The sequence below is a fragment of the Cucumis melo genome, chromosome 5 (assembly GCF_025177605.1).
Source record: "Cucumis melo cultivar AY chromosome 5, USDA_Cmelo_AY_1.0, whole genome shotgun sequence".
In the NCBI taxonomy this organism is placed as follows: Eukaryota; Viridiplantae; Streptophyta; class Magnoliopsida; order Cucurbitales; family Cucurbitaceae; genus Cucumis; species Cucumis melo.
This window is the reverse complement of record NC_066861.1, coordinates 22,049,271-22,110,218: the sequence shown is the minus strand read 5'-3', so window position 1 is coordinate 22,110,218 and position 60,948 is coordinate 22,049,271. Positions and strand designations below refer to the sequence as shown.

At 36.4% G+C, this 60,948-nt stretch overlaps 1 long non-coding RNA gene across 1 annotated transcript; it reads right to left on the bottom strand.

Annotated features, from left to right (window-relative positions):
• Nucleotides 1–12,100: 12,100 nt before the first annotated feature.
• Nucleotides 12,101–14,816, bottom strand: LOC127149400 (uncharacterized). Its single transcript, XR_007820921.1, has 3 exons — nt 14,339–14,816; nt 13,341–13,599; nt 12,101–13,228 (listed from the first exon to the last, which is right to left on the bottom strand). It is a non-coding gene; the product is annotated as an uncharacterized LOC127149400 (long non-coding RNA).
• Between the last annotated feature and the right edge of the window lie 46,132 nt (nt 14,817–60,948).

The following is a 60,948-nucleotide window of genomic DNA, read 5'->3' as shown; positions in this document are numbered from 1 at the left end:
CCATTTGTCTTAATGAAAAAAAAAAAAAAAAAAAAAGAAAAACCTTCTATCATTTCATACCACGCCTTCAATCTAAATAGATAAATTCAAAGAAGATTAGATACGTTTGGTTTTACTTTTTAAGCTTTTGTTTTAAAACAAAACTATTTTATAAAAAGTTAAAACGATTTAACAATAACTTTTTTTTTAAATATTAATTTAAAAATATTTTGTGTGTTTAGTTATAAATTTCTCCAATTTAATTTGTATAATATGTATAACGAAGTTACAAAAATAGTTCATCTCCAACATTATCACTTACACTGTTACTGCCATTGCTACTGTTATCCCCTCGCTAGCTACGTTTTGACAAACAAATCCACTAACAACCACTGTAGATTGACAATCTACTCCGCTTACCACACTCTTGACAATAGATCCAAACGACTACTTCTGAAAACGCCAATTAATCTGTCAACAAATATTCTGCCAACTGACTCCGATGACCCACCTCTGGAAGCAACTTGTTGACTATCTACAACAATATTGAACTCTAGTGACCACCTCCTCCGATCAATTCTTGTGACAACCACCTTTAATGACGAACTTCAATAACAATCATTACTAACATCAATCACCAACTTGGAACAACAGACGTAGGTAACCAACTCTAGCAATTGGTCCTAAAAACCAACTACAATATTTAATTCTTGCAATGAACTCCAACGGGTAGGTCTAGTAACCAATAGAAACACTTCTAAGCATACATAGCAAATCATAAAAAAACTTGTATATAATTAAAAAAAAATCGAAAAATTGTAACCAAAACACACCTAATAATTTAAATAGACTGTTTTAAAGAAGTGAATAGATGTAAATAACTTTGAAAAATACTTTGTATACTAAAAAAAAAAGGACATTATCATATTCCTTTTGGAAACTATATTAAGAATTTTGTTGCTCCCCTAGCTAGTTGTTTACACCAAAACAAATTGTTCTTTTTGCACTCCTAAATCTATCCCTTGTATCCTTTAGGTCGGCAATGTTTTTTCTTTTTCTTCTAATGAAGATAAATTTATTTTAAAAATTATTTTTCATATTCAAATTTTGTTTATTTTTTTAAATTTATAATTGGATATTGCAGATAATAGCTTTTTTTTCCTTTCTTTTAACCAAATATATTATAAAAGGTTGCCAATAACTTCCTCCGCTAACAAAAAGAGAAATTTAGGAAAAAACAAAGATGAATACTAATTTTTAAAATAAAAAATATAATTAAATTTTAAGTGTTAACCATAATGTAACGACCCAACTTTCCGGACTAAGCTGAGGTCACTACCAAATACCAAAACTCGACCATTCAACATAAAATTTAAAACGGACCAGTTACGATTCATTAAAAGCATTAGAAATCTTACAAAAAGACGGTTTCGGGCCCTATTTTAAATCAATCATAAAAAAAAAAGTCTCAAATAAAAAACTCAAGTCATCAGTTCAAAAGCACAAGTCAAATATTCTGACAAAATACATAGCGGAAGCGATAAGAAAACCAGACGCGTCCATATGGCCTTCACGCGTCCTTCCTGCCTCTCGTCGGTCTGCCCCTCGCTGTGCCCTTACCTGAAAAGTTAAAGAAGAGAAAAGGGTGAGTATAAACATACCCAGTAAGGGACCTACTACTGGGCCCGTTAGGGGACAACAGTTAACTTCCTATTCGGGGGTACCCTACGTAACAGTCTAGTGGTTCCGTAGAACGCACATATCAGTCTAGTGCTCCCGAAGGATGCACACATCAGTCTAGTGCTCCCGGAGGATGCACATATCAGTCTTGTGCTCCCGAAGGATGCACATATCAGTCTAGTGCTCCCGGAGGATGCACATATCAGTCTTGTGCTCCCGAAGGATGCACATATCGGTCTAGTGCTCCCGAAGGATGCACACATCAGTCTAGTGCTCCCGAAGGATGCACATATCCGTAAGGCACACTACCCCATAGATGAAGCTAACCGTTACCCCTCAGTCCATACTAAACCGTCTACAACAGTCACACCCCAACGGCATTCATATTACAATTTCGCCATAGGCTTTATCAGTCAGATAGTATAGGTTTAAACAACTACACCCTCAGTTGCTATACGCATCACCAATTCGCACACCATTAGGGAAAACCCTAGACCCAATCAACTAACCAACCAAAACCGGACTCACTGTCCTTCCCCTTCCAAACTTCATGATCAACATCCAGCCCAATGATTTCTACATACTGAACCGTAACTTCAAGGTCCATCCACATAAAATCCCAATCTACAGATAGCAGTCTCAGTACATTTACACCAGACAAAATATAATAACAGTGCCTAACAGTCAACACACACACAGTTATTCAGTACAATCACTAACGTGTAATCCCCTGCGGATTACTACGTCTTCGGCCTCGATCCGAGGTCCAGTAGTAGGAAGACCCTTACCTGATACTCGGTCATGCCCCTCGATCGAATCCACGCTCAACGGATCAACCTAAACGAAAACACAAAAGGTTTTAGTTGATGACTCTAGTAGAAGTCGTTTTAAAAGGTCCGAAACACATCCGTTGACTTACCCGAGGAAGGAAAGCTATCTCCAAACAAGCCTGCCGCAGAACCCGAGAGCTTAAACGTCAATTCTTTACTACCTTTAAGGGGTGAAAGATAGGGTCAAAGCTTATTCCAATAATCAACTCGAATCGGATATGACAACATTAGGGAATTCATCAAAACAAACCTTACCGAAGACTCACCGTGACCCGAAGTGGAGGAAGGAAGGCTTAGGTGGCTCGGCTCGGCTCGGCTTGGCCTCGGCTCACGGCTCGGCTAACTCTCGGATCGGCTCGGCTTGGCCTCGGCTCACAGCTCGGCTCAACTCGGCTCGGCTCGGCTTGGCCTCGGCTCAGCTCGGCTCGGCTCAGCTCGGCTCGGCTCAGCTCGGCTCGGCTCGGTTCTCGGCTCGGCTCGGCTCGGCTCGGCTCGGCTCGGCTTGGTTCTCGGCTCGGCTCGGCTCGGCTCGGCTCGGCTTGGTTCTCGGCTCGGCTCGGCTCGCGGCTCAGCTCGCCCGGCTCATTCGGCTCACCTCACTCGGCTCACTCGGCTCGGCTCACGCGGCTCACTCGGCTCGGCTCACGCGGCTCACTCGGCTCGGACTGGGATTGCTGGCGGCTCGCGGCTGGGATTGTTGGCGGCTCGCGGCTGGAATTGGGTCTCGGGTCGGGTACGGCTCGGGTTCAATCCCTTCTCTTCCGATGGCGACAGCGGTCGAAGGCGGAGACGAAAGAAAGGTCGTCGGTCGAAGGCAGAGACGAAAAGAGAGAGAGGAACGCCGGGGATGGCGGCTTGCGGGGTCGCGCGGCCGTTCGCGGGCGGAAGACGAGTGCCGAGTCGGGATTCGTTGGTGGTGTGCGGCCACGAAGACGGCGGCGACGAAACTGAAGAGAAGAAGAAGCAAAAGAAATGGTGGCGTCGGGCGTGGGAGAAGCCGAAGAGAAGAAGAGATGGGCTGGCGTGCGTGTCGGGCGGCGGTTGTCGGGAGAAGAAGGAGAACAAGAGATGGGCTGTCGGGAAAGGAAGGAGAAGAAGAAGAAGAAGAAGAAGAAGAAGAAGAAAGGAAAATCGGGGGGGGGGGGGGGGGGGGCGGCGCGCGGGAGGGGCTAGGGTTTCCTTCTTCTTCTTTTTTTTTTTTTAAATAATAATATATATATATATATAAATTAAATAATAATAATAATAATTAATAATAAAATATTAATATTAAATAATTATAATAATAATAAATATTAATATATATATTAAATAAAAATAATAATAATTTATAATAAATAATTAAAATAATATTAAATAATAATATTAGTATTAATATTAAATAAATAAGAAATAAAAAGTTATTAATATTAAAACTAAAATGATAAAATACCTAATAATAATAATATAATTACTATTATATTATTATTTTATCGTTTTACAAAAATCTTAAATTTCCGAAAATTCACATGATTTACTAAAATTTACCTCGATCTTCGGGGCGTTACACATAAGACATGTAAACATCAGACGGATGAAATTCTAACATTTAATAGTTTTGACTATTCTAATTAAGCTATGTATACTTTTATATATGTTTCAATCACGAATATGAATTCTTATTCTTTTATTAAATATTGATAAAAGAATTTTTTTTTATTTTTCACTTTTGATAATATTTTTTATCTTATTCGAAATACCTTACATTTCAATAATTTAAAAAATAATAGAAAAAAGATATGAAAAACAAAAGAAAAAGAAAAAAGAGAAAAAGAAAAGGCCACTAAGAAATAAAAAAATAGTTTATTTTCATTTTCCATTTTATGAAAATAACCTCCAAAAATATTAAATTGAATGAAGTTGTGAATAAAAGAAGCATGTGTTTTTATGCATTCATTTATTGTATTTAATATAATAAAATGAACCCACCTTTTTTTCGAGTTTATTTATTGTCTATTGTCTATTGTTTATTATTTTATTTATTATTTGAGTTGTTGGCAATTAATATATATTTTATTATATAAATTTTATATTACTCTAAGCATTGAAGCGTGCTTTCCAAAAAATGGAAGTTGAAAAAACTCATTCATTATTAACTGTATTAGATCATATATAATACTTTAATTAATTGAATGATAGGATAAGCCTTTATTGAAATGCAAACTACTTTTTTTTTAATCTTCTAGTCGACGTTGGTTGGTGTCCTTGTATAGGAATTAAGCTACAATAACCACTTTCACCAATTACTCTTGGTATTCCAAATCTCATAAAAATATATTTTACTCTTAATATATGCAGTGAAATAATTTTTTCCTCCTCTCTCGATGAATACTTTCTCATCCCAACCTCCCTTTCCAAACTTTTATAAGGGTGAAGGAGTGAATAAAGACAATTTGAATCCAGGGAAAATTAGGAGAGGAGAAAGAGAGGAAAGAAGAAGAAATAGGGACCTAATCTGGTTTTTAGGGCTATGAATAGTCCTAATTATTTTTACATTTATTCATTGAAAAAAAGCCAATATAAAAAAAAAAAAAAAGGTAAAAAAGAAGTCAGCAAGATTAGTCAATATAGAGACTAAATATTTCTAAATAAAATATAAGATCATTATATATTTTTCTTTTCTTTTTTTTTTAAGAAGAAAAAAGAAACTAAACTTAGAGTAGACTCAAAAAGCTTAAAAGAATAATTTCAAAAACTTGGATTTCAATGATCTCTTAGGATTCTTTATTTAAAAAGAAAAATCCAAAGAGATCTACTTATATATTATCAGAAAGATAGTAGTAACAAATGAACAAACAAATGCACGTACAATTATATGACCAATATCTTTGTAGGTGATCATGTCCATCTTGAACAATTATTTTCAAACCAACAAGTATTCTGTGAGAATCACCTTTTCAACTACTAACAAATGAACAAATGCACAAATGCACGTACTCCAACTTCGAAAAATGAATATAAAATGTTACTTTTCTCTATGTTAGACATATATTTATTTTTTGTGATACAGAGATGCTGAGCATATAGCTTTGTATCTAATTATTACCCTTTATATTTTAGAAAAATCATAATGTAAAATATGTACCTTTGCTTGATAAACATCAATATTTGACCGATAAAAGTTAGAGTTTTTTCAAATGAACAGTTTTATTTTCAAAAAGCTTTTTTGTAAAAAAAAAATATATATAATACGACTTTGGAAAAAGTATAATACGACTTTGGAATAGCACAAGAAGTATCTTATATAATATATACATTAACCTATATGTCAATTTGACAAAATATATCTTGACGTGTAATCTCTTTCACTTAAGTTAAGATCAGTTTTATTTTACCACTTAATTTCTTTTGATCAACTTAGATTGGGAACTGTCAATTCTTCGAAATTATATATATGTATATTACCATGTACTTCATCTTTTCATATTAGATGTTAGAATTATCCTTAACTTAAATTAATTACAATAATAATTACAAGTTTGTAAATATATGTGTGTATATATATATATGTGTATAGGTACATATAGTTCTAAAATCTTAGTTTGAGTTTGGTTCAAATGAAAGATTGAGCACTCTTATGAGCTTGTATCTAAATTAAGATTGAGTCATCTCCACATGAGACCTAAGTTATAAACTTGAATTTGATGGTTACAAGGGGTCATATCCACAAAAAAGCAAAACGCTCTAGTTTATTAATTAATTACCTTAACTAATCTAGATGGCTTAATTAATTGGTTTTGAAAGTGTAATTAAACATTCACATTAACTTTAGGAAATTTAACTAAGAGAATTAACGATTCGAATAGGACTAAATTACTAATTATCGTTTTCATTCTTGAATTAAGTTTGTAAAAGATTGTTTGAAACAATCTAGAATATAATTCACCTCAAGCATGATTTATCCTTGCCCATTCGAAATTAAGGCACCTAATCGATGCATTTTTCTCTCTAGCCCAAAAAGTAGAAAAGAAGAGAATGACCAGTTAATTCATAAATTCTAAGCATTGAAAATAAAATTGCATTCAAGAATCATAAATCTAAGAAAATTTAACATTTTAGTTTTCAAGTTTGAATGAATATGTGAATTTGGTCATTGAGTTTTAAGTATGTATCTTTTTAGTTCTTAGGCTTATAAAAGTGTCATTTGATAATTGAGTTTTCAAAATTTATCTTCTTGGTCTCCGTTTTCTTTTTAAATTATGCTTAAAAGGTCCTACAAGTATTTTTTTTGTTTGATTTTTCAAAAATAATTATTTAATATTTAAAATTAGAAAAAATAGTTTTCGCTTGTATATGATTTTTAGAAATTATTCATCTAATTTAAAATGTTATATAATAATTTAAAATAAAAGTATAAAGTGATTTGAGGGATCTTTTAAACCTATTATTTAAAACTAAGGAACTAAAAAAAAGTATATTTTGAAAACTCGAGAACTGTCTCTGTCAACTATCATCGGCTAACATTCGACTATCATCTCCAACGATCGTCGTCCATGAACCTCCGACCATTGCTTTTTATGTAATCATCAACAACCGATTTTCGTTTATCATTTTTCCCATAACCGCTTTCTATTAACCTCCGACGACCCCTCTTTGATAATTGTAACCAACCAAACTTTGGATGATTGTTTTTTGGCTACTGCTATAGAACAATTGTCGACCACCATTAACCATCGACAGTAAACTTTTGGTAATCATTTTTTCTGGCTACTCCTTTTTGTTTACATCGATGATCGACTTTCGTTGTCTACTGTTTTTTGGCAACCGTTGTTGGCCGACCTCTGACGACCATTGTCTATGAACTTTCGAAGAATGTTTTTATGACAATTTTTTTTTGTGACCGTTGACGATCTAACTTCCGTGTATCGTTTTCATCGCAATTACTGTTGGCCAACCTTCGACAACTACTTTTAGTACCCGATTTGACAATCTTTCTACTACCTTTTTTCAATCATCGTTGTCAACCGACTTTTGACAACCGTCTTCCAATGGTTGTCGGTCAATCTTTGACTACTGCTCTCAACCTCTTACCATCATTTCTTAGCATTGCCATCGACCAAACTTTTTCGACTTCTTTTCAACAACCATGGTTGGCTAACTTTTGTCTACCATTTTTCAGTGACTGTTGTTGGCATACTTTTGTTGAACGTTGTTTGGTGATCATTGTCAGCCAACTTTGGTAGATCATTTTTAGTAACCATTGTTCGGTGAATCTTGCCGGCCAAATTTCATTGACCGTCGTCTGCTAACTTTTGTAGACTATTTTTATGATTGTTTTTTGTGACTGTTGTCGACATACTTTCATCCACCATTTTTATAATAATTGCTAGCCAACTACCAACGATCGTTTTTCGGTGATTGTTGCCAACCAACTTTTTCGATTGTTGTTCGGTGACCATTGTCGGTTAACTTTGTTTGACCATTTTTGTGGTTGTTTCCTGTTAACTTTTGTTAGTCGTTTTTCCGTAACCATTGTCGGCTTACTTTCGTTGACCATTTTTTCAATGACCGTTATGGTCAACTTTCATCGATCATTCTTTCGTAACTATTATCGATCAACGACCAACAACCACTTTTTGTTATTATCATCAATTGACTTCCGACGACCTCTGTAGCTAATTCTTTATTATCATTTTATAGTGAGTGTCCCCAACCACCTTTGACCACCGTCCTCGATGATCGTTACTGAACTTCTATCTCGTTCTCCACAGACAAATTCTTTTACTATAATTTAAAATTATATATTAAAAAATAACTTTTAGTCTATAACAAATCAAACAAATTTTTAACTCAAAACACTTTTGAAAAAAGTTGGCAAACACATGTGTTTTTCTTTTAAAGAGTAGTTTTTAGAAAAAAAAATGTTTAAATAAAAATGTAATATTCAGAAACCATTTTTTTCTTAAGTCATTCGAAATAGTATTGTTCTATTGACGGAAGGAAAACTATATTAAATTTATAATTAGACTTTTTCGATTAGAAATTTATCCTAACGTAATCCTTAAAGCGTAATGAGGTTAGTTAACTTGATTAGGATGCTTCTCATCTAATTGAATTGACTAATTTGATATTTAGCATCATTGGTTAGCTTTTCTAGTTTCTAATTAATTGAGTTAGACATAGGTAAGAAACTAAAAAAAATCATACCTTTATAATTCGATGATGAAAATTACATTGGGCAATTCCATTCTTCTAAGATAGAATGTTCTGATTGACTGCATTTCTATCTTTATTTTTCTTACACTTTATTAATTTGAATCTCAAACAATACCAAACCCATCATCTTTATAAAAAAAAGTAAACGATCATTTAAAAAAGTAAACAATCATGTAAAAAATATAAAAAATCGTGTATAAAGAATCTTGAAAAAAAAAATTAAACAATCGTGTACTAAAAAGAATTTAAAAAATTGTGTACCAAATTAAAAAAAAATCATTTAGATTTGAGTCCCTAAATCTAAATGATCGTGTAACCAAATTCAAACGTAACAAATTTAAACGATCGTGTAACAAAATTAAACGATGGAATTGAAAAGATAAATTGTAGCTATATCTAAACGATCACGTATAAAATTACAGCCATATCTAAACGATCACGTATCAAACAATAATCAAATTTAAACGATCGCAAATATATTATGCACATTGTTGACGGTGTGGTTGACGGGGCATTTTTGGTATTTTACATGGTGGGGCTTTTTTTGTTTTCGGAATTATTCTATAGAGTATAAATATTTTTAAAAGGACCCATAATAATAATAATAATAATAATAATAATAAATAAATAAATAAATAAATAAATAAATAAATAAATAAATAAATAAATAAATAAATAAATAAATAAATAAATAAATAAATAAATAAATAATTAATTAATTAATTAATTAATTAATTAATAAATAAGAATTACGGCGAAGTCAAATTTATGGTATTTTGAAAATGCCCTTATTTTAAGATTAGATACAATAAGAATTTATTTCTCTCATTTTTCTAGTTTTAAAGATTTAAATCTTTACTAACTTATTATTTTAAGAGTTTGAAATATGCTTAATTTAGATTTACTTTTTGAAATGTCATATCTTTTTCTCCTTTTCAAATATGTTTTCTCAATATTATTTCTTGTCTTATTGTCCCTCGAATCTTCGGCACAATCTTCATTCTTTAAACAGTAAATTTTTAAAAAATATTCTTTAAACTTTCAAAAATTCAAAAATACTCTTAACATTAAGAAAAATAACTAAAATTGTACTTTGTTAATCTATAACATAAGCCGTTAATAGTTTGATTAATTATTGTTGTTTTAGTATATCTAGAGTATTTTTTAAACTTAATTAAGTATATTTATAAAACTTCTCCATAGTTCAAGATATTTTTGAAACATAGCTTTAGCGTTTCCATCTCAAACTAACCGTAAAAGCATTTTGAAAATTTTAGAATTTCATTTTATTATATTTAAATATAACCTTCGACAAATATTTAGTTTTAAGTTTAAAATTATACTAAGAGAAGAAAGAGTGAAATTGAGAAAGAAGAAGGTGGAGAATAAGACAAGAACCCACGAGAAGCGAAGATGGAGAAGAGGAGAAAGGAGAGTGAAAATATATGAAGACAAAGGAACGGCAATTCCTTAAAATTCACGTGCTCATCACATCCCCAAAAGGTCAATTCACAACGTTTTTCAAAATCTCCATCATTTCAATTCACTATCATTGTAAAATTTATTTGATTTTTTTTTTTTTTTTTTTTTGCTATCAAGTTGCAATTATTGAGGTTACCAACTCCATTGTTATAAGTATGTAAGGATGCCTCAAATTATTAATAATGATAAAATTAGTTAAAATATGATTTTAGTTCTTATACTCTTAATTTGGTTTAATTTCAATTCCTACATTTTTATATATTTTAAATTATTCTTATATAACCATGTTTTGTAAAAAAAATTAATTTTGATGGACAAAACTTAAGTTTATTGAAAAATTGGAAATGTATAGATTTAAATTTAAAATAAATAGAAAAAAGCTTTAAAACAATGTAGGAACCAAAATGATATTTAATTTAAAACATATTATTGACAGAAACCTTTTAATATTTAAAGTATTTAAAGGTTAAGTTATTTTTTAAGAAAAGTACATATTTTATAAATATGTTAAGATTAATGTGTTAGAGTTTGAAAATAGAACATTTAATCACGAGAATGACGATGAAAAGAGTATGTTAGTTATAGTCGCTAAAAAAGCACTTAAAAGTGTAATTAGAAATGTAATTTCTATAATTTCTCTTTTGATAGAAAACTATAATTACATGGATGATTTATTGAAATACTGTATTTTCAAAAACTTATTAGGATGTTTAGAAACTTATTTAGGAGAGAGAAAAAGAGAAATTCTTGCGGTCGAGTCGATTGACAATTTTTTTCTGTTATTATTTTTTCATTTAGTCCATTTTCATCTGTTACCTTTAAGTTTGTTTGTTATTTTTGTGTTAAAAGATGTTTATTTTCCATTTTATATCTTATTTTTAAAATTTATTTTATTTTCATTTAAGATATATTTTGTTAGAAATTTAAATTAAAAAAATAAAGAAAATAATCATTTAGATATCCAAGATTTAAATGAAAAATAAAAAGAAAAAACCATAATTAAAAATACGATTCGTAGCAATATTTCAATATTAAAAAAATTTACGTTAGATAAACTCTTAATATATTTGAAGTTTTAATTTTTATAGATATATATATCGAAACCAATATGAAACTAAAAAGGAATGAAAGGAGTTTTTCTTCTTACTAGTTTTTTATACTTAAAGAGAATTAGTGTACATTAGGCTTTTTAATTGTAATTTTTTAGATATTGCGACCATGTCTCCCTTTTTAGCATTAGGGCTATTCAGGATGGTTTAACTATTTTTCAATTATAAACACTAACTAAAAAATACAATTGTAGATCATTTTCGTAAGAAATTATATTAAAATACTAACTAATCTTTACTTTTATGCATCTTGTCTATCCACGCAAAACTCTCAATCAACATTTTAATTAGAAAATTAGCGATGAAACAAATATGAATATATTTAGTAATCCTCAACTCCACGTAATATGAAAACCAAGACATTTTGCTACTCAACTTAGATAATATACATTATTTGAAGATTAACCACTTTGGGTTTAGTTTTGATTTCTAAATTTTTTATTTTTATTATTTTCTTTAATTTGTTAAATAACATATTTGGTTTGGGAATAGTAAAATAAATTGGTGATAGGTCAAATGTTTAACACACGACCATTTGAAAAAAATTATTTTTTTTAAAATCTTAAACGTAGAATCCATTTTAATTTAAATTTAAAAACACATCCTACAAATTACAATTTTTATTCAGATTGCATAATTGACATGTAACGACCTAATTCTTTATACTAAGTTGAGATCTTTACTACTAAATGAAAATAAAAATTTTCTTAACAAAATGAGAAAACAACACAAATTTTGAACGAAAACCTCAAATGCTTATTAAAATTATAAATAAATAAATGTATGTAAAAATAAATCTAAAATAAACTCTTAATTTGAGCCCTATCTACTTTTAAGAAAATAGTCATAGAATACCAACATGCTGAAATCAAAACGATAACACAAAGGTGGAAGCAAAACGTTTCCCTATGGCAAGTTGCGGTCACTTCTTGTTATCATTCGCCAGCTTCCCTTTATCCCTACCTCTACCTTTGCCTGAAAATTTAAACATAGAAAGAGTGAGTATATATAAATATATACTCAGTAAGAGACTCACTACTAGTCCCGCTAGGTGTCTGTTAACTTTCTATTAGAGTCCTGTAAAGAAGTATTTCTAAACTGGCGTGTTCTCGAACACACGCAATCTAATGATCCTGTAGGAACATCTCAGTCTTCGGTGAGCCCAAAAGAACACCTTGGACAAAACTGGTTTTCAGTGAACTCAAAAGAACACAAAAAACAAACTGGTTTTTAGTGAACCCAAAGGAACACTTAGGACAATTGGGCTGTAAGTGACCCCGTCGGACCACTCATATGTATATCATCTCAAGAGATTGATGATCCTGTTAGACCACACAGTTGTAAAAAGGTGGTGATCTTGAAGGACACCCATGTGGGCATGACTCTAATAGATAAAGTTAACATAACACCCTATCCATAGCATGTAGCACATCATAACATTATAAACATGACATGAATATTATCTTAATATCCTTAATTATGAGATTAATATTTCATGCATCAATATTAATATAATCAGTCATCATCATAAATATAACTCAGTCATAACTATCGGTCATCAACATATGTCATCAATACATTATACATTTTAGCTACATCAATGCATAATAGGGAAATCACATGCAACTCTTAATTTCAGTAAGAGAGTCTAGTAGGAGAATTTTTTACCTAGAGATTAGCTTAATTAAAAATAGTCTTAACAACAACAATCAAGCTTTCTAAGAATTTAAATCCTAAACTGTAACAACCCAACTCTTTATACTAAGATGAGGTCGTTACTAAAAAGAAACAATAATAAGAGACACTTTCTTGAAAGGAGAAAGACTAAATTTTCATTAAAAACAAAATACTGAAACATTGATATATAGACGCGGAAACAAAACTGAGTCCCCATATGGCATGTCACGAATCCTTCTCTGTCGCTTGCCAACTTTCCTCTACCTTTACCTTTGCCTGAAATATTAAACATAGAAAGAGTAAGTATAAACATATACTCAATAAGGGACCCACTACTAGTCCCGCTAGGTGTCTGCTATCTTTCCATTAAAGTTTTGTAAAGTGGTACCCCCTAACTGGCACATTTCAGAACACGTGCAATCTGTAATCCCGTAGGAACATCTCTGGTTTTCGGTGAACCCAAGGGAACACCTAAGACAAACTTATCTTTAGTGTACCCGAAAGAAACACTAAGACAATCGAACTGTGAGTGACGACCCTGTCGAATCTCTCGTAATCATGTCTATGTCATATTGGACTGGTGATCCCGTCGGACTACAGAGTCATATAAAGGTGGTGACCCCGAAGACACCTATGTGGGTATGACTCTAATAAACAAAGTTAACAGAACGCCCATCCATAGCATGTAGCATATCATAAACATCATAAACAAGATTAATATCAGTCATCATCATCAATCATCAACATCAACACATTATGCATCTTAGCTACATCAATGCATAATGAAAAATTACATGCAAGCTCTTAATTTCAGTTCGAAGGTCTAGTAGAAGAATCTCATACCTTGAGATTTTAGCCAAATAAAGTACTCCCTAGCTCACAGTAAAAATTATCCAATTAACTTGATTCTAATCATAAAAGGAAAAATTCAATATCTTAATTAATAAAATTAGCAATTGGTTATTATCAAAAAGTTTTCCCAAATTAATTAACTTTCTAAAAAAATGGGTTTGAAACCAATTCAACCTTGTTTGGGAAGATTAATTCTTAATTCAACCTTGTTTGGAAAGATTAATTCTTAATTCAACCTTGATTGGAAAAAATCCAAGATTAATTCTTCAAGAATTAGCCAATTGAATCTTTAAAGAAACCCAAAAAATAAAGTTCAATAACTTAACAGTTGCTTAATGATCCAAAAACCATTTAATTCAACTTAAGCAAAGTTGAGGTTGAATTCCAATTTAACCTTAATTGGGCAAAAACCAAAGCACAAAACTTCCAATTTAACCTAGCCAAACCTTCATAAAAAATAACCCAATTTAATCCAAAATTAAATTATTCAATGTCCAAAATTAACGTATTATCCAAAACCCATAAAAAACTTACCAAAACAAATAGGAGAGTGGATCAATTTGGCTTGGCTAACAAAAGAGAAAATAGAGGCAGCTTGGCTTGGATAGAGAAAAGACATCTCGGATAGGCAGGGGTGCGCGACTTAGGGTCGGCTCGGACGGAGGAGGATTGGCTCGACGTGCGGTATCGTTTGGCTCAAAATGGAAAAGCGACGCACGAAACGGTGGAAGGCAACTAGAAAACGAAAAACGATGGGGCTCTGACTGACGTTCGACGACAAGGCAACTGATCTGCCGAAGGGAAACGCAAACAAAGCTCCGACGACTGAATGTGCTTGCTGACACGACAGAAAACGGATAGACCAAAGGGACGCTTAATGGCGGAACAACGGAGAAGACGGCGAAACACGAACAACGGTTTAACGAAATAATCGAAGATGGGTGACGCGCGGCGGACGGAGGAAGAGCAAGGGCGGCGGCTAGGGTTTTATCTTGAGGAAGGGGAATCTAGAGTTTTTTTTCCTTGGAGAAGAAATGAATAGTTACTTGCATGCTTCACGAGGCTTCTATAAATAAAAATACAAATAATATCATCATTATTATTTTTCATTTTTCCTTTTTACTTTTTCCTCCTTCGTTTTTAAACAAATACCTCACATTCTCTCTTCGTTTAATACAAATCAAATCTTCTTTCTATCTTCTTTTTCTCTTCTCCAAAATATATTTAATTAATCCTAATTTCCACAAAATCAAATAAATTATCAAATTATTTCAAATTAACACCCCAATAAATCCGACATAATTAAAAATTAAACCAAGATGATAAAATTAAAAATTACCTTATTTTGGGGTGTTATATGACACATGATCATAATCTATTTATATTTACCAATACATCCTTCATTTCAGTGTAATAAAAGTAGAAAAAAGAAATTGTTGCTAGACCACGTTAAAAGAGAGAGAGAAAAAAAACCAATTAGCAACTATTAAAAAAAAAAACAAATCAAATGGGTCCTAAAAATTGGGGAAACAAAACAAAATTGGGACCTTCAATGGAAAAAAAAGATGAAAAAGTCAAGTCCATTCAGATTATTAAAAAGAAAATTAAAAAATTGGCAACTAAATCTACCATAAAACAGCCCTCAGTGTTGAAACCAATAATGTTCATAATAACTTTTCAAAACAACGATATTAATATAAATTTTCTGTAACAAACATAAAAATAAATTAGAAAATTTTGAAAAGAAAATGAAAGAAATTGAGAATACAAAGTCCATCTCCATTCTGTATATCCAAAAATAAGGTAAATTTTAACTTTTAATTATCTTAAAATAATTTTATTTATGTTAAAATTATTAAGGTGTTAATTAGAAATAAATTGAGTTATTATTGGAAATTATTTGATTTTATAGAAATTAGAATTAATTAGATATTTTGGAAAAAATATTTAATAAATTATTTGAAATTTGAAACTTTTGTATTATGAAAGATTTGTTTTAAATGAATTGTTGGTTGATGTATGTTTAGTGAAGTTGAGGGAATTATGATTAATTATATAATAAATTAAATTATGAAGTTAAGATAATTATATTAAAAAGATAACATAATTATTTAAGGACATATATGTTATTTTTGGAAGATAAAAGTGGATTTGATGGTGGAGAGAATTTTTTTTATTATTTTAGGATTAAGAAAAATAAGATAAAAAAAGAGATTAGATTGGTATTAAATGAAGATAGAGAAGGTGTAGGTTTTGTTTTGGAAAGAATAAAGAAAAAGAAAAAGAAAAGAAAAAAAATATAATAATTATATTATTATTATTATTATTATTATCCCTTAAATAAACCACATGAAGCGTGAGACACTATTCATCTTCTTCATCCTCAAGAAACCATCACAAAACCCTAACCCTAGCTGCTGCCCTTTGCTCCACCGCCCGCCGATTTCTTTCGCCGCTGTTCAGTCGTCACATCACTTTACCATCAATTGAGTCGGTTCTTCGTCGCGTAACCAAACGTCGAGTGGAGTTTCCGTCTCGTCTCTTCCATCGTTCACGTCGCATCGTCGTCCGTCGCATCCTTCAGCTGTGTAGCAGAGTCGTCGACGAGCCCTCATCAGTCACCGATCGTCAGGTGAGTCTGAGTCGAGTTCAGCAAATGCAAGCCAAGCCGTTCTTTGCAAACCAAACCACCTGAGCCGTCACTTCCTTGCAATTCGTGCAAACTCCTTGCAAGCCATCTGCAAGTCGCGCGTCCCAGCTGATCTTCATTCTGAGCTGCATCCTTGTGTAAGCTGAGTCGCATGTGCCTTCACCTCTTCGCGAGCCGTTATCCTATCCGAAACGCTTTCTGCCTCTAGCCAAGCTGCAAACCTAATTTTTTGTCCTTTTCCCATTTATTTTGGTAAGTTTTAATGGGTTTTGGTTAATACCCATGAGATATTAATTTTGGACGTTAAATAACCTAATTTTGGATTTAAGTTGGAATTTACTTTAAGTTGGATTATTTTTCTTGAAGGATTTTTAGTTGAATCTTGGAAGTAGTTACCTGAGAATTTCTGTTTAAGGTTGAGTTGGTTTCGACCCTATTTGTTGGTAAGTGGAAACCCTAATTAAATTTTGATAGATATTGGTTAACAAAATTATTAAATTAATTTTGTTTGTATTTAGGACTTGTTTGTTTGGAAAAGCTTGGTTATTGTTGTTAGGATTATTTTTGGATTAAGCTAATCTCTAGGTAAGAGATTCTTCTACTAGACCCTCGTAATGAAGTTAAGAGTTGCATGTGATTTTCCTATCATGCATTAAGGTAGTTAACATGCATAATGTATTGATGACGTATGAGGATGACTGATAGTTATGTTGATGATGATGACTGATAGTTACGACTGAGTTATGTTGATGATGATGACTGATGATATTAATGTTAATGCATTAAATATTAATCTCATGATTTAGAACGTTATGATTAATACTCATGTCATGCTTATGATGTTATGATATGTTACATGCTTTGGATAGGGTGTTTTGTTAACTTTGTCTATTAGAGTTGTATTTACATGGGTGTCCCTAGGGGTCACCACCTTTTTATGATTGTGTGGTCCGATGGGATCACCAGTCTCATGAGATGCTATGTATATGAGTGGTCTGACGGGATTACTTACAACTCGATTGGCTTAAGTGTTCCTTCGGGTTCATTGAAGACCAGTTTGTCCTAAGTGTTCTTTCGAGTTCACTAGAGACCAATTTTGTCCTAGGTGTTCCTTTGGGTTCACCAATGATCAGAGATGTTCCTACAGAAGCATTAGATTGTGTGTGTTCGGGAACACACCAATTTAGGGGTACTTCTTTATAGGACTCTAATGGGAAGTTAACAGACACTTAGTGGGACTAGTAGTAGGTCCCTTACTGAGTATATGTTTATACTCACTCTTTCTCTATGTTTAATCTTTCAGGTAGAGGCAGAGGTAAAGATAGAGGAAAGCCGGCGAATGACAAGAAGTGGCCGTGGCGTGCCATAGGAAAACTTTTTGCTTCCACTTTTACTTACAATTGTGATTTCAATATTTTTGCCTTATTTGATTATTTTTCTTGAAAAGTAGATAGAACCCGAATTAGGAGTTTATTTTAAATTTATTTTTACATACATTTATTTATTTATAATTTTAAATGAGCGTTTGAGGTTTTCAGTTAAAATTAGTGTTATTTTCCATTTTGGTTAAGAATATTTTTATTTTCTTTTAATAATAATGACCTTAGCTTAGTATAAAGAGTTGAGTCGTTACAATTTCAATATTAATAAAATCAAACTAAATTTTCAATAAAAAATTTGGAAATATAGACTAAAATTTAAAATAAACTAAAAAAAAATTTAAAACAATGTAGGAATTACCAAAATGATATTTAACTTAAAACATATTATTGATTGAAACTTTTAATATTTAAAGTGTTTAAAGGTTAAGTTATTTTTTTAAAGAAAATTACATATTTTACGAATATGTTAAAATTAATGAGTTGGGTTAGAGAATTAAACATCTAATCTCAAGATTGAGAATGCAAGCACTATGTTAAGTAGTTATATTCATTGAAAAAAGCACTTAAAAATGTAATTAAAAATGAAATTTCTATATTTTCTCTTTTGAAAAAAGAACTACAATTACATTGATGATTTATTGAAATATTATATTTTCAAAATCTTATTAATAAAATAAGGATGTTTAAAAACTCATGCAGATGTTGTATGTGAGAGAGAAAACGAGAAATTCTTGTAGTCCATTCGGTTGAGAATTTTTCTTTGTTATTTTTTTCATTTATTCCATTTTCATTTGTTACACTTTAGTTTGCTTGTTATTTTTGTGTTATATATAAATTGTTGAGATTTGGTCTAAAAAGATTTTATAAGATTATCTTTTTTAAAATAAGATAATTAGTTTTTAAAAAGATAAAAAGATCCTCCTTTATTTTAGGAATCTTGTATTAATACTTTTGTAAAAATAAAAATATATGTGACATATATATATAGTGTGTGTTGAAAAGATTTGTGATTGCTTAACGATGTATAAGACTTCTTTGTGGAAAACGAAATACAAGATTGATTACAAAAGCTACAATGTACAGAAAAGGTAGTGCGATCTGACATCAGTATGTTGATCTAAGTTGATTATTTTGATGAGTAAGACATTCGACTTAGTAAGTGATTAAAGTGGTCGCAGAAAATTTCAGAAGAGGAAGAAGGTATTGTCGAAGAGATTCACTCATGCATTTAGGAGGAGCATGAAGTTAGACATCATAGAGAAGGTTTACTTATGCAAAAAGAGGGAGCCTGAAGTCTGAAGTTAATATGCATGTTAAATAATCATATAATTGATCAGTGGTTAAATGTTGTATTGATGTATATTAACTAAACGTGAATCATAATAATATTACTCATCACGGCTGTGCGCAGCTCCCAGATGTAAGCAACATTAGCCGAATTGGGTTACCAAAGTTTTTGTGTTATTCTCTTTGTTGTCTCTCTAGCTATTACAATAGTTATTTACTTCAGAATTAACTAAAGAATTATTTGATTATCTCACATAGTTTTTTCAATTGACCGTATCAAAGCAGATTGCTAGTTCATGAACATAATTAGGGAAGGACCTTCAGCTTCACGACCTCCTATCCTCGATGGCAAAAATTACTCAAATTGGAAACCTTGTATGATATTTTTTATTAAAACATTAGATGGAATAGCGTGTTGAGCTCTTGTGGCTGGATATGAACCACCAATGATCACTGGAGATGGTGTATCTGTTCCCAAAATCAGAAGTTGATTGGACTGATGATAAAGAACAAGCATCAATAGGGAATGTTAGAGCTCTCAATGCTATATTTAACAATGTTGATTTGCATGTGTTCAAACTTATATATTCATGTAGTACAAACAAAGAAGCTTGGAAAATACTGGAAGTTGCTTATGAAAGGACTACAAAAGTTAAAATATACAGACTTCAGTTGATAACATTAAAGTTTGAAGCTCTGAAAACGTCTGAAGAAGAGTATGTGTGAGATTACAATGAGAGAGTTCTGGAAATTGCCAATGAATCGTTGCTGCTTGAGGAAAAGATTCCTAAATCCAAGATAGTGCGTAAAGTACTACGCGTTGCCAGGAAAAATTTGACATGAAGGTCACGGCCATAGAGGAAGCACACAATATAACCAAATTAAAACTAGATGAGTTGTTTGGATCTCTTCTTACGTTTGAGATGGCTATATCCCATAGAGAGAATTAAAAGGCAAGGACATTGTTTTTAAGTCAATATATGAAGAAGAGACATCGGTAAATCATTCTGATAACGAAGCAAGCATGAACGAATCGATAGCTCTTCTGACAAAATAGTTTTCTAAGGTTGTCAAGAAGGTCAAAAATTTGAATACTACAGGATCAAATGCTCGAAATCCGACAAGTTATCGAAGAAGAGATGGTGAGAACAATACCAGGAGGTTTAATGAAGTCTCTAACATGAGGGATAGTGAGTATGAACGAAAAAGGAGGGTGAATGAAGAGTTTTCAGATGTAAAGAATGTGGTAGAGTAGGTCATTATCAAGCTGAATGTCTCATGTTTTTTAGAAGGAAAAAGAAAATTTTCCATGCTACATTGTCAAATGAGGACACTGATGATAGTGAAACAAAGGATAACGACATGAATGCATTCACAATAAGCATTACAGCAACAAATTCTGAAGATGAAAGTGAAAACTCTAAAGAGAATTATGATAATAATTTGACTTTTGAGGAGCTTAAAGTTTTGTGGAAAATAGATTATGAAGCTAGAGCAATACAAAAGGAAAAAAATTCAAGATCTTATGGAAGAAAATGATCGATTAATGTCTATCATATTAACACTAAAGCAAAAACTAAAGGAAGTTCAAAATGAATATGACCAAACAATGAAGTTAGTGAAAATGTTGAATTTAGGGTCTGAGAATTTAGATTTAATATTATGTTCTGGACAGACTAGCTCCTACAAATATGGTCTTGGTTTTGACTCATCTTCGGGAGCTCGACGGATGAAATATGCTCGACCCCCGCTCCCTATTTCCGGTTCACTGATAAGGAAGATAGAGTTGGGTTCATGAGAATTTGACTGCCGGGAAAATGAAATGAATCCCCGGTTTCTACAGCATCAGACAAATTCTTCTCATTTCCGGATAAATCAATATCCTTCCTTTGACTAGTTTCTTCGCGTAAAAAGGATAATCCAAGTCTCCCCCTAACCGCGTAGTGGGTCGAGCTTCTGATCTCGACTTCCTTATTCTGCCACTTAGAAGGAGCCCGACGACTCAAAGAATTTGAGTGGAGTCGGTCTTTATCGAGCTAAGCTCGACCCTTGTTCATTGAGGCGGTTTGGAGTAAGCGAATCATGCCCTTGAGGTTCTACTCCAAAGGAATTAACAAATATTAAGCCATCGATTGAGATAAAGTTTGTTTCTGTATCTGTAAATGACAAATCAATTCCACCTACGGTAACGAAAGAGCTTAGTTCTTAAGCTAAAACTACTAGATGGGTTTGTCATTACTGTGGTCAAAAAGGTCATATTAGACCATTTTGCTATATGTTACAAAGAGACAGAATATATCAGTGGAAGGTAAAGTATCATGTTCAGAAGAATAATCCTAACTCTCTAAATTAAAATAGAAGAAAAAGAAGTCGTATGGTCTGGAGGGTAAAGCAGTCAGAACAATGCATTATCGCATTCACTACTGTTCAAGCCTCAACTGATGAATGATGTTTTAACCGTGGATGTTCTAGACACATGGCTGGAAACAGATCATTCTTCTGAATTAAAAGAATGTGCTTCAGGACATGTCACTTTTGGAGATGGTGCAAAAGGAAGAATCATAGCAAAATGGAATATTGCAAAAACTAATCTACCTTGTCTAGATGATGTTAGATATGTTGAAGGACTTAAAGAAAATCTCATCAGTGTAAGTCATTTATGTGATCAAGGTTACAATGTAAACTTTAGTAAAGACAGTTGTGTGGTAGTTGATGGAGATAATTGAGTTGTTATGAATGGTTGTCGACAGGTTGATAATTGCTATCACTATAATAATTCAGATGTTTGTCACTCTATTAAAGAGGATCAAACTATGCTATGACACAAAAAGTTAGGACATATCAGTTTAAGGAACATAGATAAAACCATAAAAAATGAGTCTGTCATACGTATTTCAAGTATTGATTCCAAAAGCTAATTTTTCTGTAGGGATTGTCAAATTGGAAAGCAAACTAGAGCATCTCACAAAAGTATGAAGGAATGTTTCACCAACAAAGTTTTAGAATTATTATATAGACCTTATGGGTCCAATCCAATCTGAAAGTCTTGGAGGGAAGAAGTATGTGTTTGTGATTGCAGATGATTTTTCTGAAGGGATGAAAACCCTTGACAGCGGAAAATTACAGAAATCCAATTTTAATTGGAACCTTAAAATTACCAATACATTGGCAAAAAAAATAATATTACAAAACTATTTTTATGGTTAAACATGGTTTGAAGAAAGATACATAGAAGAAAACTTACGCTCGTTGACGACTATGAATCTACCAATCTCTAATTTGGGCACCACCACTTGGAAATATTCCTATTCTCTGATTGAGATGATTTATGGGAACCAAAATTGGAAGAAGGGAATTTTTCTCTAGGAGAGAATTTTTTCAGAGAGAATGGAGAGTCTTCTTCTTCGCAGAACTCACCCGTTGTGATTGTTACGCAAAGAATTCCCACTTCTTCAGACGGAAGAAGTGGGAAGTTGGAGATAATAAATGGGAACGTGGGAAAACTACCCACGTTCCCTATTAACTTAATAATAATTATTAAATTAATATATATTAAACTAATTAATTAATTAAATTAAATAATTAATTAATTTAATAATTAATTAATTTAATAATTAATTAAATCATATTTAATTAATATTTTCATTTAAATCATATTTAAATGAATATCTCTCGCATAACCTATAGTTTTAATTTAGCTAATTTAATTTAATTTAATTTAATTTAATCAAATTAAACTAAACTATTAATTAATTCTCCAATTAATTAATTTCTAAATTAAATATCTTATATTTAATTTAATCCATAATTTGAATAATATTCAAATATAAATTTCTCTCATAACCTATAGTTTTAATATGTATCATATACACATTAAATTTTAACTTATAGTTTTAGTATGAATCTAATTCAAATTAAACTAATATTTGAACTTATTCAAATATTTTATTCTCTCGTAATTTAATTTTGAATTTATATAATAAAGTCTAATTAAAATATAAACTTTATATTATAACGTATCAATATACATTATATTAATTCCCAAAGTAAATTTCAAATTACAACCAATATAAATAAATCTCATTACTCTTTATGAGCTAGGAAGAGGACCTAATGGACCTACAGATCAGAAGTTACAACGATATGAGATTAATTAGCTAAACTCATTAACTACATTAATCAATATTCATTAACTGTGTGTACACTCCACTAAAGACTCACAGCTGAACTCTTCTCACTGTAGATATATTTTTGTGTCCACGGATATAGACCAATACCAGTAAGTTAGTCATTCACAAGTGTTCGTAACATCAGTTGGGTCAAATTACCGTTTTACCCCTAGGTTACCTCTAGTCCTTAAATACCAGTGCTCCTCTAATGAACAACCTGTTTATGGTCCAACCACTAAACAGAAACTCCTCTCGTGCCATAGAGAGGGTAGGGCCCTTTGTTCAAGTCCCGGAGACACCATTTAAGGGAATACTTATCTACTTACCCTAAAGGTGGGAAGGAGTGAATTCCATCTTGTGTGATTATGTTTCCAGCTCCCCACTCGGTCTTGTCCCTAAAATGATAAGCATATTGAGTCGGTAATTTGGCCACTCTCATCCGTACAAATCAAAGGACAATCCCTCGCAAACAGAAGTTCATAATACACTCAGGATTAAGACTAAGTCACCTAAGTCATCCTAATGAAATAGAAATCCAACGAGTTAACGGAGTTACATCTAGTGATTACTATTTCGTGGTCCAGTCTTATGCAAACTCATTGCATAGGATACCCTCACTCGCATGTCGTATACATGAACACATTGGATCAATGTGTTTGTATTAAATACAAAGTGAGCCGTATCCATAGTGTTAACAGGATAAGGTACCCAACCTTAACCCTATACTATAGACCCTTTAAGCTGATCTTGAACATTGATCCCCGTATGTCTCTACATACTGTTCAAGACTCATCAAATAGCTTAGGATGTTAGTTTATTGGATTTAGGTTATGAAGACAAAACTAATAATATAATCAATAACACTTATTGAAATTATAATAATAAAACACTTTATTAATGGCAGTCAATTGACTATATTTACTATCTACGAGTTTTAGGACATAAAACCCAGTATTTTCTTGATACACGTGGGTAAGATTCTTGAAAGGAAAATTTGATATTGAAAAAGTATGCATTAGTTTGTGTTTAAGCCTGCAACGTGAAAAAGGGAAGAAGATTGTCAAAATTAGAAGTGATCATGGCAAAGAATTTGAAAATGAAGATCTGAATAACTTCTGTGAAATAGAAGGAATAAATTATGAATATTAAGCTCATTTAACTCCTCAGTAGAATGGAGTAGTTGAAGGAAAAAATAGAACTTTACAAGAAATGGCTCGAGTCATGATTCATGCCAAAGCTTTGCCATTGCATTTTTGGGCAGAAGTTGTTAACACAGCGTGTCATATTCACAACCGTATTAAAACCCAATCTGGAACTACTGTTACTCTTTATGAGTTATGAAAAGGTAGAAAGCCTAACGTTAAATATTTCCATGTCTTTGGAAGTACCTGATATATTCTTGCCAATAGGGAATATCATAGAAAGTGAGATGTTAAATCTTAACAGGGATTTTTTCTTGGATATTCTCAAAATAACAGAGCTTACAGAGTCTTCAACAATAGAACTGGGATGGTTATGGAAACAATTAATGTAGTGGTAAATGATTCTGAACATGCTTACGAATGAACTGATGATGATGATGATTTAACACCTAAAGTAATTATGGATCATGAAACTACTCGTGTTGGCATTCCTAAGGTCGATACTAGTATAAATAGGCTTGACAAAAGCTCAAAGTCAATTCCTAAGGAAGTACTGGTTGAAGAAATTAAACTTGTTCCATCATCACATGTTAGGAAGAATTATTCATCGAGCTTTATTATTGGAGATCCCTCAACTGAAATTATCACCAGAAAGAAGGATAAGATAGATTATACAAAAATGATTATTGATCTATGCTATACTTCAGCTATTGAACCCACATATGTAGATGTTGCTCTTAAAGATGGATATTGGTTAAATGCAATGCAAGAAAAGTTACTCCACTTTAAGCATAATAATGTATGAACTTTAGTTCCTAAACTTGAAGGAGTAAATATTATAGGAACCAAATGGATCTTTAAAAATAAGACAAATGAAACAGGTCATGTAACAAGGAACAAGGCGCGACTGGAGGCTTAGGGTAATGCATAGGTCGAGGGAGTTGATTTTGATGAAACTTTTGCACCTGTTACCAGACTCGAAGCTATATGCCTTTTACTCAGTATATCTTGCATCCGCAAATTTAAATTATATCAGATGGATGTTAAAAACGCCTTCCTGAATGGCTATTTGAATGAAAGAAGTTTATGTTGCACAACCGAAAAGATTTATAGATTCTGAATTTCCTCAGCATGTGTATAAGCTTAATAAAGCATTATATGGGCTAAAGTAAGCTCTAAGAGCGTGGTACAAATGCCTAACTGCTTATCTAGGTGCAACGAATATTCTAGAGGTGGGGCTGACAAAACATTATTTGTTATAATCTGATTGTAGCACAAATCTATTTAGATGACATTATATTTGGAGGATTCCCAAAGGAACTAGTTGAAGGCTTCATTAATATTTTGCAATCAGAAATTGAGATGAGTATGGTGGCACAGTTATCATATTTTATGGGTCTCAAATCAAACAGAGAAGTGAGGACATATTTATAACTCAAGAGAAATATGCCAAGAATATTGTGAAAAAAACCTGGAAAAATCTTGACACAAAAGGACTCCAGCTGCGACACATATCAAAATTACCAAAGATACAAATGGTACAATTGTGGATCACAAGCTTTATAGGAGTATAGTCGGGAGTCTATTGTATTTAACAGCCAGCAGGCCTGACATTGCCTATGGCATTGGAATATGTGCTCGATTTCAGTCTGATCTGCGTGCCTCGCACTTAGCTATGGTCAAAAGGATAATCAAGTATGTCCACAGAACAAGTGATTTTGGAATCATATATTCCTATGATACGAATTCTATTCTAGTTGGATATTGCGATGCTGATTAGGCTGGCTCTTCAGATGACAGAAAATTCATTTCTGGGGGATGCTTCTTTCTAGGAAACAATCTTATCTCTTGGTTCAGTAAAAAACAAAATTGCGTATCTCTTTCTACAGCCGAGGCTGAATATATTACGACAGGAAGTGCATGTACTCAGCTTATTTGGATGAAGAATATGCTGCAAGAGTATGGTATTCCATAAACTCTTATAACTCTATATTGTGATAATATGAGTGCCATTGCTATCTCCAAGAATCCTGTTCAGCATAGCCAAACCAAACATATTGATATCAGACATCATTTTATTAGGAATCTTATTGAAGATAAAATTATCACTTTGGAGCATATTCGTTTGAATTTACAATTAGCAGATATTTTTACTAAACCCCTTGATGCGAATTTATTTAAGTATTTACGCGCTAGATTAAAAGTGTGTAAGATTTAAATCTTTGATTATCTAATCAGGCAGGGGTTTTTATCACGATTTTTGTTAAGTAGGCCTGTCAGCGCCATAATAGGAATTAATGGCGATCGTTATGGCTTCTGAGCGGCAAATACTTGATATCTTTTAAGTCTTCAGTTTCTTTGTTGTTTCTTTTAAGTGGCGATTGTTGCTTTTTCTTCAAATCTGAGTCCACAATGGTGAACACCTGGAAAGGTAACTATCAAATTAAATCGACGGAAGATGTTCATGAAGTTCTAATTGCCAAGTCCACCATGCATGGTGTACGAATGCAAGACCGTCATTTTAAAAGCACCGCACCATTGAGACCGCACTAACTTCCGTTTGAAAAATCTCAAGAGCTTGAAGATGTTGTTGAAAGTGCTGTGAAAGGTGTTGAAACTGCACCAAAAGTGTCTCTGAGACTCACATTTCAGATATGGATTCGGACAAGCAAGATGATGTTCCTTTGGCTAAACTATTGAAGAAAGGTTTTAGTTCAAATGTTGCTCATGCTCAATCTGCTGATCCTATCATACCAGCTCGTTCTCATGAGAGTTCTTCTTCTGAAGATGTTTTTATCCCTACACTTGGTTTTCACCATGCGTCCGATCAAGAACCTGGTCCCTTGCAGCATTCACCACTAGTTAGGTTATCATTTCTGGTCGATGTTGCTCCTAATCTACATTCAGAGGCTGCAGCTGTTATGAGGAAAGGAATGATGTTCCTACTGATGAGACTTTATTGATGATGAAAATATTGACCTTGCTAACACTGGTACAACCAATATTGTTGAACAAGACATTAATGATAATTTTCAACCCAAGACTCAACAATCCCTTATAGCATCTAGGCCAAAGGGGAAGAGGTTTCAGCAAAATCGACGTAACATTACCACCAAGACTGGAAGGAAGAAGATTCCCATGAACCGAAAATGTTCAACGAAGGAAATATATTGTGAAGCGAAGGATTGCTGATGAGGTAAATATTTATGATAAACATCATTCCTGTTTAAGTGTCATAAGTCTTATTGAGAAGGCATGTCTTTCCAAGACTATATCAAATGTTGGGTCGTTCTATCTTGAGTTGATTAGGGAATTCATTGTAAATCTGCCATATGATTTTAACTATCCCAATAGTCCTGACTACCAGATAGTTCACATTCGAGGTTTAAAATTCAAGATTTCTCTTGTAGTAATTAATGAGTTTCTTGGTAATAATATTTAATCTAATTGCTCACTATTTAGCCCGTCGAATAAAGTTTTGGCGTCTATGTTGTCTGGAGGGACTCTATCTTTTTGGCCTGTGAATGGAATTCCTACGGTTGCTCTAAGTGTTAAATATGTCATTCTTCATAAGATTGGTATTGCCAGCTGGTTCCCGTCTTCACACGCTTCTAGTATTTTTGTTGCTTTGGGAACATTTCTCTATCAGATATGCAATGACGATACTATTAATAGAAGCTCATTTATATATAATCAGCTTCTAAGGCATGTGGGAACATTTGGTGTTAAAATACCTATTGCTTTATCGCAGTTTTTCTCTGGTTTATTACTTCATTTGAATGTTGTTGTTTTAACAACGACTGATGCCCTTGGACCTGAACCAAAGATCTTACCCTTGAGTTAGAGACTATTTTAGGGTACTCATATGCCTGATATAGAACATGACATGCATCCTTCACGAGCTCCTCGCATGTTTGACACAAATGATTGGGATGAGAGTGCTGAAGGCCTCTTTGTTAATCGAGACTTAGCCTCAAGCTCTTTCTACTTCCATTAATTTGTTAATTGAATGAAGGCTAGAGGTTGATTCGTTCATTCGTTACTTAAAATCCTCAGTTCCTTCTACTAGTATGAGGAAGCATGGTCATGAGTGATATATCTTTTTGGTTGAAAGGGGGAGTAGTGGCATGAAGCAAATAGAGCATCTGAAGAAGGAGTGTTGTTTTTGTTTCCTTCTTTTTGTTGTTTTTTTCTTATCAAATTGTTTGTTTGTTGAACTTCTGTGAATCAGTTTGTTGTTTTGAATTCTTTTGTCTTGATGTCTAAAAATCTACTGGAATGAAATGATGGACGAGTCAATTTGTTGTTGAAAGTTTATGATGTTAATTGTGGTTGTGATGTGTGTGTAGTTCTGTTTGCATGAGATGCTCTGATGATGGTTATGTTGATGTAACGCCCCGAACTTTCGAGGTAATTTTTTTTTATCTTTTTATGTGATTTTTTTTGGAAATTTAAAATTTTGTAAAATGATAAAATAATAATATAATATTAATTATATTACTATTATTATTATTTATTGTTATCATTATAATGTAATATTAATACTTTTATTATTATTTAATATTAATATTAATATTTAATATTATTATAATTATATAATATTAATATTAATATTTAATATTATTATAATTATATAATATTAATATTTTATTATAAATTATTATTATTTTTATTTAATATATATATGTAATAATAATTTTTTAATTTTCAAACCCTAAAGAAACGCGCGCGCCCCCCCTTTCATCCCTTTCGTCTTCTTCCTCGCGCCGCCGCCGCCCATTTTCAGCGCCTTCTCCCTCTCCATTCTTCACCCGACGAATACCGCCGGCCGTCTTCGTCTCTTCTCCTCCGTCGCGTCTCCGTCTCCATCTCCGTCTCTGTGGTGGTCGTCCGTCTCCGTCTACATCGTCGAAATTTTTCAGCTTCAACGTTCGTCCGCCGCGGCCCCATCCATTCCCTATCTCCTTTCGGCCTCACGCAACCACAGATCCGTCGGCCGCCTCTGTCCCTACCGCAGTTGACATCCCCTTCTCCGTGTGCCATCCGGTGCAGCCCAGAAAACCCGAGCTAAGCCGCAGACCGTCGCCGTCGTCGCCGGGTTAAGTTTTCGTCCGTTGTCGCGCGCCGCCAAGGATAGCCGTTTGCGTGTGCGTCGGGTGTCTCGAGTGAGCCGAAGACCGAGCCGAGCCGCAAGCCGAGCCGTGAGCCCAAGCCGAGCTGCGAGCCGCGAGCCGCAAGCCGAGTCGTGAGCCCCAAGCTGAGCTACGAGCCGCAAGCCGAGCCGTGAGCCCCAAGCCGAGCCATGAACTGAGTTGAGCCGAGCCGCGAGCCGAGTCAAGCCGTGAGCCGCGAGCCGCAAGTGAGCCGAGCCGAGCCGAGGGTGAGCCGAGCCGGCCCGAGCCGAGTTACCTAAGCTTTCCTTCCTCCACTTCGGGTCACGGTGAGTCTTCGGTAAGGATTATTTTGGTAATTTTCCTAATGTTGCTACAAACGATTCGAGTTTGAATATTGGAATAAGATTTGGTCCTACCTTTCGTCTCTTGAAGGTATTAAGGAGTTGACGTTCAAGTTCTCGGGTTCCGCGGCAGGTTTGTTTGGAGATAGCTTTCTTTTTCTCGGGTAAGCCAATGGATGTTGCTTAGGACTATTTAAAAATGACTCTTACTAGTATCGTCGTTTAAAATCCTTGTGATTTCGTTTAGGTGGATCCGTTGAGCGTGGACTCGAACGAGGGGCATAACCAAGTATCAGGTAAGGGATTTTCTACTACTGGACCTCGGATCGAGGCTGGAAACGTAGTAATCCACAAGGGATTACACGTTAGTGACTGTATTGAATGAATTGATGCATGTTTGACTATTAAGTATTGCTGTTATGTTCATGTCTGATGTAAAAGTAACGTGACCGCTAGTTGTAGCTGGTGTGCCATCGGGTGTAAGGAGTTGATTACGGATAGACACCGATGCCCGGATGTTCTGTATATTGTAATTATGTTAATGGGCTACGTTGTGGACTGAAATTGTATGTCGATGAACTTTAAAGTCTTAAGGTTAGGTACGTGGTAGTCTATTATATAGATATTGATCATGAAGTTTTGTAGTGGGAGGACTATGAGGCCGATTCTGATTTGACTAGTTGACTGAATCTAAGGAATATCACAATGATGTGTGAATTGGAAACGCTTATAGCAACTGAGGATGTAGTTTTTTAAAACTATACTTGTAACGCCCCGAAAATTTAAGGTAAAATTTTCTCGTTTTATGTAAATTATTCGGAATTCTAAAATGTTGGTGTAAGTTGATATAATAATAATATAATATTAATTATATTATTATTATTAATATTTATTTTATTTGTTATAATATTAATATTATAATTTTTATTATTATTTAATATTATAGTAATATTATTATTTTAAAACAATAACATTTTTATTTCATAATATTAATTTATTATTTATTTAATACTAATATTATTAATATATTATTATTATTACTTTATTATTATTATTATTTTTATTTAATATATGTATTATTATTATTTATTTTAAATTATTTAATATTAATAATTTTAATATTAATTATACTTATTTTGTTTTAATATGTGTATATATATATATATATATATATATATTTAAAAAAAAAAAAAAAAAGAGAAACCCTAAAGGAGACGCGCGAGCCCCCCCCCCCCCTCCAAAATTTTCTTCTTCTTCGGTCGTCTTCCTCAAGCCACGCCACCGCCACCCGAGCCCCATCCATTTTCTCTTCCTCCTTCATCCCTTCCTTCCTCGTCTCTGCATCGCCGCCAGCATCGTCGTCTCCGTCTCCGAAAACGAACAGCCGCCGCGACCATCCATTCGGATCTCCTCTCGGCTTCAACTCGCCCGACGCCGCCGCACCTCTCCGGTTTTTTTTTTTCTTTCTCTCTCTTCCGCCTTCGTCTCCGCCACCATATCTCTCTTCCTCTCCGTCTCCGTCTCCTGTAACGCCTCCCAGTGTCGTTCGCCACGGTCGTCGGACGCCGGAGAGCCACCGTTCGTGATTGCCCGATCCGCGCTGCAAAAACCCGACCCGGTTCCAAGCCGTACCCGAGCCGCCATCCTTTTCCGAGCCGAGCCCCAAGCCGAGCGAGCCGCGAGCCGAGTGAGCCGAGCCGCGAGCCGAGCAAGCCGAGCCGAGCCAAGAACCAAGCCGAGCCGAGCCGAGCCGAGCCGAGCCGAGCCAAACCGAGCCGAGCCGAGCCGAGCCGAGCCGAGCCAAGCCGAGCCGAACCGAGCCGAGCCGAGAACCAAGCCGAGTTAAGCCGAGCCGAGCCGAGCCGAGTCCAAGCCGAGCCGAGCCGAGCCACCTGAGCCTTCTTTCCTCCACTTCGGTTCACGAGTTGACGCTTAAGTTCTCGGGTTCCGCGGCAGACCTGGTTGGAGATAGCTTCCTTTCCTTGGGGTAAGTCAACGGATAACCTTTTAAAACAACTGCTACTAAAGTCACCAACTAAAACTTTCGTGTTTCGTTAGGTAGATCTGTCGAGCGTGGATTTCGATCGAGGGGCATAACCGAGTTTCAGGTAAGGGTTTTCCTACTACTGGACCCCGAGTCCAGGCTGAAACCGTAGTAATCCACAGGAGATTACACGTTTGTGACTATACTGAATATCTGTATGCGTGTTGACTGTTAAGTACTGATACTATATTTTGTCTGATGAAAATATACTGTGACTGCTATTTGTGGATTGAGAATTTATGTTGATGGACCCTAAACTTACGGTTCAGTATGTAGTAAAACACTAGTCTGGATGTGGTTCATGGAGTTTGGACGGGGATGGACCGTGAGTCCGGTTTGGTTGGTTAGTCGATTGGACTTAGGGTTTTCCCTATTGGTGTGCGAATCGGTAATGCATATAGCAACTGAGGGTGTAGATGTTTAAACTTATACTATCTGACTGATAAAGCCTATGGCGGGACTGTGATATGAATGCCGTTGGGGTGTGATTGATGTAGACAGTTTAGTTGGACTGAGGGGTAACGGTTAGCTTCATCTATGGGGTAGTGTGCCTTACGGATATGTGCATCCTTCGGGAGCACTAGACTGATGTGTGCATCCTCCGGGAGCACAAGACTGATATGTGCATCCTTCGGGAGCACTAGACTGATATGTGCGTCCTTCGGGAGCACTAGACTGATATGTGCGTCCTTCGGGAGCACTAGACTGATATGTGCATCCTTCGGGGGCACTAGACTGATATGTGCATCCTTCGGGAGCACTAGACTGATATGTGCATCCTTCGGGAGCACTAGACTGATATGTGCATCCTTCGGGAGCACTAGACTGATATGTAGGGTACCCCCGAATAGGAAGTTAACTGTTGTCCCCTAACGGGCCCAGTAGCGGGTCCCTTACTGGGTATGTTTATACTCACCCTTTCTCTTCTTTAACTTTTCAGGTAGGGGCACAGCGAGGGGCAGACCGACGAGAGGCAGGAAGGATGCGTGAAGGCCATATGGACGCGTCTGATTTTCTTTCGCTTCCGCTATGTATTTTGTCAGAATATTTTGATTGTGATTTTTGGACTGGTGACTTGACATTTTATCTTGTGGTTTTTTTGAATTATTTAAAATAGGGCCCGAAACTGTCTTTTGTAAGGTTTATACTGTTTTAATGAATCGTATCTGGTCCGTTTTAAATTTTACGTTGAATGGTCGAGTTTTGGTATTTGGTAGTGACCTCAGCTTAGTCCGGAAAAAGTTGGGTCGTTACAGTTGGTATCAGAGCCTAAGTTTTAGGTTCTGTAGACTGACTTATAATGTGAGTCTGTGTTTTGTGTCCTTATGGCTGAAACGATCCTTGCCGCTCGTCAGGTACGCTCTCATGAAAGTATATGTATAACTCTACATGCATTACCTTACCTAAGTTAAACTGCAAATTCAATTACCATTTATGACTAAAGGAATCGTTTGGTGGTTGTTAGGAAAATGCCACCAAGGAGGGGTGCACGTAGGGGTGGCCGAGGAGGCCGAGGAAGGGGAGCAGGACGCGTTCAGCCTGAGGTGCAGCTTGTAGCCCAAGCCCCTGACCCGGCTGCGCCAGTTACTCATGCGGACCTAGCCGCCATGGAGCAGAGGTTTAGAGATATGATTATGCAGATGCGGGAGCAGCAGAAGCCTGCCTCGCCAACTCCGGCGCCAGCTCCAGCGCCAGCTCCAGCACCAGTTCCTGCTCTAGCTCCGGCTCCGGTACCAGTTGCGCCTTAGTTTGTGCCGGATCAGTTGTCGGCAGAGGCTAAACATCTGAGGGATTTCAGGAAGTATAATCCCACGACGTTCGATGGGTCTTTGGAGGACCCCACCAGGGCTCAGATGTGGTTATCGTCCTTAGAAACCATATTCCGTTACATGAAATGCCCTGAGGATCAGAAGGTTCAGTGTGCTGTTTTTATGTTGACTGACAGAGGTACTGCATGGTGGGAGACCACAGAGAGGATGCTAGGTGGTGATGTGAGTCAGGTCACGTGGCAGCAGTTCAAGGAGAGTTTCTATGCGAAATTCTTCTCTGCCAGTTTGAGAGATGCCAAGCGGCAGGAGTTCCTGAACTTAGAGCAGGGTGACATGACAGTGGAGCAGTATGATGCGGAGTTTGACATGTTATCCCGCTTCGCTCCCGAGATGATAGCGACCGAGGCGGCCAGAGCTGACAAGTTTGTTAGAGGCCTCAGACTGGACATTCAGGGTTTGGTCCGAGCTTTCAGACCCGCTACTCATGCCGATGCACTGCGCCTGGCAGTGGATCTCAGTTTACAGGAGAGGGCCAACTCGTCTAAGACCGCTGGTAGAGGTTCGACGTCGGGACAGAAGAGGAAGGCTGAGCAGCAGCCTATTCCAGTGCCACAGCGGAATTTCAGACCAAGTGGTGAGTTTCGTAGCTTCCAGCAGAAACCTTTTGAGGCAGGGGAGGCTGCCAGAGGAAAGCCGTTGTGTACCACTTGTGGGAAGCACCATCTGGGCCGTTGCTTATTCGGGACCAGGACCTGCTTTAAGTGCAGGCAAGAGGGTCATACAGCTGATAGATGCCCGTTGAGACTCACGGGGATTGCGCAGAATCAGGGAGCAGGTGCTCCACATCAGGGTAGAGTCTTTGCTACCAACAGGACTGAGGCTGAGAAGGCAGGCACAGTAGTGAAAGGTACGCTCCCAGTGTTGGGGCATTACGCCTTAGTCTTGTTTGATTCGGGTTCGTCACATTCTTTTATCTCTTCCGCATTTGTGTCGCATGCCCGCTTAGAGGTAGAACCCTTACACCAGATTCTGTCAGTATCTACTCCTTCCGGGGAATGTATGTTGTCGAAGGAAAAGGTGAAAGCATGCCAGATTGAGATAGCAGGCCATGTGATTGAGGTAACGCTGATAGTTCTGGATATGCTGGACTTTGATGTAATCCTGGGTATGGATTGGTTGGTCGCTAACCACGCCAGTATAGATTGTTCACGTAAGGAGGTAACGTGTAACCCTCCCTCGATGGCCAGTTTTAAATTTAAGGGAGGAGGGTCAAAGTCGTTGCCTCAGGTAATCTCAGCCATCAGGGCCAGTAAACTGCTCAGTCAGGGTACTTGGGGTATCTTAGCGAGTGTGGTGGATACTAGAGAGGCGGATGTATCCCTGTCGTCAGAACCGGTGGTGAGGGACTATCCGGACGTTTTTCCTGAGGAACTTCCAGGGTTACCTCCGCACAGGGAGGTTGAGTTTGCCATAGAGTTGGAGCCGGGCACGGTCCCTATATCCAGAGCCCCTTACAGAATGGCCCCCGCAGAACTGAAAGAACTGAAGGTACAGTTACAGGAATTGCTTGATAAGGGATTCATTCGACCGAGCGTGTCACCTTGGGGTGCGCCAGTCTTATTCGTTAAGAAGAAGGACGGATCGATGCGTCTGTGCATTGACTATAGGGAGTTGAACAAAGTAACCGTAAAGAACAGATATCCCCTGCCCAGGATTGACGATCTATTTGACCAGTTACAGGGAGCCACAGTATTCTCTAAGATTGATCTTCGGTCGGGATACCATCAGCTGAGAATTAAGGATGAGGATGTACCGAAGACAGCATTTCGTTCCAGATATGGACACTACGAGTTTATTGTGATGTCTTTTGGTTTGACGAATGCTCCGGCAGTGTTTATGGACTTGATGAACAGAGTGTTTAGGGAGTTCCTAGATACTTTTGTGATTGTGTTTATCGACGATATCTTGATATACTCCAAGACGGAGGCCGAACACGAGGAGCATTTACGTATGGTTTTGCAGACACTTCGGGATAATAAGTTATATGCAAAGTTCTCGAAATGCGAGTTTTGGCTGAAACAAGTGTCTTTTCTGGGCCACGTGGTTTCTAAGGCTGGAGTCTCTGTAGATCCAGCTAAGATAGAGGCAGTCACCGGTTGGACCCGACCTTCCACAGTCAGTGAGGTTCGTAGCTTTCTGGGTTTAGCAGGCTATTATCGACGATTTGTAGAGAACTTTTCTCGTATAGCTACTCCTCTTACTCAGTTGACCAGAAAGGGAGCTCCTTTTGTTTGGAGCAAGGCATGTGAGGACAGTTTCCAGAACCTTAAACAGAAGCTAGTTACCGCGCCGGTTCTTACTGCACCTGATGGTTCTGGCAGTTTCGTGATTTATAGTGATGCTTCCAAGAAGGGTCTGGGTTGTGTTTTGATGCAGCAGGGTAAGGTGGTCGCTTATGCGTCTCGTCAGTTGAAGAGTCATGAGCAGAACTACCCTACACATGATCTAGAGTTGGCAGCAGTGGTTTTTGCTTTGAAGATATGGAGGCATTATTTATATGGTGAAAAGATACAGATATTCACAGATCATAAGAGCTTGAAATACTTCTTTACTCAGAAAGAATTGAATATGAGACAGCGAAGGTGGCTTGAGTTAGTGAAGGATTACGATTGTGAGATACTGTATCATCCAGGCAAGGCAAATGTGGTAGCTGATGCTCTTAGTAGGAAGGTGTCCCATTCTGCAGCACTTATTACCCGGCAGGCCCCATTGCATCGGGATCTCGAGCGGGCTGAGATTGCAGTGTCAGTGGGTGCAGTTACTATGCAGTTAGCCCAGTTGACGGTACAGCCGACTTTGAGGCAGAAGATCATTGATGCTCAGAGTAACGATCCTTATCTGGTTGAGAAACGTGGCCTAGCAGAGGCAGGGCAAACGGCTGAGTTCTCGTTATCCTCTGATGGTGGACTGTTGTTTGAGAGGCGCCTCTGTGTCCCGTCAGATAGTGCGGTTAAGACAGAATTATTATCTGAGGCGCACAGTTCCCCATTTTCCATGCACCCAGGTAGTACGAAGATGTATCAGGACTTAAAGCGGGTTTATTGGTGGCGTAACATGAAAAGGGAAGTAGCAGAATTTGTTAGTAAATGCTTGGTGTGCCAGCAGGTTAAGGCACCAAGGCAGAAACCAGCGGGTTTATTACAACCTTTGAGCATACCGAAATGGAAGTGGGAGAACGTGTCCATGGATTTCATTACAGGGCTACCGAGAACTCTGAGGGGATTTACAGTGATTTGGGTTGTGGTGGACAGACTTACTAAATCAGCGCACTTCGTTCCGGGTAAATCCACCTATACTGCTAGTAAGTGGGCACAGTTGTACATGTCTGAGATAGTGAGATTACACGGAGTGCCAGTGTCGATTGTTTCTGACAGAGATGCCCGTTTCACTTCCAAATTTTGGAAGGGTTTGCAGACTGCTATGGGCACGAGGTTGGACTTTAGTACGGCTTTCCATCCACAGACTGACGGTCAGACTGAGCGTTTGAACCAGGTTTTAGAGGATATGTTGCGAGCGTGTGCTTTGGAATTTCCAGGTAGCTGGGACTCCCACTTACATTTGATGGAATTTGCTTATAATAACAGTTATCAGGCTACTATTGGCATGGCACCGTTTGAGGCCCTGTACGGCAAATGTTGTAGATCCCCGGTTTGCTGGGATGAGGTAGGTGAACAGAGATTGATGGGTCCTGAGTTAGTTCAGTCTACTAACGAAGCGATTCAGAAGATTAGATCACGCATGCATACCGCTCAGAGTAGGCAGAAGAGTTATGCAGATGTGAGGCGGAAGGACCTTGAGTTTGAGGTAGGGGATAAAGTGTTCTTAAAGGTAGCACCTATGAGAGGTGTCTTGCGTTTTGAAAGGAGGGGAAAGTTGAGTCCCCGTATTGTTGGGCTGTTTGAGATTCTGGAGCGGATTGGCCCTGTAGCTTACCGCTTGGCGTTGCCTCCATCACTCTCGACAGTCCATGATGTGTTTCACGTTTCTATGTTGAGGAAGTACGTACCAGATCCATCCCATGTAGTGGATTACGAGCCACTAGAGATTGATGAAAACTTGAGCTATGTTGAACAACCTGTTGAGGTGCTTGCTAGAGAGGTGAAGACGTTGAGAAATAAAGAAATTCCCCTAGTTAAAGTTTTATGGCGGAATCACCGGGTCGAAGAGGCTACATGGGAGCGTGAAGATGACATGAGGTCCCGTTATCCCGAACTGTTCGAGGAATAAAACTTTCGAGGACGAAAGTTCCCTAAGGAGGGAAGATTGTAACGCCCCGAAAATTTAAGGTAAAATTTTCTCGTTTTATGTAAATTATTCGGAATTCTAAAATGTTGGTGTAAGTTGATATAATAATAATATAATATTAATTATATTATTATTATTAATATTTATTTTATTTGTTATAATATTAATATTATAATTTTTATTATTATTTAATATTATAGTAATATTATTATTTTAAAACAATAACATTTTTATTTCATAATATTAATTTATTATTTATTTAATACTAATATTATTAATATATTATTATTATTACTTTATTATTATTATTATTTTTATTTAATATATGTATTATTATTATTTATTTTAAATTATTTAATATTAATAATTTTAATATTAATTATACTTATTTTGTTTTAATATGTGTATATATATATATATATATATATATTTAAAAAAAAAAAAAAAAAAGAGAAACCCTAAAGGAGACGCGCGAGCCCCCCCCCCCCTCCAAAATTTTCTTCTTCTTCGGTCGTCTTCCTCAAGCCACGCCACCGCCACCCGAGCCCCATCCATTTTCTCTTCCTCCTTCATCCCTTCCTTCCTCGTCTCTGCATCGCCGCCAGCGTCGTCGTCTCCGTCTCCGAAAACGAACAACCGCCGCGACCATCCATTCGGATCTCCTCTCGGCTTCAACTCGCCCGACGCCGCCGCACCTCTCCGGTTTTTTTTTTCTTTCTCTCTCTTCCGCCTTCGTCTCCGCCACCATATCTCTCTTCCTCTCCGTCTCCGTCTCCTGTAACGCCTCCCAGTGTCGTTCGCCACGGTCGTCGGACGCCGGAGAGCCACCGTTCGTGATTGCCCGATCCGCGCTGCAAAAACCCGACCCGGTTCCAAGCCGTACCCGAGCCGCCATCCTTTTCCGAGCCGAGCCCCAAGCCGAGCGAGCCGCGAGCCGAGTGAGCCGAGCCGCGAGCCGAGCAAGCCGAGCCGAGCCGAGAACCAAGTCGAGCCGAGCCGAGCCGAGCCGAGCCAAGCCGAGCCGAACCGAGCCGAGCCGAGAACCAAGCCGAGTTAAGCCGAGCCGAGCCAAGCCGAGTCCAAGCCGAGCCGAGCCGAGCCACCTGAGCCTTCTTTCCTCCACTTCGGTTCACGAGTTGACGCTTAAGTTCTCGGGTTCCGCGGCAGACCTGGTTGGAGATAGCTTCCTTTCCTTGGGGTAAGTCAACGGATAACCTTTTAAAACAACTGCTACTAAAGTCACCAACTAAAACTTTCGTGTTTCGTTAGGTAGATCTGTCGAGCGTGGATTTCGATCGAGGGGCATAACCGAGTTTCAGGTAAGGGTTTTCCTACTACTGGACCCCGAGTCCAGGCTGAAACCGTAGTAATCCACAGGAGATTACACGTTTGTGACTATACTGAATATCTGTATGCGTGTTGACTGTTAAGTACTGATACTATATTTTGTCTGATGAAAATATACTGTGACTGCTATTTGTGGATTGAGAATTTATGTTGATGGACCCTAAACTTACGGTTCAGTATGTAGTAAAACACTGGTCTGGATGTGGTTCATGGAATTTGGACGGGGATGGACCGTGAGTCCGGTTTGGTTGGTTAGTCGATTGGACTTAGGGTTTTCCCTATTGGTGTGCGAATCGGTAATGCATATAGCAACTGAGGGTGTAGATGTTTAAACTTATACTATCTGACTGATAAAGCCTATGGCGGGACTGTGATATGAATACCGTTGGGGTGTGATTGATGTAGACAGTTTAGTTGGACTGAGGGGTAACGGTTAGCTTCATCTATGGGGTAGTGTGCCTTACGGATATGTGCATCCTTCGGGAGCACTAGACTGATGTGTGCATCCTCCGGGAGCACAAGACTGATATGTGCATCCTTCGGGAGCACTAGACTGATATGTGCGTCCTTCGGGAGCACTAGACTGATATGTGCGTCCTTCGGGAGCACTAGACTGATATGTGCATCCTTCGGGGGCACTAGACTGATATGTGCATCCTTCGGGAGCACTAGACTGATATGTGCATCCTTCGGGAGCACTAGACTGATATGTGCATCCTTCGGGAGCACTAGACTGATATGTGCATCCTTCGGGAGCACTAGACTGATATGTAGGGTACCCCCGAATAGGAAGTTAACTGTTGTCCCCTAACGGGCCCAGTAGCGGGTCCCTTACTGGGTATGTTTATCCTCACCCTTTCTCTTCTTTAACTTTTCAGGTAGGGGCACAGCGAGGGGCAGACCGACGAGAGGCAGGAAGGATGCGTGAAGGCCATATGGACGCGTCTGATTTTCTTTCGCTTCCGCTATGTATTTTGTCAGAATATTTTGATTGTGATTTTTGGACTGGTGACTTGACATTTTATCTTGTGGTTTTTTTGAATTATTTAAAATAGGGCCCGAAACTGTCTTTTGTAAGGTTTATACTGTTTTAATGAATCGTATCTGGTCCGTTTTAAATTTTACGTTGAATGGTCGAGTTTTGGTATTTGGTAGTGACCTCAGCTTAGTCCGGAAAAAGTTGGGTCGTTACAATACTATCTGACTGGTGAAGCCTATGGAGAATTTATAATATGAATGTTGTCGGAGTATGACTGTTGTAGACGGTTTAGTATGGACTGAGGGGTAACGGTTAGCTTCATCTATGGGGTAGTGTACCTTACGGATAGGTGTATCCTTCGGGATCACTAGACTGATACGTGCATCCTTCGGGATCACTAGACTGACATGTGCATCCTTCGGGATCACTAGACTGATATGTGCATCCCTCGGGATCACTAGACTGATAGGTGTATCCTTCGGGATCACTAGACTGATACGTGCATGCTTCGGGATCACGAGACTGATGTGTGCATTCTACGGAACCACTAGACTGTTTGCGTAGGGTACCCCTGAATAGGAAGTTAACTGTTGTTCCCTAACGGGCCCAGTAGTGGGTCCCTTACTGGGTATATTTTATACTCACCCTTTCTTTTCTTTAACTTTTCAGGTAAGGGTACAGCGAGGGGCAGATCGACGAGAGGCAGGAAGGATGCGTGAAGGCCATACGAACGCGTCTGTTTTTTTTTGTTATGCTTCCGCTGATATATTTTGTTAGAGTATTTGGTTTTGTAATTTTGAGTTTAATGACTTGAGTATTGTATTTGAAACTCTCGTGACTGTGATTTAAAATAGGGCCCAACACTGCTTTTATAATATTTCAAAATGTTTTTAATGAATCGTAACCAGTCATTTATAAGTTTTGGTGTTTTGTGGTCGAGTCGTAGTACTGAGTAGTGACCTCAGCTTAGTCCGGAAAGTTGGGTCGTTACAGTTGGTATCAGAGCCTAAGTTTTAGGTTCTGTAGACTGACTTATGATGTGAGTCTGTGTTTTGTGTCCTTATGGCTAAAACGATCCTTGCCACTCGTCAGGTACGCTCTCATGAAATTATATGTATAACACTATATGCATTACCTTACCTAAGTTAAACTGCGAAGTTAATTATCACTTATGACTAAAGGGATCATTGGTGGTTGTTAGGGAAATGCTGCCAAGGAGGGGTACACGTAGGGGTGGCCGAGGAGGCCGAGGAAGGGGAGCAGGACGTGTTCAACCTGAGGTGCAGCCTGTAGTCCAAGCCACTGACCCGGCTACGCCAGTTACTCATGCAGACCTAGCTGCTATGGAGCAGAGGTTCAGGGATTTGATTATGCAGATGCGGGAGCAGCAGCAACAGCCTGTCCCGCCAGCTCCTGCTCCAGCTCCGGCTCAAATTCCTGTTGTGCCCTAGGTCGTGCCGGATCAGTTGTCGGCAGAGGCCAAGCACCTGAGGGATTTCAGGAAGTATAACCCCATGACATTTGATGGGTCCTTGGAGGACCCCACCAGGGCTCAGCTGTGGTTATCGTCTTTGGAGACCATATTTCGGTATATGAAGTGCCCTGAGGATCAGAAAGTTCAGTATGCTGTTTTAATGTTGACAGACAGAGGTATTGCATGGTGGGAGACTACAGAGAGAATGCTAGGGGGTGACGTGGGTCAGATCACGTGGCAACAGTTCAAGGAGAGTTTCTATGCGAAATTCTTCTCTGCTAGTTTGAGAGATGCCAAGCGGCAGGAGTTCCTGAACTTAGAGCAGGGTGACATGACAGTGGAGCAGTATGATGCGGAGTTTGACATGTTATCCCGCTTCGCTCCCGAGATGATAGCGATTGAGGCAGCTAGAGCTGATAAGTTTGTTAGAGGTCTCCGACTAGACATCAAGGGTTTGGTTCGAGCTTTTCGACCCGCTACTCATGCCGATGCATTGCGCCTGGCAGTGGATCTCAGTTTACAAGAGAGGGCTAACTCGTCTAAGGTCACAGATAGAGGTTCGACCTCGGGACAGAAAAGGAAGGCTGAGCAGCAGCCTAATCCAGTGCCACAGCGGAATTTCAGATCAGGTGTTGAGTTTCGCCGCTTTCAGGAGAAACCTTTTGAGGCAAAGGAAGCTGCCAGAGGGAAGCCGTTGTGTACCACTTGTGGGAAGCACCATCTGGGCCGTTGTTTATTTGGGACCAGGACTCGCTTTAAGTGTAGGCAAGAGGGGAATATGGCTGACAGATGCCCAATGAGGATTACCGGGAATGCACAGAATCAGGGAGCAGGTGCTCCACATCAGGGTAAAGTCTTTGCTACCAACAAGACTGAGGCTGAGAGGGCAGGCACGGTGGTGACAGGTATGCTTCCAGTATTGGGGCATTACGCCTTAGTTTTGTTTGATTAGGGTTCGTCACATTCTTTTTCTCTTCTGCCTTTGTGTTGCATGCCCGCTTAGAGGTAGAGCCCCTACACCATGTTCTATCAGTATCTACTCCTTCTGGGGAGTGTATGTTGTCGAAGGAAAAGGTGAAAGCATGCCAGATTGAGATAGCAGGCCATGTGATTGAAGTAACGCTGTTAGTCCTGGACATGCTCGACTTTGATGTAATTCTGGGTATGGATTGGTTGGTCGCTAACATGCCAGCATAGATTGTTCCCATAAGGAGGTAGCGTTTAACCCTCCCTCGATGGTCAGTTTTAAATTTAAGGGAGAAGGGTCAAGGTCGTTACCTCAGGTAATCTCAGCCATGAGGGCCAGTAAACTGCTCAGTTAGGGTACTTGGAGTATCTTAGCGAGCCTGGTGGATACTAGAGAGGTCCATGTATCCCTGTCATCAGAACCAGTGGTGAGGGACTATCCGGATGTCTTTCCTAAAGAACTTCCAGGGTTACCTCCTCACAGAGAGGTTGAGTTTGCCATAGAGCTGAAGCCGGGCACGGTTCCTATATCTAGAGCCCCATACAGAATGGCCCCAGCAGAGTTGAAAGAACTGAAGGTGCAGTTACAGGAATTGCTTGATATGGGCTTCATTCGACCGAGTGTGTCACCTTGGGGTGCGCCAGTTTTATTTGTTAAGAAGAAGGATGGATCAATGCGCCTATGCATTGACTATAGGGAGTTGAACAAGGTAACCGTTAAGAACAGATATCCCTTGCTCAGGATCGACGATCTGTTTGACCAGTTACAGGGAGCTACAGTGTTCTCTAAGATTGATCTTCGGTCGGGATATCATCAGTTGAGGATTAAGGATGGTGATGTACCGAAGACAGCATTTCGTTCCAGATACGGACACTATGAGTTTATTATGATGTCTTTCGGTTTGACAAATGCTCCGGCAGTGTTTATGGACTTGATGAACAGAGTGTTTAGGGAGTTCCTAGACACTTTCGTGATCGTGTTTATTGATGATATCTTGATATATTCCAAGACGGAGGCCGAGCATGAGGAGCATTTATGTATGGTTTTGCAAACACTTCGGGATAATAAATTGTATGCAAAGTACTCGAAATGCGAGTTTTGGCTTAAGCAGGTGTCCTTTCTAAGCCATGTGGTTTCTAAGGCTGGAGTTTCTGTGGATCCAGCTAAGATAGAGGCAGTCACCAGTTGGACCCGACTTCCACAGTCAGTGAGGTTCGTAGCTTTCTGGGTTTAGCAGGTTATTATCGACGGTTTGTGGAGAACTTTTCTCGTATAGCTACTCCTCTTACCCAGTTGACCAGGAAGGGAGCTCCTTTTGTTTGGAGCAAGGCATGTGAGGACAGTTTCCAGAACCTTAAACAGAAGCTAGTTACCGCACCGGTTCTTACTGTACCTGATGGTTCAGACAGTTTTGTGATTTATAGTGATGCTTCCAAGAAAGGTTTGGGTTGTGTATTGATGCAGCAAGGTAAGGTAGTAGCTTATGCTTCGCGTCAGTTGAAGAGTCATGAGCAGAATTACCCTACATATGATTTAGAGTTGGCAGAAGTGGTTTTTGCATTGAAAATATGGAGGCATTACTTGTATGGTGAAAAGATACAGATCTTCACGGATCATAAGAGCTTGAAATACTTCTTTACTCAGAAGGAATTGAATATGAGACAGCGAAGATGGCTTGAGTTAGTGAAGGATTACGACTGTGAGATACTGTATAATCCAGGCAAGGAAAATGTGGTAGCTGATGCTCTTAGTAGAAAGGTATCACATTCAGCAGCACTTATTATCCGACAGGCCCCATTGCATCGAGATCTTGAGCGGGCTGAGATTGCAGTGTCAGTGGGGCCAGTCACTATGCAGTTAGCCCAGTTGACGATACAACCGACGTTGAGGCAAAGGATCATTGATGCTCAGCGTAACGATCCTTATTTGGTTGAGAAGCGTGGCCTAGCAGAGGCAGGGCAAGCGGTTGAGTTCTCCATATCCTCTGATGGTGGACTTTTGTTTGAGAGGCGCCTTTGTGTGCCATCAGATAGTGCGGTTAAAACAGAATTATTATCTGAGGCTCACAGTTCCCCATTTTCCATGCACCCAGGTAGTTTGAAGATGTATCAGGACCTGAAGCGGGTTTATTGGTGGTGTAACATGAAGAGGGAGGTAGCAGAATTTGTTAGTAAATGCTTGGTGTGTCAGCAGGTTAAGGCACCAAGGCAGAAACCAGCGGGTTTATTACAACCCTTGAGCATACCGAAATGGAAGTGGGAAAACGTGTCCATGGATTTCATTACAGGACTGCTAAGAACTCTGAGGGGTTTTACAGTGATTTGGGTTGTGGTGGACAGACTTACCAAATCAGCGCACTTCGTTTCGGGTAAATCCACCTATACCGCTAGTAAGTGGGCACAGCTGTACATGTCTGAGATAGTGAGATTACATGGAGTGCCAGTGTCGATTGTTTCTAATAGAGATGCCCGTTTCACTTCCAAATTCTGGAAGGGTTTGCAAACTGCTATGGGCATGAGGTTAGACTTTAGCACAGCTTTCCATCCACAGACCGACGGTCAGACTAAGCGTCTGAACCAAGTTTTAGAAGATATGTTGCGAGCGTGTGCATTGGAATTTCCAGGTAGCTGGGACTCCCACTAGCATTTGATGGAATTTGCTTATAATAACAGTTTTCAGGCTACTTTTGGTATGGCACCATTTAAAGCCTTGTACGGCAAATGTTGTAGATCCCCTGTTTGCTGGGGTGAGGTGGGTGAGCAGAGATTGATGGGTCCTGAGTTAGTTCAGTCTACTAACGAAGCGATACAGAAAATTAGATCACGTATGCAGACCGCACAGAGTAGGCAGAAGAGTTATGCTGATGTTAGACGGAAGGATCTTGAGTTTAATGTGGGGGACAAGGTATTCTTGAAGGTAGCGCCTATGAAAGGTGTCTTACGATTTGAAAGGAGAGGAAAGCTGAGTCCCCGTTTTGTTGGGCCATTTGAGATTCTGGAGCGGATTGGCCCTGTAGTGTATCGCTTGGCGTTGCCACCATCACTCTCGGCATTTCATGATGTGTTCCATGTTTCTATGTTGAGGAAGTACGTGTCAGATCCATCCCATGTAGTGGATTATGAGCCACTAGAAATTGATGAAAACTTGAGCTATACTGAAAAACCCGTTAACGTGCTGGCTAGAGAGGTGAAAATGTTGAGGAATAGAGAAATTCCTTTGGTTAAAGTCTTATGGCGGAATCACCGTATGGAAGAGGCTACATGGGAGCGAGAAGATGACATGAGGTCCCGTTATCCTGAACTGTTCGAGGAATAAAACTTTCGAGAACGAAAGTTCCCTAAGGAGGAAAGAATGTAACGCCCCGAATTTTCGAGGTAAATTTTTTTTTATCTTTTATGTGATTTTTTTCGGAAATTTAAAATTTTGTAAAATGATAAAATAATATTATAATATTAATTATATTATTATTATTATTATTATTTATTGTTATCATTATAATTTAATATTAATACTTTTATTATTATTTAATATTAATATTAATATTATTATTTAATATTATTATAATTATTTAATATTAATATTTTATTATAAATTATTATTATTTTTATTTAATATATATATATATATAATAATATTTTTTTATTTTTCAAACCCTAAAGAAACGCGCGCGCCCCTCCTTTCATCCCCTTCGTCTTCTTCCTCGCGCCATCGCCGCCCATTTTCAGCGCCTTCTCCCTCTCCATTCTTCACCCGACGAATACTGCCGGCCGTCTTCGTCTCTTCTCCTCCGTCGTGTCTCCGTCTGCATCTCCGTCTCTGTGGTGGTCGTCCGTCTCCGTCTACATCGTCGAAATTTTTCAGCTTCAATGTTCGTCCGCCGCGGTCCCATCCATTCCCGATCTCCTTTCGACCTCACGCAACCACAGATCCGCCGGCCACCTCTATCCCTACCGCAGTTGACATCCCTTTCTCCGTGTGCCGTCCGGTGCAGCCCAGAAGACCCGGGCTAAGCCGCAGACCGTCGCTGTTGTCGCTGTGTTAAGTTTTCGTCCGTTGTCACGCGACGCCAAGGATAGCCATTCGCGTGTGCGTCGGGTGTCTTGAGTGAGCCAAAAACCGAGCCAAGCCACAAGCCGAGCCGTGAGCCCCAAGCCGAGCCGCGAATCGAGTTGAGCCGAGTCAAGCCGTGAGCCGCGAGCCGCAAGTGAGCTGAGCCGAGCCGAGGGTGAGCCAAGCCGGCCCGAGCCGAGTTACCTAAGGTTTCCTTCCTCCACTTCGGGTCACGGTGAGTCTTCGATAAGGATTATTTTGGTAATTTTCCTAATGTTGCTACAACCGATTCGAGTTTGAATATTGGAATAAGATTTAGTCCTACCTTTTGTCCCTTAAAGTTATTAAGGAGTTGATGTTCAAGTTCTCGGGTTCCGCGGCAGGTTTATTTGGAGATAGCTTTCTTTTTCTCGGGTAAGCCAACGGATGTTGCTTAGGACTATTTAAAAATGACTCTTACTAGTATCGTCGTTTAAAACCCTCGTGATTTCGTTTAGGTAGATTCGTTGAGCGTGGACTCGAACGAGGGGCATAACCAAGTATCAGGTAAGGGATTTTCTACTACTGGACCTCGGATCGAGGCTGGAAACGTAGTAATCCACAGGGGATTACACGTTAGTGACTGTATTGAATGAATTGATGCATGTTTGACTATTAAGTATTGCTGTTATGTTCATGTCTGATGTAAAAGTAACGTGACCGCTAGTTGTAGCTGGTGTGCCATCGGGTGTAAGGAGTTGATTACGGATAGACACCGATGCCCGGATGTTCTGTATATTGTAATTATGTTAATGGGCTACGTTGTAGACTGAAATTGTATGTCGATGAACTTTAAAGTCTTAAGGTTAGGTACGTGGTAGTCTATTATATAGATATTGATCATGAAGTTTTGTAGTGGGAGGACTATGAGGCCGATTCTGATTTGACTAGTTGACTGGATCTAAGGAATATCACAATGATGTGTGAATTGGAAACGCTTATAGCAACTGAGGATGTAGTTTTTTAAAACTATACTATCTGACTGGTGAAGCCTATGGAGAATTTATAATATGAATGTTGTCGGAGTATGACTGTTGTAGATGGTTTAGTATGGACTGAGGGGTAACGGTTAGCTTCATCTATGGGGTAGTGTACCTTACGAATAGGTGTATCCTTCGGGATCACTAGACTGACATGTGCATCCTTCGGGATCACTAGACTGATATGTGCATCCCTCGGGATCACTAGACTGATAGGTGTATCCTTCGGGATCACTAGACTGATACGTGCATGCTTCGGGATCACGAGACTGATGTGTGCATTCTACGGAACCACTAGACTGTTTGCGTAGGGTACCCCTGAATAGGAAGTTAACTGTTGTTCCCTAACGGGCCCAGTAGTGGGTCCCTTACTGGGTATATTTTATACTCACCCTTTCTTTTCTTTAACTTTTCAGGTAAGGGTACAGCGAGGGGCAGATCGACGAGAGGCAGGAAGGATGTGTGAAGGCCATACGGACGCGTCTGTTTTTTTTTTGTTATGCTTCCGCTGATATATTTTGTTAGAGTATTTGGTTTTGTGATTTTGAGTTTAATGACTTGAGTATTGTATTTGAAACTCTCGTGACTGTGATTTAAAATAGGGCCCAACACTGCTTTTATAATATTTCCAAATGTTTTTAATGAATCGTAACCAGTCATTATAAGTTTTTGGTGTTTTGTGGTCGAGTCGTAGTACTGAGTAGTGACCTCAGCTTAGTCCGGAAAGTTGGATCGTTACAGTTGATATGTCGTGCTACTATATCTTCATTAGCCTTCTGATCCATGAGACGGTTATGTGAAGCATTGACTTGAACTAGAAAAGAAATCTTCTCTTTTAGACAAAAGGGGGAGTTTGTTGGGATTTTGTCTAAAAAGATTTTATAAGATTATCTTTTCAAAATAATATAATTAGTTTCTAAAAAGATAAAAAGACGTTCCTTTATTTTAGGAATCTTGCATTAATATCTTTGTGAAAATAAAAATATATATGACATATATATATATAGTGTGTGTTGAAAAGGTTTGTGATTGCTTAATGGTGTATAAGACTTCTCTGCGGAAGACGAAATACAAGATTGATTACAGAAGCTACAAGTACAAAAAAGGTAGTGCGATCTGACATCAGTATGTTGATCTAAGAAAATTATTATGATGAGTAAGGCATTCGACTTAGTAAGTGATTAAAGTGATCACATAAAACTTTAGAAAAGGATGAAGGTATTTTCGAAGAGATTCACTCATGCATTCAGGGGGAGCCTGAAGTCAGAAATCATAGAGAAGGTTTACTCATGCATTTGGGGGGAGCCTGAGGTCTGAAGTTAATATGCATGTTAAGTAGTCATATAATTGATCAGATGTTAAATGATGTATTAATGTATATTGACTAAGTGTGAATCATAATAGTATTACTCATCAGGGCTGTGTGCAGCTCCCCAAACATAGGCAACATTAGCCGAACTGGGTTACCAAAGTTTTTGTGTTACTCTTTTTGCTGTTTCTCTAGTTATTACAACAATTATTTACTTCATAATTAATTAAAAGATTATTTGATTATCTCACACTGTTTTTTCATATATATATATATATATATATATCTTCTTTTTTGAAACCAATATGAAATTAAAAGAAAGTGAAAGATAAGTGTTTTTTTACTAGTTTTTTATAATTAAGAGTATTAGTGTACGATTTTAGGGTTTTTTTTTTGTTGTAATTTTTGTGATATTTGATTTGATTCATATTAGTTCTTTTTTTCATAAAAAAGATTATTGGTTTTGCTATTTGATTTTTCTGATGTGAACAGTGAAATGATACAATATATGATCGGGTGTTTTAGTATTAAGGGTGTGTTTGAGCCTCGGGTATAGGGGGAAAAGGACAAGAAAATTGGGCCAAACCTTGGTTGGCCCAAGTATTATGTTAAAAGGAGATTAGGAAAATCTTAATCCCCATATCACCTATATTCTCCTACACATAACCCGTCGATCGCCTCTTTTAACCCTACCAAATTTCGGCCGAAATCCTTCGTTTTTTCTGTGTTTTCCGTTCCATTTTCCTCGCATTATCTTCCTATTTTTGTGTGATTATCTCGAGTTTACCTATCTCTTCTTTCTTCCTCTTCAATTTGATTTACATTTCTTTCGTCCCTTTTTTGAACAATCTGTCCTTGTTGTTCGTGTTCCATTTTTTTTTGCCCTAATCTCCCCGAAACGCCTCTCATCCTCTCTATTTTGTGTTTCGTTGATCAATTGTGACGAACGTGCGTCACCTTCGAAACGCCTCTCATCCTCTCTATTTTGCGTTTCGTTGATCGATTGCCACGAACGTACGTGACCTCCGAAACGCTTCTCATCCTCTCTCCATATTTCCATACCATTTCGTCTACTGAACAACCCTTGCCGCTCTTCACTCTTACCAGTGGTATAACCAGTTTACTACACTTTTTTTACCAAACAGGTATGTTGTCATACATGCTACACTAAATCGGTGAAAGGAAGTCGAGTAGGGGCATTGGAGCATGGCAGGGGTTCTCGGTGTGCACCAAAGGTATGGTCAGCCTATGATGAGTATTGTGGTGGTGCGTCTGATTTTATTTTTTCATGTTTCTTCTTATTTTGGGTCAATTATGCATTCCTTTTTCTATTGCCAGTGATGAGTTGAATTATATATTTATGATTCTGTTAATTTTTTTTAAATCTTCGTTTATGAACTTCTTTAACCATCATCACTCTCTGTTCTTGACGTCCATATGTGATCAATTGTGGGTCAATTATGCATATCTTTTTTCATTGGAAGTGATGAGTTTAATGTTATGCATGATTTTGTTTACATTTTTTTTAATGCTTGCTTTCTGAACTTCTTTAACCATCATCACTCTCTGTTCTTGACATCCATATGTGATCAATTTTCTTTTTGCTTCCTTTGTGATCATTTATGTTGCAACTCTGTCTTCTGAACATGGATTTCTTTTACAAGTTGTTCAATTTCAATTGTTGCCTACTGTGTACTTGTGTTGAAAAAAATGACCGACTACTGTTTTTAGGGTTTGGCTGCATTTCTGAAATCTCCTATTTTATGCATTACTGTGTACTTGTGTTGAAAAAAATGACCGACTACTGTTGTTAGACTTAATTAATGGTTGTTGCCCTATTTATTATCATACTCCCTTTACTATATATTTGGACCTTCCTCCCTGCATTCCATGCTCGACTGTCTTCCCCTTTTGGTATACTTCCAGTCCCCTTTGGTATGTTCATAAAATTTGTTTGGTCTACTTGCTTTCCATTATATTTGCCACTTTAGCCACTGTTTTCAGTACTTTATAATTCAATCATTTTTAATCTAAGTTTTAAAACCACACTTCATATATGTCTTCTATGGTGAAAGATACAGTTATTTCAACCCTTTTGTTTTGCCTTCTTTACCACTGTCTGTAATTATTTACAATACACTGAGAAAGTACATTTGTTTTCTTTCTATTTTGAATGCTCCATTGCTCTTCGTTTGATGAATCTTTGCTATGTTCTTCAAATTTCCCCTACTTATTTGTTTTTTACAAAATATATCTAGTTGTTGTACTTTGTTTCCTCCCTCTGGCTTCTTTTTGTTGTTGTATTCTGTTTTCTCCCTATGGCTTTTTTTCCTCATACATTGTCACAACAAATAAGTGTTGTTTTCGATGGTCTATGTTTCTTTGCGCACTGTGTTGTCACACTGGCGACGATTTTGTGAACATGTTGATCTTTATTTTATGTCTCTCTTTGGTTGCTTCTGTTTTACATATGATGTTATCGAGTCCACCACACTAAATTCTACCGCAAATGCGTTCTTCTTGAACGTCTTTGAGGGAATTTATTAACTCTGAGGCAACTTCCTTTCCCATACATTATGTACTAACACATTCATTTTTTGTACAGTTCCATTGATTTGTAAGGTTTCGTTTCTGGTTAAGGTATGTTTCATTTGCGTTTTTTCGTTTATTTTTTACAATACATAATCTTTAGGGGCACGCATATGTAATGACAATGTCATTTCTTGTCTAAATCTTCAGTACTTAAACCATTCGTAAACGAGGTACAACGGCTTTAAACCTCATTCATTTATGAAGTTGATGTATATGTGGTCTACTTAATTATTTTTGTAATGAATTCTTTTCTTTCGTTATTATTGATTTATGTTTCTTGTATCAAACGCTTCGCATTATAGCTTATAAATCGTATTTTTCTTACTATGTTAAGTGATACTATTCTTTATTCATTTCTTTCCATACTATATTTGCCACTGCCCGTATGTATGAATAGCATATTCATTACTTAGCTACTGTTTTGAAAGTAACTAGTATCACATGTACCTATTAGGACTAAAAACGTAATAACGTAACAAATTTTATCATACATCAAACTTAATTAACATTCTTATTTAAGAAAAGTTGATTGTATATACATAGGAATAATAATAACACAGTGAGCTATAGATAAGAAAATTAAACAAAATTATTGAGACATTGATGTATGTAACTTGAGTAGTATTAAGTAACCTACTGAGGACCAATGTTAAAATATATTATTTTATTTTTTACAAATAATTTGGGTGGTATTAAGTAATGTTAAATGATAATAAAATTGAAATTAATTTTTTCAACTAACTTTATTTTATGTAATATGTAGTGGGTTAGAAAATTACTAACTCCCCTAGTTAATTTACAAACATTTTACTTTACAAAAAGTTACTTTAGAAACTCCTTCAATTACTTTAGAACAAATTAATGACAAATATATTTTACAAACTCCTCCAAATATTTTAGAAACAAATTCCATTTATAAACCAATTTTACAAACTCTCTCAATTAATTTATAAAATGTTTGTATTTCTAAACATATTTTATAAACTCCCACAATTAATGTACAAAAAAATGTATATTTATAAACATAATTTTACGAACTTTTCCAATTAATTTGAAATTAAATAAATTTTGAAAACATATTTTACAAACTCCTCCAATTACCTTACAAACAAATTCCATTTATCAAGCTATTTTACGAACTCCCTCACATAATTTAGAAAACATTCCTATTTATAAACATATTTTACAAACTCCCACAATTAATTTGTTAGAATGTATATTTATAAACATAATGGCACAAACTCCCCCAATTAATTTACAAACAAATAATATTTAAAAACATATTTTACAAACTCTTCCATGTACTTTAAACACAAATTCCATTTGTAAACATTTTACAAAGTACCCAAATTAATTTACAAACAAATTTATATTTATAAACATTTTTTACAAACTCCCCTCATTACTTTAAACATATTTTACAACACGCACTAGTTAATTTATAAACAAATGTGAAAATGCAACATATTGCCAACATTTTTAAATTTAATTTCAAGTATTTCATTAGGCTAATAGCATATGAATGTAACGCGTTCTTAGGATTCTTTTCGAACAGGTTGTAAATCTAGTATTTGTAATGGACGAACACGAATTTACATCACTTCTAAATGCGTTTATAACATCCCAACGTCAGTTACTACTAATGTCGAACCTGTTAAATAACGACACGAAGAGGATAACACACATCCCTCATGACATTGCCTAGGTGCATTAGATGGAACGTACATAAAAGTCAACGTTCCAGAAAGTGACCGGGCTAAGTACAGAACACACAAGGGAGAGGTTGCCACAAATGTACTTGGCATGTATGACACGAAAGGTGATTTCGTTTACGTACTTGTCGGTTGGGAAGGATCCGCTGTAGACTCACGCATCCTCCGTGATGCCATTTTAAAACCTAATGGCCTGAAGGTGCCCAAGGGTAACTACCAACGACATTGTACCTATAAATGAAATTTTGCAATTAATAGCTGCGACATTTTAATCGTGCAATGTGATGACAGACTATTACTACCTAGTTGATGTCAGGTACCCAAATGCAGAGGGTTTCCTCGCACTATACAGAGGCCAACGCTACCACTTGCAAGAATGACGTGGCGCTGAAAATGCACCTTCAACTTCAAAAGAGTTCTTCAATATGAAGCATTCTTCTGCTCGTTATGTAATCGAAAGAGCATTCGGTGTCTTGAAGGATCGATGAACGATACTACGAGGAAAGTCATACTACCCTGTAGAAGTCCAATGTCGCACAATACTCACATGTTGTCTCCTCCACAACCTTATCAATAGAGAGATGACAACCTTTGATATAGTGGACGACATAGATGAGGTTGATTCCACGCACGCGACTAGTGCCACCGATGACATACATTACATAGAGACGTCCAATGAGTGGACTCGGTGGAGGGACGACCTTGCTGAAGAAATGTTTAGTGAATGGGAGTTGTGTAACCAATAGAACAATTAAATATTCACCGTTCATTTTCATACTCAAGTAGTGCTTGCACTGGATCTAATTTTGTCATAGTTTTCGGAATATATTTATTTTCAATGTATTGATTACCGAACTTTTAATGGCAAACTGTTATTCAGTACAACTTGAATGTACTATGTATGTAACCGTAGGAAATTAATGAAACTAATATGTATGCGTTCCATTTCTAGCATGGTAAGTTCATCGAGACTACCTAAGCACAATTGGACTAAAGAGGAAGAGGCAGGCCTCGTCGAGTGCCTCGTGGAGTTAGTCAATGCTGGTGGGTGGAGGTCCGACAACGGGACGTTTCAGCTCGAGTACATAAATCAGCTGGCGAGAATGATAACCTTCAAGATCCCAGGTTCTAACGTCCATGCTTCAACGATCGATAATTGAATAAAATTGTTGAAGAGAATGTTTCATGCAATTGCGAAGATGCGTGGCCCAACTTGCAGTGGTTTTGGGTGGAATGATGAACAAAAATGCATCCTCACAGGGAAAGAAGTCTTTGACAATTGGGTTAAGGTGCGTTACTAGTCATTTGTGTGATTATTGTAGTATATTTCAAAAAATGGACTAACAATTTATTATTGCACTTATATAGAGTCATCCGACAGCCAAGGGCATGCTTAATAAGTGTTTCCCCACTATGACGAACTATCATATGTGTTTGGCAAAAATGGTGCAGCGGGAGGTTGGGTCGAGAGTTTTGCGGACGTTGGGTCAAACGATCCTGCTAGGTACGAGGCATTTGTCACTGACGCTGCGCTTGATACAAACTTCCAGCTTATGTATAGTCAATGATTGAATATGTCACCTGATGAATTGATGGGAACAAAAACCGCTCGGGTAAGTGAAGGTAGGTATGTTTCGAGCAGGTCTAAGCGAAAACGTGGAGGACAGGCCGCAGACAGTGGGGACGTACTTCGCACTGCGATTGAGTATGGAAATGAACAACTGAACTGCATTGCTGAATGGCCTGTCCTACAACATCAAGACGCAAGCCAAATACGTCAAGAGGTTGTCCGACAGTTGGAGGCCATCCCGGAGCTGACATTGATGGATAGGCGTCGCTTAATGCGTATACTTATGCATAACGTCGATGACATGAAAGCTTTCCTTGAGGTTCCCGACAATATGAAGTACTCGTACTGCAACATCATTCTTCAAGAAAACCGATGACTAGTTTGTTTGTTGTATTTGTATTAGTAGTTTTTTTTACTTGAACTATATGTTCTTCTTCTTACTTGTTTTGTCTTATTATCTAACAAACTTTTCTTTCTGTTCAAGCTTGGTTTGTATTTTCATTTCGCTTTCCAATTTAATGGTTTGATATTGTTGTATTATTGTATGAATGTATTGTTTTCGTTCAAGTTCTTTTTTACAATATTTCTAAATTGCATACACGTGGAAATAATTTGTTTAAATGCGCTAATGAATTTATGGATTTACGAATTAATTTTGCACGACATAACATAAGAGAATAAACAAAATTATTAAATGGGACTCAATATAACTATTTTAGAAAATAAATATTTTGTTACTCACAGGTGCGTAAAAAAATATTTCAAAAGTATATACAGAAATATGTTTGGGTTATTCTAATTACATGAATATTGATCATTTAAAAAAATATATCAAATTATATATTTTTATTCTTATATTAACATTCCTTATTTAAAAAAAATATCATAAATCCAATTAACGTAAACTTTGACTCAAACAAGTTTTATAATAATATTACATTCATAACTCTTCCTCCAAATACAATTTATAATAATACTACAATAATAATCCTTCCCCCAAACACATATTATAATAATACTACAATAATAATTCTTTCACCAAACACATATTATTATAACACTACTATAATAATCTATTTCCCAAACACATACTATCATAACACTACGTTTCATATTTCTTCCCCCAAACATATATTATAACAACACTACCAATAATAACACTTCTCCCAAACACATATTATCATAACACTAGGATTATCATAATCTTTTAATTTTTCCCTATAACTCTTTCCCTCCCCCAAACACACCCTAAGAGTCATGCACCATATAAAGTAGCAGTACAACATTGTATAAGAGAATTATTTGTTTTAATGTAATATGTGGAGCTAGCCATACAAAACTATCATAGTTATATAAAACATGATCAAGATATACGATAGACGATCAGTCTTCTCATATATTTTAATATTGTATTGATATAAAAAGTTCTAATTTAATTTTAACTATTTTTCAATTATAAACAAATATTAAATCTACAACCGTAGATTTTCATAAGAAATTATGTTAATATACTATCTAGTCTTTACTTTTATGCATTCACATAAAACTCTCAATCAACATTTTAATTAGAAAATTAGCAGTGAAACAAATATCGATATATTTAGTAATCCTCTACTCCACGTAATATAAAGTTCAAGACATTTTGCTGCTCAACTTAGATAATATACATTATTTGAAGATTAACCACTTTGGGTTTAATTGTCATTTCTAAATTTTTTATTTTTATTATTTTTTTTAATTTGTTAAAGAACATATTTGGTTTGGGAATAGTAAAAATAAATTGGTATTAGGTCAAATTTTTAACAGTCGACCATCTAAAAAAGTTGTTTTTTTTTAATCTTAAACCTAGAATCCATTTTAATTCAAATTTAGACACATTCTACAAATTACAATATTTATTAAGATGTCATAATTGACACATAATCGTAACCTATTTATATTTATCAACACATCCTACATTTCATAACATATGAAGTGTATCAGTAAAAATAGAAAAAAAACAAATTGTTACGCAACGAATGTTAAAAGAAAAATAAGAAAAAAAAACAAATTAGCAACTATCTAATAACAAAACAAATAGGCCCTAAAAATTAGGGAAAGAAAATAAAATTGGGACCCCTAATTGGAAAGAAAGTTGAAAAAAATCAAGTCCATTGAGATTATTAACAAAAAAATTAAAAAATTGGCAACCAAATTTGCCATAAAACTTATGGAAACTACAATATTTCACTGACAAACGTAAAACTAAATTAGAAAATTAAAAAAAATGATAAAAAAAATTCCATCAATATAAAAGTACAAAATATAGCCTTTTAATAAGTTTTAAAAACAATAAAGTCGAACCAATTTTTCAATAAAAAAACAGTAGTTTTTTCGTTAGGGATAGAAAAATAAATTATTATTAAATTAAAAAAAGAATTTCATTTTACGAAATAAAAAAGAAAAATAAAATTCAAATGGAATAAAAATTTAAATTTAAACCATAAACGAGAAAGAAAATTAAACTTGCAAGAAAGAAAAAAAAAAAAAAACAATACCAAGAAGAGAGAAAATAATCCACACTATTTTCCTAAATAGTTTCTAAATTGCAATATTAATATAATTTGTCCACATGTATATTTAGTGAATGATAGATTGGATAATGCTTTAGGTGTTTACTATATTATATTTAAATGTCACACTCACTGTATTTCTTTTAAAGCAAACAAAATCATCAGCAGTATCAAATCTATATGGTATGGGAAAAAAAGTTACAAACTTTAGAGAAAAATATAATATATACTTGGATGATGATTCAAAAGAATTTAGACCACTCATTTCTTTATTTTCTTTACCCAAAAATTGATTAGTTGATAATACACGAAATGTATTTTTTGGGATAACGAGTCCACACAATAAATATATAAATAATATGTGTGGTTCAATCAGTGCCCTACTAATTAAATTTGTTGGAGATATCGAAAAAAAAAAAATATATAATAAAATAAAATATAGAAATAATATGAATAAATAAATTAAGAAAATGAAACAAAAAAATTTCCTTTACTAGCTTCAATTTAATCGATATTTAGTCACATACAAACCTTCTAAACACCTTTGTTTATAGACAAAATTGTATATAGGTGGTGGATTACTTAAACACTAGTGATGTGTCATATTGAGATGCATGGACAACAAATGCGGTAGTTATAAATTACCACTTGACAAGATAAACATCTATTTAACACGTATTATCATATAAATTCCTCTTTTTATGCCGATATTTAGGCATTAGTTTCGATTTTTTTATTTAAAAATTCGCTGAATTCATATCCAAAGAATTTTCTATCTTTTCAGTTTTAATTTGAATTTCAAAATCCCATACTATATTACATTTCATAAAAAAAAATTATGTCAATATACTAACTAAATCATGCAATTTCAAGATTGTTTTTATCAATGTTTTTATTATAATTTTCTAAGCAATTTACAAATATCTTTATCGTAAGCTTTAATAGAAATCCATTTTAAACATAAAGAATGATTGGTATATCTATCTGGTCTCTCATCGATTCTTTTTGTTTTTAAATTTGACTTTATTATTATATTTATTATAATTTCATTTTAAACATGAAAATAGTGTTTAGTTCACAGCTTCTTGTTTTTATCAACGTCTCATACGTTATCAAATCAATTACAAATAACTATATAGTCAACTCTCAACAAAATTCATTAGTTCTTCCATTTTTCTTAATCTCTCACCTTGCCATATCATCCCTTGATGTCAATAAGAGTTTATCTCAACTGACACACACTTGTATATTTAATTTGAGAACTAATTAAAAAGTCTAAGATTCAAATTCCACCACCCAATTTGTACTAAAAATAATATCATCATTTGATGTTATAAGTTTCATGAAAAGGCAATATGTGGTTTATGGAAGTTCAGGCTTGGAGGGGTAAGAAGCTTCACTAAATTTCATTTGCAGCATGCTAAAATTCTCGTCTACTACTATGCTCTAGAGGTGTAAATGTGTTGGCTTGGGGACATTTTTTGGACTAATTCAAATTTTCAAGTTGGTCAAATTGACAATCCAAATAATATCTTAAAATTCTAACCTAATCCTCAAAATTTGGGTTAAGTTAGATTAGTTTGTCAGGTTATTTATTTATTTCTTCTTTGTTAAAATGTATTATTTATAACTTAAACTACTTCAATTTGTCTACAACACATTTTAATAAATGTTTAACCTAACTCAACCCAAAATAAAAACTAATCGAACCTAACTCTTACAACTTAGATTAGATAACTCGGGTAGTATAGGTTGTCAGATTATTCGAATACCCCTACTACCATACTTCATGTATTCTTTACTCTAGTTATAGTGAGTTTTTAATTTTAGTTACATTGTAATTAGTTTTAAAAATGAGTATATAGGAGAGTTGACTAGGATTTTTAATAATAATTACAATAATTGGTTCAAAACTAGGAGTGTTAAAATGATCTAGGTAGTATGGTATCACTTTGACATGATCTAGCTATTGAACCCATATAAGCATGATCTAGGAGTGCTAATAGATCTAGGTAATTACAATAATTCTATATGATCTAAACGATCACTTACCTAGTCAACACGATTGTTTAGCATGGTAAACATAATTTTTTAAATTTGAAACCCTTTTCTCATTGTTTAAAAAGAGCTACACGATCGTGTATATTTTATCTAAACAATCGGTTACGTAGTCAACAATGATCATTTAGCATAGTCAATACAATCTTTTAGATTTAAAACATTTTTCCCATCGTTTAAAACAAACTACACGACCATGTAGACATGATCTAGACAATCGCTTACCATATCCAACACGATCATTTAGCATGATCAACATGATCATTTAGATTTGAAGTCATTTTTCCATCGTTTAAAAAGAACTATGCGATCGTGTATCATTTTCCTACAACACACGATCGCGTATCATTTCCTACACGATCGCTTATAATGATTGTTTAAAAGAAGAATTACACGTGCGCGTGTGACCGGTGTTGATAATACCTACACAATCGTGTATCATTTTCTACACGATCACATATCATAATCGTTTAGAAGAAGAATTACACACGCGCGCGTAAGGCTAATTAATCACGTGTTGACTGTAGGCATATTTTTGGTATTTTTCATTGTGGGCTTTTTCTGTTTTAAAAATTGTTTTATACAGTGTAAATATTTTGTCGATTTGTTATATTTCTTAAAAAAACCTTTTTTTACCTAAAGTTTTGAAAAAAATGTTTCGAAACCTCCCTTATTTCATATATATATAGTCTTATATAAAATTATAACTCAAACTTTTCTTTTGTTTTGCTTTTTTTAAAAAAAAATTAGGCTCCAATATTTTTTAGGTGTATAAGAAGCGGAATAAAATTTTTATTCCCTAATAAATATCTTTAACTTAAATGAAAATAAGTGTATTTAAAAAAAATCAACATAATAAAAATATTTTAGGAATAAAAAAATCTCAATTATTAAACCACTGTTAAGTCATGTAGTGTGGAAGTTGAAGTAAACACGGTCTTTTCTAAACTTGCTATCTCTACACGATTTTGGTGAATAAACTCAGGTTAATTAATCATTTTTTCTAATATGAAATCGTGAAAAAACTTAAAAAATTAGTTGAAACTGCAATCTCTACGTATATTTTTGTTCCAAATGATGGTTCAATTTGAGGATGGAAGATTAGTTTTTGAAGATGCGGAGTAGCTTGGATAAAGGATTGGTTTGAAGATGGAATGTTAGGGTTTGCAGAAGGAGTAACTTAGAGATGAATTGTTGGTTGAAGATGGAAACGTTGGAGTAGATTCACAATGGATGATTACCGACCGAAAAAGATGGAAGAATGGCTGAGGAAAAATTGGTAAAATGAAAACATAAACTGAGAAGCCTTCGT